Source organism: Oryza brachyantha, chromosome 2, assembly GCF_000231095.2.
Source record: "Oryza brachyantha chromosome 2, ObraRS2, whole genome shotgun sequence".
NCBI lineage: Eukaryota > Viridiplantae > Streptophyta > Magnoliopsida > Poales > Poaceae > Oryza > Oryza brachyantha.
Genome location: NC_023164.2, coordinates 20,525,944 through 20,591,874, shown reverse-complemented (window position 1 = coordinate 20,591,874; position 65,931 = coordinate 20,525,944). Strand labels below are relative to the sequence as shown.

The following is a 65,931-nucleotide window of genomic DNA, read 5'->3' as shown; positions in this document are numbered from 1 at the left end:
AGGGCTGGTTTAGTTCATGGTCTAAACTAGACTTAACCATTTTTGGTAACATAAATAACAGAAGGTAACTTTTGGTTTGAATCCAAACTTTGGCTGGCATATGGAAACAGTGAGAGCCAAATACGGAGTAGTTGAGAAGACCAATTTTAGCATCTAATCAAACACAATTTAATCGTACCAAATACTGGCTAGCCAAAATATGTCTATGACCAAAAATTAGCAAGACATGTCTAGGCTTCAAACCAACCTAACTCAGTCCTAAAGTTTATAATTCAGAGATATTAGAGTATTCGATGCGACTAGGCCTGCTATTGGGTTGGATAGAAAATGGATTAAATGAGTTGGATTTTAATTTGGATTGTTTTTGGTTAGGTGCAAATGGATTATTACTTTAAATGGATTGGATTGGGTTGGGTTATAAAGATAGATGGATTGATATGGACTGGGTTTGGTTAGATGATTTTAGGTTTTAAATGGATTTAACCCGTGGAGTACAAATGGATCCTTTAATTGGGTAGCTAATGGATAAGAGAATAGTCATATGTGGGACCCACATGTAGAAATTAATCAAAATTTGTACAAAGTTGTTCTTACACATAATAAATCATCCCACCAAATTTCAGTCAAATTTGATAGATTTTTATAGTGTGAACACGAGTTTTAAAATTTTAGGTCCGAGTTTGTACATACCAAGTGGACGCATCCATTCTACTAAAGTGGGTTGGATCCATTTTTACTAAATGGTTTTGTGCGGGTTGAACTAAAATTAAAGTTGAATTGGTTTGGATTGGATGCTAATGAAAAATAATTGGGGTGGGTTGGTTTGGTAGACTAGCTAGTAAATAGATGGATGGGAGTGAATTTGGATTGGATTCAAATCCATTGGCGAGCCTAGATGCGACATCTACTTATAACATGTGTTGATTGTTTAAAATCGGTTCATCTGCGAAAATACCATCTTTTCAAAACTATCCAGTAGGTACGGAGTAGCAACATAGCCAAAGTAAATCTGAAGCTGCGTAATCGATCCAAACGACGCTTCCTTTCGGCGACCACCGGCGACCGGCGAGAGCACTTCTCCTCCGCCAGCCGCCGTGCGCCACCCACCGGAGGGGAAAGGCCAGATTCAGTCACCATCAAATCTGACGCATATAAAACCTCTAGAGAGTAGAGTCCAGTATTGTTCTTTAATTTTTGATGCGTGCTGCAGAGAAAAAGAAAAGCACACGTACGAGATATGCATTTTGGTCGTTCCGCTTCTCATGTGATAGGGGGCTTGGCCTCTCAAACGAGCCGTCCTGCTCCTCCCGACCGAGCCCTAACATGATAGCGTCTTTTGCACCACGATAAGTGCTCTCTCCTGCGCTGCCCAGCCATCCACCCAACCTGCGGTCTACTTTAACGGAGCCGTAAACAAAATTGCAGCCTTTGCAGGACGTGGAAAGGCCTCTTAATTAATCACACCATTAGGTTAGGTGATGGTCCTTTACTTTATCCTATTAACTTTTGACGGAGTGAAGAAGATATTTCTTACTCCTGTTTTATATTATAAGATTTTGTAATCACGTGAAAATTTACCAATGATCAGTATATATGTGCACATCTGTTAATACATATAAATATAGATAAGATTAGAAAATCTAGTAAAACATTGAGCGGTTAATTACATTGGCGGCGATCAAGTTGTTTTCTTGGAAGCTGTTTGTAAGCAAATATACATTTTACAAATTAATTATGAAGAAATATCAAGTCCCATTTGGCACGGTAGACTGCTACACGTTATCATCGGTACGATTCTCGAGCTTTTAAATGGTCTAAGAAACATTATCAATATCTCTTTGGAAACGTTTCTAAAATAACTTTTTAACTATTCTAATATTTTCCCCTTAAACAATTATCATTTTATAGTGCATGATCGACAATCCATCGTCAGTCCTGTGTCACTCCTGTTCCAAAGCAATTGAGAACGTCTATCTAGATGCCTCCGATGGACTTTCCAGCCTTCGAAGATTGCCACCGTCGAACAATCGCAAACTGATATCTGGTCTCCATGGTGTGCCTACATTCCCGGCCTGTTGGTCTCAGCTGGATAACAAATTAAAGCCGGAGTTGGCGACTTTGGTGACTGGTGCGGAAAATGGCAAGGCGTGCACCGATGCGCGTACGTACGAATCGATGGGAAAAATTCGGTTCCTGTCTCCGCGGCAGGTCAGCCCGGTGTTTGACACCGTAGAGGTCAATTTTTCAGGTCCAAAACTGCAATGGTGGTGTGCGAGACCAAATTTTCAGTGCCGCACTGAACATGACTGAAGGATGAACGCTGTGCTGTAGTAACACCAGGTATCTCTCCTGTCTCCACTCTGCTACCTTTTCATCTTTCTTGTAAGATCGACCAAAATTTCAGCTCAAGGGGTGTTTGGTTGGGGAAATGAAAATTTCCAGGTGTTACATTAGACATTTGATCGGATGTCGGAAAGGGGTTTTGGACACGAATAAAAAAACGAATTTCACGGCTCGTCTAGAAACCGCGAGACGAATCTTTTGAGCCTAATTAATCTGTCATTAGCATATGTGGGTTACTGTAGCACTTATGGCTAATCATAGACTAATTATTCTCTAAAGATTCGTCTCACGATTTATCACATAACTGTGCAATTAGTTTTTCATTTTATCTATGTTTAATGCTCTATTTAGGTATCTAAAGATTCGATACGATGTTTTGGGGAGGGAATTTTTGTGAACTAAACATTGCCTTAGCTGTGGTTTCAGTGTCTCACAGTGATGATAGTACGTACCGAGCCTTCCATTTTGAAAAATTCGCGTGGTACTGTGGTATATATGTACGTAACAGTACAAGCAAGCGAGAAAACTGGGGACACAACATTTACTCATTTCGCTTGCTGCGACTCTCTTCAAAGGGTGTTCACAGAACCTAGCAGGGTTAAGTACTCCGACAGGCTTCTTTTATAAGAGACTTTCTTCTGAATTCAAAGATGGCAGGCTTGCTACCAGCTCCTCTTGTGCCTTGACTATATATTCCTGTCCTTCTAGCACAAGCAATGCCTCATTGTTTCTTAGTTTCGTGTGTTTCGGCTGTGGTTAATTGGCAGGCACCCTGGATTCTATCATGGCTAACTGACAAATCGTGATGGCATCATCCTCCGTATTTCGTCGTCCTGTTTGCATGTTTCACCCGACGACGATGTACATAAACATAATACGTTGCATCCATCAGTTTCTGTTCCCGATCTAATCTTGTTTGGTTGTACTACATGTAGACAAAATTTGCTTCTCCTGGACTATAATAATATTCTAGAGAAACATCAGCAGGACACTAGCTGAGGCATCATGATAAATTAACATCAGCCCGCAGAGAGTGCGGAATCCTGGGGTGCACTCTGCGGCAACAATTTGCAATCCTCCTTTGCCGCTTTCTACTAAGGCCTTATCTAGTTCCTAAATTTTTTTTCGAAATATCACATTAAATTTTTAGACACCTAAATAAAGTATTAAATATAGATAAACAAAAAAACTAATTGCACAGTTATGAAAGAAATCTTGAGACGAATCTTTTGAACCTAATTAGTTCATGATTAGCCATAAGTGCTACAATAACCACCATATGCTAATGACGGATTAATTAGGCTCAAAAGATTCGTCTCGCGGTTTCTTGGCTAGCCGTGAAATTCATTTTTTCATTCGTGTCCAAAAATCTCTTCTGACATCCAGTTAAACATTTGACGTGACATTTCTCCCAAAAATTTTTTCAATCTAAACACCACCTAAAGATAAGGCCCTATCTAGTTCTCAAATTTTTTTTTCCAAAAACATCACATCGAATCTTTAAACATCTAAATAGGGCATTAAATATACATGAATATTAAAACTAATTACACAGTTATGGAGAAAATCGTGAGACGAATCTTTTGAGCCTAATTAGGACGTGATTAGCTATAAGTGCTATAGTAACTAATATGTGCTAATGATAGATTAATTAGACTCAAAAGATTTGTCTCGCGGTCTTCAGGCGGAATCTGAAATTTATTTTGTAATTAGACCACGTTTAATACTTCAAAATGTATGTCCAAAAATTTAATGTGATATTTTTGCAAAATATTTTTACAATCTAAATAAGACCTAAGTCATCTCTTTCCCACATCCATCCAAACCTCAGCCCGTTGCTAGTGGTTTCAAGTACAACAGGGTACATTTCCTCTGCTTTTCCGAGCCGGGAAGATTATACTCCATTCCAGCCATTAATTATGCGTTGCTGCTGCGATCACTTTTACTTTAACTAATTTAACCTAAACCATGATTAGACCAAGGATTACAACATGGGGATCGCAAATTAAAAGAAAGCTCGACCTGACTACCAGTGAGTGGGATTCCCTTTTCTCCAGCACGATAGCGACCCTCGTTTTGTGTCCATTTTAACCCCTTGTGCGCTTACCGGATTATGTTTTGATCTACATAATCCGAGGGGACAGATGCCCTCCGACGAGAGATCGGAGGAGGATAATTAGCAACTCCTTTTGCTTAGTGGGCAACGCGCTCACAGGTCTATTAATTCCAGCTCATTTCTGCCCTGCTCGGAGCTAAGCCAGCCATCGATGTGGCCAGCGCCGACGTGTCAAGTCGTCGGCGCTTCCAAGCCTCCACGCAGGATGCTTTAGCGTGACGTGGCGTGCGCCAGGTCAGGTTCTTCGTGCCAGCGTTACCGATAAAGTCTCGTCGTTGCGATTTTGTTGATTATTACTCCCTCCATTTTACAGTTTTACGTTACAAAACATTCTAGCATTGTCTAAATTTATATGAATGTTAATAAATCTAGACATATATATAAATTATATATATTTATCAATTAATGAATTTAAACATGACTAGAAAGTCTTACAATATGAAACGGGGTAGTTTAAATTTAATTTTAGAGTCTCTTATTGTAATTTATTTTCAGTTTTTGCTTTTACATATATCTATATAAAAGTGATTAGTTTTACATTTAGCAAGCGATAAAGAAGCAGACCTAATGTGATCAGTAGAGCACGTACATACCATCAGGGCCCCCCGTCAATGGTGGTGCGTCCGCCGAACCCATCGTTTTTACGACGCAGACATGTGGGGATGCAGCGTGCGTGCGTGCGTGCGTGCATCTGTGTGTCGTGTAAATCTCCATATGTGGTTCGAGCTCACGTTTCTTTCAAGTCCCAAGCTAGCAACGCTTTAACTTGGTCGACTGCTATGCGGTTCGCTTTCAGTTTCAGGTACGCATAACGTACGTACGTACGTGATTGGACAGACAGTGCTACAGTGGCGACGGACTGAAGCCACCGGGTTGAAAATTTGTGTGCTGAAAACCTATGTGCCTTGGGCCTTGATTAGTTCCTAAAATTTTTTTTCAAAAACATCACATTAAATTTTTGGACAACTAAATAAAACATTAAATATAGATGAACTAAAAAAACTAATTGTATAGTTATGGAAGAAATCTTGAGACGAATCTTTTAAGTCTAATTAGCCCATGATTAGTCATAAGTGCTACAGTAATCAACATGTGCTAATGACGGATTAATTAGGCTCAAAAGATTCGTCTCGCGGTTTCTAGGCTAGCCGTGAAATTCGTTTTTTCATTCGTGTCCGAAAACCCCTTCCGGTATTCGGTCAAACATTTGATGTGACACTTCTCCCAAAAATTTTCTCCATCTAAACACCACCTTATTTGTCTTACTTCCATAAACTATTGTGTTTTAGTCACTGTCAGAGGTTCAAACACATTTTTAGTCCCCGAGCCCCTGATAAACAGGCAGTGATTGTCACGCCCAGAAATTTACATCAAATTTCTGAACAATAGCATGTATTAAATCTCGGTCCAGGAATCAGCCCGAGTACACACTATGATAAATTAATACACAGTTCCACGACTTAAAAACAAATAAAAACATTTATCTATCGAAATGCAGCGGAAAACGAAACAAACTAAACCATCTAATCTTCAGCTTTAGCTGGCGATGACGACTCCACACCACAGGCATTCTCGACGGCGGACTGAACCTCACTTCAACCTTATAGACGACCTTCTGACTGAAACTCTGTCACTTGCTCTGGTGAGGAAAAAATTAAGCAAGGCTGAGTACAAACCACCGTACTCAACAAGTAACACCTAAGAGAGAATAATGAATGCAATAGGGTATTAAAGATAGGCTAAGGTTAACTTGCACAAAAGCTACAGTAATTTAGCAAAATAGTAGATAAAATAGAATGAAATAAAAGTAAAGTAAACATTTAAAATAATCATCCACTGTCCAACGTTATACCACGTTGCAATAGGCCCAGACCGCTGTCGAACGTTACACCACGTAGCGACAGGGTCAACCCTCTGTCCAACGTTAAACCACGTTGCGATAGACCCAAACCACTGCTAACGTTACACCACGTTGCAACAGGTCAAACCAGTTCCAAAATTGATAAGGTTATTAATGGTTCAACTAATCCCAGTGAATCTGTTAGTTCACCCAATAACCGCGGGTACGGCTATTCGAATAGTTTTACTCTGCAGAGGTGTACAACTTTACCCACAAGACATGGCTCCTAAGCATGTTACCATGCCCCAACGTATCACCACGATACCTCAGTACAGAAACCATGATAAGACCTTTCACCTAACCCTCCCTAGACAATCGCACCACACTTCAGGTTTCACCTCCTCCTTTACACCAAGTCGGGCAGTCCCCTCTTGTGCCTTGGTGAATCCGGAAGCAGCAGAGGCTTTCGTTACACTACGATTACCCGTCCATACTCCATCACGCTCACCCTTGCCTTGGTACATCGAATAGGGTCAAGCTAGATTACGAGTCTCACCGTTACCCATTCTGGCTCGTGGTTAGTACGTGTAAGACTTTCAGGATTTCCTGAGAACCGGTCCTTAATTGCCATGGGCACGACTCTCAAAACCATGCACGCACAGCCCACCACAAGCAATATTTTAGTTGTCATTAATCCACGTCGAAAAATTAATCATGATCACAGCCATTAAAGGTCTATCAAAGTGTAATCAATAATTAAATAACAATTGGTGAGCTAGTTGAACTAAGCATGGCTAAGCATTGCCTAACTCTAAGTCTAGTCAAATTAACCCTGGGATGACAATAATAAATAGGAATCAACGGATATAAAGGTAAATGCCCAATAGATAAATAAAATAAATAGATTTGCATAAACCAATATACGTTTGAATGTAAAGCGGGGAATTTTATAATCATCGGTTTAATATAATCAAAGAAGGGTGCCACTTGCCTTGCTTAGACCCACGAGGAACTTCGGTGACGACTTCGAGAACGAACGGCGCTGCGATGGGGTCAAAACCTACGACAAACAAAGCAAAAGAAGCAAAAACAGATTATAAAACTACTGAAACAGAGAAAGAAACTATTTTTAATGGATTCTTGGTATTTTTCTAGATTTAATGAAACTTGAATGGACCTAAACGGAGACTAGATGAATTAGCTATGAATTTTAGAAGTTTTCTGGGTTTTTTAACTAAACAGAAAAGTCCTAAATCAATTATTGCGCAATTAAATGGGGCGCTGACGTCAGCGGAGGGGAGGTGGCGCGCCGACAGGTGGGGTCCACCTGTCGGTGAGAGAGAGGGGTGGCGGGTGGATGACAGGTGGGTCCCGAGGAGGAGAGAGAGGCAGGGGGCGACCGGCGGTTGACGGGTGGGACCCGTCGGTCGGGAGAGAGGGAGGGAAGAAGAGGTGTGGCCGACGGGTGGGACCCGTCGGTCAGAGAGAGAGAGAGCTGGGGAGCGGGGAGGGAAGATGCTCGGCCGGCGGCGGCGACGGCGCACGGCGAGGCGGCGGGGGTTACGTGGATGGATGGCGACGAGCGGCGTCCGACAGCGAGATCGGATGCGGCGGTGAAGGGATCGGACGGGGCGAAGGGAGCGGAGGGGCGGCGAAGGGCGCTGAGGTGCCCACCAGCGGCGGTGAAGGCTGGCAGAGGGTCGGCGAGTTCGAGGTGGAGGCGGTGACGCGGACGGGCGGCGACTTGCGGCGTTCGACGGCGGGTTCGGTCGACGGCGGCGAAGGAGTGGCAGCGCACGAGCGAGGGGAAAAACGGCGACGACGCTTGGGCGAGGAGGATTTATAGTGGGGGTGGCGCGGCTAGGGCAGGGACGGCCGTTGAGGGTGTTCGGTTCGGGCGAAGGACGCGGCGGCGGTTGCGGCGGCCGGCGGACTCAGCGGCGGCGCGGACTTCGCGCGGTGCGGGCGCGCTGGGCCGGCCGACTGGGCCGAGCGGCTGGCGGCCTAGGCGGAGGAGGAAGGGGAGGCGCGCGCGGACGAGAAGGCCGGCTCGGCTGGGCCGGCCCGGGAAGGGAGAGGGGAAAAGAGAAAGGAAAAAGAAAAAAGAGAGAGAGGAGGAAAATTAGACTTTGGCCCAATTTGAGAACGAAGGGAAAAAGAAAGAAAAAGGAGGGGAAAAAAAGGAAAGCCCCACTTTTACCGAATTTTAAATTAATTTGTTTGGCCAAATTTTATACTTCTACAAATTGAGTTTAAATCCAGTTAATCGATTTGCGAACCTCGACTTAATTAAATTAATCTCTTTAGAGAAATTTTTTCTGAGTTAATTAAACTAATTATTATTTACGAATTATTTTTACAAATTAAGGTTTACCATAAAGTCAGGGCGGGGCAGTGATAGTCCCGTCCGTACCTTTGCTCAAATTTATAGGGAGATCACTGTTTGTTTACAGTGTTAGACTGTCAGTAACAGTGTCTTGTCGCACCCATGGCAGCTGAATTGGTCCAGAAAACCAGGTCGGAGCGTCAATTCTCTGTATCTGTAGGAAGTTGGGTCGGAGCTTTTTCCAAGTGCACTTATAATGCTTTAGCATGTACACCTAGAAAACTTTTATAGTACAATATAACATTAGTATAAATAAGGGCACATGAAATTTACCATGACATCAAAAGGTATAGTTTAGTAATATGGTGATGTAACTTGAAACCAATCACACAATTGATTCATAATAGTGACATAAACGACGCATGTGGCAGCGCAGCGATTCACATATATGTTGTGTCGATTAATGATCCGTATGCGAGTGATGGTGGTGGTGAGGCGGATTCAACACAACCGTTAGATTGTGGAGTTAATATGTACATAATGATTTATTATATAAAACACTAGTCTCTCTACACCACAACGGTTAGATTGTAGAGTTGAGTGCAAATACCACACTGGTGCTATAAAAAGTATTCTCAAACTTAATCTAAAGTCAATACATACCACAGTGTACTATATATTTTTAGGAATTACACCTATTCGTTGTAGACTATTTTTTGTTTCTTTAGAGGTCCAGATGGTGGGGACCTGTGATAATGAACTCAACATTGTTACCTATAAAATTTAATGTCTCGCTGGATCTTTAAAAAAGATTACTTAAAACTTTATACATTTTTAACTAAAAATATATAAGGGTTAAAATGTGTTATAAAATAATCCATAAGTCTTGGCCCGTTATGCCATAGCCACCTCGAGGGGAGCTTCATCTGACCAAATGGTGAAGTTCAAGAATCATGTCTAAAAGATACATATTATACACCCTATAGCTGTAAGATTATTAACGTTTTAAACACAATCTCAAATAGCAAGGAGTGACTTATTAATACCAATTCTCTATGTTATATATATTAAATAAGGTCTTTTACTAATTCCAATCAAGATCATCTTGTGGCCCAAAGGTTTGGAAGCTTTTTTCCATCCTTGAGGAGGTAGTAAGAGGTACCACTGTTTTCTATGTAAAATTTGGTATCATACCAAATTTTACATAGAAAACAGTGGTACCTCTTAGCATCTCCTCAAGGATGGTAAAATTGCTCAAGGTTTGGACCAATCTAACTAGACACAAGACAATTAAGCATTTCATTTTGCACGCATGACATATTAATCCATAGGTTCCCGGACGTATACTGAGCTCGAGATGTCCATAAGATCAGTGTTAGTGGAGAGTTTATTAGGGTTTTAATTTTATTAAATGACATGTCATGTAGACAAAAGTAATATGTGGCAGAGGAATTGAATTTTATGAAGAATAAACTTGGTGTACGCAATTACATAAATCATAAAACTGGATTGAAATCCTCACTAAGAGTAATTTGTTTCATCCTCACATGTTTAATCAAATCCTATTAGTCACTCGGATGCAACAATGAAGTGATAGGTTAGCCTATAAAATCGTGATGTGAAATTTTATATTGAGATCACATGTTTTATTCATCCATTCAAATATGTTCTGATAATATAACATTATTGAAAACCGTATGGTGAAATCTTGCATCAAGAATGATCTAATTAACATCCACGGTTCCAAAGCCTAAACCCAAGATAAGTTTATGTTTCTAATGATAAATCTTGCATCTTAGTGTTTTTTAAGAATGATAAAAAAACTCTTATTTTTAGTCTTGGCTTTAGATCGTAAAAAAACGTGTATAATTTTTTTTTCATAATTTTTTTATTTATAAATATATCATTTAACTGTTTCCTAAAACAACCAAGCAATCACCCTAAACATTCTTCAGGGCTGTACTACGCTATGTACGTTCTAGTAGCTAGACTCCTAGTGTCAGTCATGTGTCATGTGTGTGCCTCATATTTTTCAGATCAATTCTTGAATGCCATAGTATATTTTCAAAAGCACGCTCGCTACATTATTAGAGCCATATGGCCCTCTTATCTGAACTAGAAAGGGATGAGGCGAACATTGTTCGGTTGCTGCGCTTTGTCAAATCGCACAAGCAGTTCAGTTGCTCCGTTCCGGTGGCGCTAGGGCACAATTAATTGAACAATCATAGAGAGATCAAGAGCAGATTACACCGGGCGTGCCTCTGGCACCCACCGATGAATCGAGGCAGAAAAACGCGTGCCCGACGCGGTAGCCCGTAGCACCGTAGAACCAAATGGCGAACAGCAGTACTGATTGTGCTGAATACGGAAGGTGCCAAGTGCCTCGAATAATCTGTTTGTGATGCCTGGAAAGTTCGATGTATGTATGATCCATCCATCATTCCGGCCGGCCAACTCGTATATGTAGTTATGTACTCGTTTTTTTCTTCTTCTTCTCTTCGATGGTAGAACTCAAACAAACCTCTGCATCAAGATGCAGGTATTCGGTCACCACTTCTAACAATCGTGCAACATAAAGTTGTTTAATGTAACAGAAAAAAAGAACTAAATGACACCGCAGTAGAACACAAGTTGTACATGTACAGTTGCATGTACTAGTGTGGAGTGAGTCAAGTGGTGGGCTCGAAAATGTGCGTGACAGTGCTTCACGTACTGTGGACTGTGCCGCTGTGAGCTAACAGTGGGCACTGGCCACTGGGAACAGCTAGCGGCGTTATCCATTCCGTTCCAAAAATCGAACGATTTTAGAAACCGATGGGCGTGCCGTTTGTACATGTATCGCTTTAATACGTACGATATGGTACACAAAGGGTAACAGAATCTCTAAGAAGACCATATCCTCCTCAATAAAGCTGCATTTCCTGCATCTAGCTAGCTTGATCGTTGCTCTCACGGTATACGTATTGATATTGCCGATTCATCTGGATTCTACTAGAACGCGCAGCCGAGACAGTGCCATAGCTATTCGATCAGCTGAGCTAAAGAAAGCGACTGTTCAGTTGAGCACGCAACAACCACCTGTGCAGGTAATAGTTGCGGCCACCGGATCGGCTCTTGAGCTCCCGGATGTCTCATTCCGAAGGGAAAAGAAATCGAATGCAACAGCAAAGGAGGCATTGAGATTTTACCGCTGCTGTATAGGCAAAGGAACGTCCTCGTGAATCAGTAGTGCGCAGCAACAGCAAAGCAGAGATTCTGTCCGAATTAGTGCAGATGGATGAGGATTTTCTGCAACCGCGGATGACGCGGCGTCCTTATCGGCGACGGCCGGTGATGGACGCGCGCTCCGCTACTACACCCCCCCCCCCCCCCCAAAAAAAAAAAAAACACCCCAAAGTGTGCTCGCCACTGAGCCGTCGGTCGTGATCGACTCCACCACCAGCAGCAGTGAGCTTCCACCGGAGGGGTGTGCGAGGCAATCATGGGCCGGCGTCGCCGTACGCGCAAGTGCGGGAGGAGTACGTAGTACGGAGAGGCGCGGCGCGATGGTGGTGGTGACAAGCAAGGACGATGGAGAATGGAGATGAGGGGCCAACGCGCGTCGACGAAGCCGCGCTATATCTAGCTAGCTATTGCAACCCGGGGGGGTGCGGTGCGAGCGGCAAGTTGGCGCTCGCGCCGCGCGCGGATATTTCGGCCGCGCTAGCGAAGCGAGCTGAGATCTGTTGCATGTTGGTTACAGCTGCTGCCACTAGGCGGCAGGCCTCGTACGCACGCAGCACGCTAGATGAGTGGGGTGGAGCTCTCCGGGTTCTTGCTTTTTTGGGGGTTCATGGCCAATCCCGTTGGGGCAGGATAAGCATGCACGCTCTCCGATCGATCCGGTTAATCTGCTATAGGACCATAGCCTTCTACAGTTTTACCGGTTCTTTTAGAGGAAGTTCAATAGAAAAAGCATCCCCAACAACTCATCTAAATTTAGTCATCTATATGTTCATTTGAATAATCATTTAAACTAGTTTCATCCTTCATATCTTTATACACTCCACTAGATCATCCATATATGATATCCTTTATATCTCTCTGTAGGATGAAGAGAGATCATCCAAATATGAAGGTTCTCTCTTCTAATATAGATGACATCTTAAAAATAGGATAGTCGTTCTGTTGGAGCTCAATTTGTAGTTTTCATCCTCTATTTATATGATAGAGGATGGAACAGATGAGCTGCTGGGATGCTCTAACATCTCTAAAATTTTTCTATATCGTTAAGATTAAGACCAATACCATCTGACTCAGCTAATAGTTAGTATATCGTTCAGTATGAGCTTATCAAGTAATTTTATGTAATTATAACATTGATCGTCTGTCTCCTCACTTGCATGTGTAATGCTTGCCAAACCGGTATAACCACTAATCACAATTTTATAAGATCGGATCAAACCTAGTCAGTTCAAGATTGGAATTAGTGAGAATAGACTCGAGCTAAAATTAAACATTTTTAGCCTTTAACCGATGATCTAGGGTGACCTATTGGCCAAAATTCCTAAACTAGACAAGTCTTTTAGGAAACCTTAGTTTTACTTAAGGCAACTCTGGTAGATCGGACAAAATCGAGAAAATATAGGATTCGAACCGACGAGATAAGTATAAATCAAAGATTTACGAGTTTAGACATCCAGTCAATAGGCCACTAGATAAATTGTTGGCTAAAATTCCATAAAATAGTTCGTATCTATGCAAGACTTGATCTAATCTAACAATAAAAAATAAGCATAATTTATCGTACCAAACCGAGACAAAATTACACACGATGTAACTATTAGTTAGAATCAAGCCGGTAGTACATGCAATTTGTGATTAGTGAATTGCAACTGTTCTAAACATACATAGAAAATCTAGATAATCACAAAATATCAGATAAACCATTGAATAGATTATATAAGATATCGAACTTAATCGAGAAAGTCATATCAAATCTACTCAATGGGAGTGACGAGATCTAACTTACTTAGTAAGAGTTGAATTTGATCAACACAACCTTAAGTGGTGGTGATGCGCTGAACTTTGTTGTATTGATCTGAATTTGATTTATATGGATCGAGGTGTACATATTTATACCCCTGATATTTAACTATCCTTATTAGACGTGTATTGAGATTCTATCCTAAATTATCCTTACATAGTTACATGCTTGGAGTCAACCTTTCTAATACATATTTGGATCCATTTATCCTATTTTACAATGTTCGTTCCAACAAATTAATTCTTTGCAGTCAATTCTGTCTTGACCCTATCTTTAGCACCGCTTCCAACTCTTACTTCCTGTCTAATTTGGACTCTATTAGTTGATTCCTTTTTCGCCTTATCCTATTGCTTTACCAATCAGCTTCGCCTTAACATAGTTTTCGTCTGATTCAGCCTTAACCTTCCAATGACCGTCAATATCAAATTACGCCGTTAACTCACATAAAACAAGATGATTCATTAGCTTGTGGTTTAAAAGTAACTTTTATATATATATATATATATATATATATATATATATATATATATATATATATATATATATATATATATATTAAAAAAACATAATCAATTAAGCGCTAATGGCTTAACTCATTTTCAGTAAGTAAATTAGTTTAACCCGTTTATGGCATAAAGAACTCATCCTTAAAGTATTTCTCTTAATTTAGTTTTTTCTCTTAGAGTTTTTTTATCATCCTTAAAAAATATCTCGAGGTATAAAAATAAACTATAATAAAAAAACTCTAAAATCTCCTCCAAAACGAAAAGACGGGGCTTTCTGTGTTTCACGGCTGCTTTTTAGTCAACTTGCAAAACGGTTTCGAGCCCCAGCCTGACCTGCATGTACGCTAACCACTTTCACCAGGCATGATATCATTCTGGCAAATCATTGACCTTAGAGAGTTCGGTTAGGAAAATTTCAGAGTCGCGCTCGAAATATATATAAACGAGCAATTTTATCATCTTGAGGATGTACCAAGAGATACCACTGTTTTCTATGTAAAATTTGATTATCAGGATATACTAAATTTTACATTAGAAAAATAATACCTCATAATACTTTCTTAAGGATGAAAAAAAAAGCTCTATATAAGCGAGAGAGTGAGTAAGTCAGATCACGGGCTAGCACAGCAGCAGTACACCGTGCACGGACGTGGCAAGCAAAAACAAAGGTAAAAAAAAAAAAAAAGAAATCGCAATCGCACCATCGTCGTCGTCGTCGTCGTCACCCGCACCTCGCCGTCCCTATTGGCGATCCCACCCCACTTCCCGGCCATGTTTCTAGCTAGCGGCAGATTAAAATCTCCTTTCCGAAATGCAATGCATGGCTGTTGCAGGTAAGTCGTCCATCGTGCTGCCCCCCTTGTCAAAGTCCAATACGACGGAGTCCTCGGCTTCTCGTTGCAGCCTATATATACAGCCATATCCTGGCTTCTTACATCATTCAGACATAGGCAGTTAGTAGTTCATTTGGCCAGAAGCCTGCCTTTGTCACGTTGCTCTCTTCGGAAACTATATAGCTTTGGTTCTTTGGTTCATTCTCTTCTTCCTAGGATATATATCTATATGCCCAGAAAATAATTGCCACAGAAGCGAAGCAACGAGCACAGGTCAACTTAGTACAGGCGAGGCAGATTTGGACAGAGAGTAGCTTACAATAGGGACCCATCTAGTGTTGGCAGAAACGCTCGTGCACCGGCCAGCATGGACGCCGCCGCGAGGGAACAGCAGGGCGGTGTGGAATGGCGGGTGACGGTGCCGGAGGGCGCGTCGGTGGCGGTGGAGCACGAGGCCGGCGCCGCTGGGAGGGCGTGGGCGTGGGTGGTGGCCTGCGCGGTCGCGCTCAGGGCGGCGGTGGCCGGGTTCGCCGGGAAGGTGTGGAAGATCGGCGCCGACGATCCCCGGAGGGCGGTGCACGGGCTCAAGGTCGGCCTAGCGCTCACCCTCGTCTCCGTCGTCTACTACGCCAGGCCCGTGTACGACGGCGTCGGCGGCAATGCCATGTGGGCCGTCATGACGGTCGTCGTGGTCTTCGAGTACACCGTCGGTGAGTGAGTCGGTCGATCGTGCGAAGGAATTGTTCTGCGGCGTGCGTTTTGGTTTGGTCGTTTTTTCGCGTGTTTGCTCACCGAATTTTCGCGCGCGTAGGTGGATGCATGTACAAGGGATTCAACAGAGCGGTGGCGACGGCGAGCGCCGGCCTGCTCGCGCTCGGCGTGAACTGGGTGGCGGACAAATCCGGCGACAAGCTCGAGCCGTTCATCCTGAGCGGCTCCCTGTTTCTGCTGGGTACGTATCTGAAAAGACTACCTCCACCACCGTTCGTGCTAGGGCCACTGCTTTTTGTTAGGTTCGTTTCGTAGGCCGTGAGACCGACCTGCACAGTCGCATACTACGTGCAACGATGACACGCAAGTAAAAGAATAAATAAATAAATAAATGTGCGTTGCGTGATGAAACAGCTGCGGCGGCCACCTTCTCGCGGTTCATACCGACGGTGAAGGCGCGGTTCGACTACGGCGTGACTATCTTCATCCTGACGTTCAGCCTCGTCGCCGTGTCGGGGTACCGCGTCGACCAGCTGCTGGACCTGGCGCAGCAGAGGATGTCCACCATCGGCATCGGCATCGTCATCTGCCTCGCCATCTGCGTGGTCATCTGGCCGGTGTGGGCCGGCCAGGAGCTGCACCTCCTCACGGTGCGCAACATGGAGAAGCTCGCCGGCGCCGTGGAGGGCTGCGTGGAGGACTACTTCGCGGCGGCGAAGCCCTCGTCGCAGGCCGCGGGGGGCAGGTCGGAGGGGTACAAGTGCGTGCTCAACTCCAAGGCGTCGGAGGACTCGCAGGCCAACCTCGCGCGGTGGGAGCCCCCGCACGGGCGGTTCGGCTTCCGCCACCCCTACGCCCAGTACGCCAAGGTGGGCGCCGCCATGCGCCACTGCGCCTACTGCGTCGAGGCGCTCAGCAGCTGCGCCCGCGCCGAGGTCCAGGCGCCCGAGCACGCCAAGCGGATGCTCGGCGACGTGTGCACGCGGCTGGCGGCGCAGTGCGCGCGGGTGCTCAGGGAGGCCTCCAGCTCCGTCGCCGCGATGACCGACCCCAAGACGCTGGACTTCGCCGTGGCGGACATGAACACGGCCGTGCACGAGCTGCAGGTCGACCTGCGCGCCCTCCCGCCCGTCCTGGCCCTGGGGCCGGCCGAGATGTCGCTGATGGACGCGATGCCGCTTTTCACCGTGGCGTCCCTGCTGATAGAGATATCCGCGAGGGTCGAGGGCGTCGTCGACGCCGTCGAGACGCTGGCCACCCTCGCCAACTTCAGGCAGGTGGAGGATGATGACGACAAGAAGGGACAGACCGAGATGAAGGTGCACCCATTGAACGTGCCGGATGACGACGCATCGACGAAAGAAAGCCAAACAACGAAGCACCCTGAACAGGTTTAAAACGTTAAACATCAATCAACAAAACCGCTCATAATTTAACCAGTGGGGATGAGTCAGATCACCGGAAGAACACACGAAGAAGAAAGACGTCATGATCGAATCTAAACTGGTGGAACCACTGGGTCATAATCAGCTATATTCTCGTAATTAACAGTACGATAGCTATGACCTCGATGATTAATTAGTTATCGATTTTCCTTGGAGAGAAGCTTCACAGCTTCGTACCCACGGCTTACAGAACGAATAAAACCGGCTTACCGTATACCGTCACAAAAATCCAGCATGTATCGTCGCATTCGTGATGCACCTTTGTACATATATTAACAGAACATTATTTGATATTTTTACAGGAACATTGCAAAGCAAAGCAAATCGACTCTGAATCTCTGATGCCACCGCTCCTTAAATGTCATTGACACTCAGTCTACTTAAAAAATAGATTTGTTCTGCTCTAACAAAAACTATCTCGAGATAACAAATTGTTTTCTGCTATTGAATCTAACTAAATAGTATGTGTACTGTTAGATTCAACGATCAGAAATGATTTGGCTCCGCGAGTTACCGGTGCTACGAGGTATTTTTTTGTTGGACCAAAATAAATCTCCTCAAAAAAAGCAAATATTCTTTGCTGATCTTAAAAAATGGATTACTTTGTTCCTGAAATATTTTTTTTGCAAACTGTCGGTATTAGCAGTACGTACCAGCAGCAGGTACCACTTGTACTCGACCAGAAAGGAGCCCAACATTCAGCACAAAGCCGATCGATAAGGTCGCTTTAACTTTTTCCAGGGCAAGGCCACGAATAAACATTTCCGGACCACACTTTCGCCCGCGTTGCTGCCGCCATTTGCATTTTCTCTTTCTCTAACCCGTTTGGCTCTGTTGCAGTACAGCGGCGCCACGCACTAGAGCAACCGATTTCGTGCGCATTGCCTCAAGTTTTTGATCGTATCGCTGCGGATATTGATCTCGTCTTTTGTATTCGGGGGCAATGGACAAGCCAGCGACCCGTATGGAGCGGCGAAAAGTTGCCCATTTCCTGCCTCTGCATGATCAATGGCGGCGTGCTAGCTGCAGACCCACACAAGGCACTAGCAGGAAACCTGATCAACCGACGAGATTCAGAGAAACCGGGATAGAGCTGGCCTGGCCTGGCTCTTGCTAGCTAGGAAGCTAGTGGAGTACAAAACTTGTGCACTGAGGTGGGGTTTAGATTGAAAATTTTTTGGGAGAAGTGTCACGTCAAATATTTGATCGGATGTCGGAAAGGGTTTTCGAACACAGATGAAAAAACAAATTTCACGGCTAGGCTAGAAACCGCGAGACGAATCTTTTGAGCCTAATTAATCCGTCATTAGCACATGTTGGTTACTGTAGCACTTATGACTAATTATGGACTAATTAGGCTTAAAAGATTCGTCTCAAGATTTCTTCCATAACTGTGCAATTAGTTTTTTGGTTTATTTATATTTAATGTTTTATTTAGATATCTAAAAATTCAATGTGATATTTTTGGACAAAAAATTTAGTAGCTAAACAAGGCCTGAGTTTTGGATGGGAGAAATAGGTATAGATGATAATTCGCATATATACAACGCGCGCACACTGACACACACACACAGATGTGAAGTTGACGGAGCACTAGCTGGATCGATGGATCATTCATCGGTTCTTGATGATCTCTGTCCCGACTGACGAGTGGTGACAACGGGATAATGATGTTCCGCGGCATATCCGATGGGTAATGCACAGGCATTAACCAAAGTGGCTTCCGTGTTTATAAAGTACATGGAGATATCATGCGTTCACGCGGGACCTTAAACTTTCGTCTGTCCTCCTCATCGATCATTTTTTATGATCAACTTGACAGTCTTTTTTTAAGGATTTTGTCTGCACTTGTCATACTATGAAATATCACCGTACTAATCGTCTGCGAGAGGTTTCCAGGTCTTATTCGTACGGAGACAATGGCCCCTTCGCCGTCGTACTGTCGTAGTGATGTATTCACCCCTTTTAAAATTGTAGTATTTTTTATTTGAATCTTGTATCAAAATATAAGTATTTGTAGTACTATCGTAGTATTATCCCCTGATCACTGCTTATTCAAAATTCTCCGTATTTTATCCCTACCCACCCTCTTACCTCTATTTATTCTTCATTTATTAAGGGGTAACATATTTTTTAAAAAACCTTAATGTTTACTAAAGAATCTATAAATGCATATATTTTATAACATAGGTAGTATCTCTTTTTTTTTTAAGCTTCCCATAGATTTAGCTTAGTATCCTTGAATTGATTGCAATCGGCCAACAGTTCAGTCCCCACAGGTAAAACCAGAAATGAACCTGTAAATTCGATCAAGCTTTTCGGTGCTTAGGGACTAGCCTATAAAAAATGAGATTTGCTTTGGTCTAACAAAAAGTAACTCGAGATACTGATACCTCGAGTTACCAAATCATTTCTTACCATTGGATTTAACTGAGTAGGATATGCACTGTTAGATCCAACGATCAGAAACGATTTGGTATCTCGAGTTACTTTTTGTTACTTTTTGTTGTACTGAAACAAATCTTATAAAAAATAGTAATTTTGGTATGTTTGCATTCAAAAAGATCTGGCGTACTGTTGATAAAGCCAATGTCCAAAGCAACAAAGCCATCTTGATCTAGTTATCCTGAATGACAAAATCTTACTGGAGATTGAAACAATAGTTGGCGATACATCAACAAGATTAGAGAGAGATTTGTCTTAAAAAATGAAGAGAGTAAACTCAAATAAGATGCAGGAGAGGCGAGAAACACCAATGGTATAGTGGTACAGTAATATATGTATGATTTTACCATAGTTTAAATCTTAGTATTAATCAAATATGGTTATTATTATAAAACTAGTATTGAAAACACCATTGGTAGCCAAATGTGGAAAGGTATAATATGTAGCAGATACGATATTTCTTTAATAAATCCGAGACACAAATTTTATTAACGGAATTCAATCATAGTGTACATCTTCGTGGCACCGATTACTGACGCTTCTACTTAATCTAGAATAAGTATACTATATCTGGGTATCAAGAACCTAAACTGACTAGATCAAACGGCCGTACTGGCACCTCCGCTAAACCGTCACATGATTAGCGCAGTTGCGTATCTCTATTTAAAAGATGAGATTTGTTTCAGTCCAATAAAAAGTATTTTGAGGTACCTAATAGTAAGAAACGATTTAGTACCTCGGGGTACTGATACTCGAAGTACTTTTTATTAGACCAGAGTGTACAAGACGAGAGCATATGACAGAGTTCGATTGTAACTCTACTCTATCACTTATTACAACTCCAAATCTTAATTTATAACCGATTTACATGCACACATTCGAGGACAAACTCTGATAGTTATATTCGTCCTAGTTGAAGCATAGGATGAAAGCTTCCATCATCTTCAGAAGATACTGACAAAGGCTGAAAGGCAAGACAGTCCAAAACTGAAATAGTTGTTGAGACTTGAGAGTAGACAAACGGCCGGGCGGACAGAAAGGCTGGTTCCCTTTAGGCTGAAACAAGGGCCAAGCTTGTCCAGTTGCCCATAAGAAGCCCTCAAAATTATTAGGCCTCATATTTCTGTCGAAGGCCAGGTTTATCTTGGGCCATACGTTGAATTCGCACAAAAGTTTAGTCGGCCTAAAGCCCTTGCCAAAATCCAGCCCAGAAACTAACGTGCATCGCAGTAGAAGTAATGTTATCAAATGTAGCCAAGTTTTAACGCTATCAACATTTTGTCGGAGGTGGATATTCACCAATATCCACACGTTTTTCCATGTCAACTAAATAATTTAAAAAATTAAGAAATTGATAAGATGAATTAATATAAGATATATCACTCCACAAACATATAAATTCAAATTTTACGTCTACAAGTTATAAAAAAACTAGATTGAAACTAATGCATGCCAATGAGCTTTAACGTAGCTTAACTTTCACACTATCAATATTTTGTCATTGAGCTTTTATTTTTCAAGATATCATATTTTACCCGTAGAAACTTGGTACCTCTGCTCAAGGTACAATACAACGAGCTTTGACAATATATATATGTATTGTAAGCATATTTTGATAACAAACCAAACATCAACAAAGTACCGGGCATATTTGTAACTGAAAAGTAATTTGTGAATAAAACTTTTATATATACATTCTTAGAAATGTAAAAGCTTATGCTAAAAAATAAACGCGGTGAAAACCCATAAAATCAGCTCTAAATTTAAGCTTAAAATTTTAATTTTTGGTTTATAGAATCGGAGATGAAAGTCCTTGCAAAGGGCTCATTTTGGCTACTATGCTCTAACTAGCACTAGGAGTAGTCAATTACTACCTTCGTCTCTAAATGTTTAACGTCGTTGACTTTTTTATATGCGTTTGACTATTCGTCTTATTCAAAAAATTTTGTCAAATATGTAAATATATATATATATATATATATATATTTAATAATAAATAATATAAAAATAATTAATAATTATGTAACATTTTTAAATAAGATGAGTAGTCAAACGTATATAAAAAAATCAATAACGTTAAACATTCCAGGAGGAGGGAGGGAGTACATGTCCCATAATACAGACGTGTGCAGCAATGTAGCTTAGTTTGGAAACTGGGATCCTGCAACTTTTTTCTGCTTTGACACCTTGTAGCTTACGCCATTTTTTTCCGTGACCGCAGGATTCCGATCTCTGTCTATAGTCTGTTGATTCTGTCAAGGCGCGCGTCCGCACCGTCCAAACGTTCCATCTCTGCTTCTAGCTTATCGGCGCCGTCCACGTCGTCGGCTGGCTTGAACCTCGCGAGAGTCGCCAGCGTGCCGACGGCGTGGACGACAGGCTCGATCCTCGCGGCGATCTCAATGAGCAGCAGGGCCACGGTGAAGAGCTGCATGTCCTCTGCCAGCGACGTCTCGGCGGTTTCCTCGGCCGGGCTGGACGGGAGAGCCCGCAGGTCGCTCTGCAGCTCTTGCACGGCGGTGTTCAAGCTCGCCACGGCGAAGGCGAGGCGACGGGACGTCGTCATCGTGGCGACGCAGGTGGACGCCTCCTTGAGCACCCGCGCGCACCGCGCCCCGACCTTCGCGCACGCGTCGGCGATGAGAACCGGGGCCCGCTCGCGCCGCGACGACGCGCCGGCGCAGCCGCTGAGCGCCTCGACGCAGTACGCGCACTGGCGCATGGCGGCGCCGACCTCGGTGTACTGGTGGTACGGGTGGCGGAAGCCGAACCGGCCGTGAGGGGGCTCCCAGCGCGCTAGATTGGCCTGCGAGTCCTCGGACGCCTTGGCGCCGAGCACGCTCTTGTACCCCTCCGACTTGGCGGCCGCCGCCGCCTCCGCGCGCTTCGCCGCGGGATCCGCGAAGCAGTCCTCGACGCAGGCCTCCACGGAGGACGCGAGCTTCTCCATGTTGCGCGCGGTGAGGAGGTGCAGCTCCTGGCCGGCCCACACCGGGCAGATGAGCCCGCAGACGGCGAGGCATATGATGATGCCGATGGCGATGGTGACTATCCGGTCCAGCACCAGCGCCGCCAGGTCGCCGACGCGGTACCCCGACACGGCGACGAAGCTGTACGTCATGACGAAGACGGTCACGCCGTAGTCGAACCGCGCCTTCACCGTCGGTATGAACCGCGAGAAGGTGGCCGCAGCAGCTGCAACGTAACACACGTATACCAGCATGAACATTAGCCGATTAGCGTACGTAATGCGTTCTTAGTATGAGACGAAAATTTTCTGATTTTTTTTCATTTAGCAATGGATAGAATTAACTACTATAAATTTAAAAGTCTAAATTAGAAATATAAAAATTTGCTATTTTTATGAACAGCTAAACAATGTGTTTTAACACTATATATATATACATATGTATGTTCTCAAAAGGTGCATGCATAAGAGTGAAATATACGAGAGACATACGATACATCTGGTGCGGTGCTATGCTCTAAGCACATGTTGTTTATTTGGATAAGTGGTGCCTACACTAAAAAACATTTTAGCTAAAATATTTAATGTTGCAGGATGGAAAAAAATTGCAAAAGATGGATCTTTTTGTCCAAGTGAGACCTATCTTAATCTAAGCTATATAAGATGAAACATTGGATCACATTTGACTAGCGTCCTATGATATGTCTAGTTTTTCATCACATTTGGCATGCAAGTTTAAATATGACATCTACAAATTATTAAAAAAATATGACTGTAAAATTGTAAAAGTCATATTTGAACTTACATATTTACGAGGTGTCATCTATCATATTAATCTATTTTCAAAACATTTTAAGAAAATATAACTATTTAGATAATATATAATAAATGAAGGGATGCCATCTTGAAAGTTTAGAATCCATTATTGTTTCTCTCTGCTTACTTCAAATGGGGAGATAGACTATTTCTTTAAGTACTCCATCCATTTCATAACGTGAGATGTTTGACTTTTCTACTTGTAATGTTTGACCATTTGTTTTATTTAAAAAATTATGAAAATATAATTTATTTTGCTTGTGGCTTACTTTATTATCAAAAGAACTTTAAGCATGACTTGTTATTTTTATATTTATACTAATTTTTTGAATAAAATGAATGATCAAACATTACCACCAAAAAATCAAACATCTTACATTATGAAATGGAGATGGAGGTAACGGAGCTAGTAGTATTTTTAGAAATTTGGTGGTTGATATATGTTAATAAAATATAGTTGAGTATAATATGGATGATGTGTTGGAGTATAAATAGCAACTAAGAAGTAATCTGTTTGAGATAGTCATTTAAATAAATATATAAAGAACTAATTTTAGATGATATGTTAGACATTCTCTAAATACGACTGTATTTGGATACATACCCAGCATGATAACCGATCCACCGGTGACGAACGGCTCCAACCTTTCGCCGGATTTGCTCGCTATCCAGTGCGTTCCCAGAGCGAGCACAGCCCCGCTGGTCGTCCCCGCAAGTCTATTGAGCACCTTGTACATGACACCGCCTACACGCGTGCAAACCATGTTACTCAATCTCAACAAGACATTAAAGAAATATGTTAATAAGATAGGGGTAGTAATTAAGTAGGTGATGGAATTGCACTGTTGTGACTGTGTGCACGCATTCTTTTTTTTGTTCTCTTTACCAACGGTGTACTCGAAGACTAGCACGACTGTCATGATGGCCCACACGGCGGTGCCGCCGACGCCGTCGTAGAGCGGCCTGACGTAGTAGAGGAGGGAGACCAGGGTGAGCGCGGTGGCCACTTTGACGCCGTACGCCGGCTTCCGGGGATCGTCCGCCCCAATCTTCCAGACCTGCTTGGCGAAGCCGGACACCTTGGCTTCGAGCGCGGTCGAGCGGGAGACCAACCGTGCCCACGCGCGCTCTGCCGACGACGACGACGGCGCGTCTTCCGCCGGCGGCATCGTCGCCTGCCACGCCGGAGCATCCCGCGCCGCCGTCTTGGTGCCGAGCGCGGTGGCCACTTCGACGCCGTGCGCCGGCTTCCGGCGATCGTCCGCGCCGATCCTCCAGACGACCTTCTTGGCGAAGCCGGACACCTTGGCTTCGAGCGCGGTCGAGCGGGAGACCAACCGTGCCCACGCGCGCTCTGCCGACGACGACGACGGCGCGTCTTCCGCCGGCGGCATCGTCGCCTGCCACGCCGGAGCATCCCGCGCCGCCGTCTTGGTGCCGAGCGCGGTGGCCACTTCGACGCCGTGCGCCGGCTTCCGGCGATCGTCCGCGCCGATCCTCCAGACGACCTTCTTGGCGAAGCCGGACACCTTGGCTTCGAGCGCGGTCGAGCGGGAGACCAACCGTGCCCACGCGCGCTCTGCCGACGACGACGACGGCGCGTCTTCCGCCGGCGGCATCGTCGCCTGCCACGCCGGAGCATCCCGCGCCGCCGTCTTGGTGCCGAGCGCGGTGGCCACTTCGACGCCGTGCGCCGGCTTCCGGCGATCGTCCGCGCCGATCCTCCAGACGACCTTCTTGGCGAAGCCGGACACCTTGGCTTCGAGCGCGGTCGCGCAGGAGACCATCCGTGCCCACACACGCTCTGGCCCCGGACCTGACGACGACGCGTCTTGCGTCGGCGGCATCCTCACCTGCCACTCCGGAGCATCCCGCGCCGCCGTCTTGGTGCCGTCCATGTGGCAATCGCCGGTGCTGGGCAGTGCGTGCGTACGTAGCGCCGATGAAAAGACCGGTCACAATGGGGACTCTACTGGAAGCGTCTGAGCAAAACGTGACGGGGAACGGGAGATCGAAGTGGTGTTCTTATTGTGCTTGGTGATCGATGTTGTTGCGGTCTTCTCGGCATCTGGGAGACGCGCGGTGTACGACGGAGAGAAGAATAAAATGGTCGCGTCGCTCACCGGAGTTGGCACGCTCACGACAGCAAATCAGGAGATCGGCGTGGGACGGGCGCGCGCTCGGCGTCGGCCTGCGTCGCGCGCACGGTCAACAAAGGCCGCGAAGGATAGGACGCGCCGTCAGCCACACGCGTTCCGCTCCGCAGGCTGGTAGCATGTGATTGGGCCAGGCCTTTTCCGGGTTGAGGGGCTCTCGTCCTTCCGAAGCGAAGACGATGGGCCTGGGTCAGCCTGACTTAAGTGACAAGGCCGTCAATGTGAGGGGAAAGTCCGAACTACCCTGAAGGCCTGAACTACATAATCCTTCCTCCGTACCACATGTATTTTTGCATATTTGACCTTTTATCGTCTATTTTATTTAAAAAGTTATATAATTACTGTTTTTTTATTATTAAATAATAAAATATAAATAGTACTTTATGTGTGAATATGTTTTAATTTTTTTCATAAAATTTTCAAATAAAACGAACCGTCAAACATTGGACAAGAAAATTCATGAATGCAGTTACATTGAAAAGGACGTAGTATCAGATATTTATCTCTTCTCGACTTCTTAAACCAGGCGAATAACCTCCTGTTGAACCTCAACTTGATGGATAGCTGCCGAATTACCACAGGCACGCTGGCGGACGATGGTAGGGTATGATCACCACTACAGGGCTCAAGGAAGCCTGGTGAAATTTTTGCATGAGGCAACGATGGTGATGGGTGGCATGCCACGGTGGTGTTGGGCAGAGCAGTGGCAGTGACAATGATAGCCGTGCGCGTGGGTGCCCTATCCATGCTAGGAAAGGGTGGCGGTGGCGCTACGAGAGAGGGAGGAGGAGGGCGAGCTACTGGAGGGGAGAGACTGCCCAATGGGCTAGCCCTATCGGTGGCGAGAGGCGGTCTTGACATGTGGGACTCCCGTGTCATCGACTGCTAGAGCGAGCGTGACTCGCGGACCGCAACAGGCTGAGACGTGAGGTGGGTCGGGGTCATGGGCTACGATTGAGGAGGCGAGTGGATAGAGAGATTGTGCGTCGTGGTGGTTGGGCTGTTAGGACGAGGAGTGAATTCGGCCCAAGCGACACAAAAAGAAAATTTTGGTTTGGTGTTGATTTGGGAGAAGTTTGGAATGGAAATTCGAATTTGAAATTTAAATTTGGAGTCGGAGATTGTGATCAAGAGACTTTTGGGGATTTTACTAAAGCCATAATTTAGAAGGAACTTTGAGATCCACGCTTCTACCACATAATTCAAAAGAGCCAAAATTTGCAGATGATTTTTTATTTAAATAGGTTTTTCGCTGGCGTTATGTGGGTCTTATGGTTTTTTTAATATTTGGTGCTAATTGTATTGTCACATATACCAACTCGGATCAAATCCCCCCAAAATAGTTTAGGGGGTTATTTGACCGGTTTGAGAAGTTAGGGGGGAAAATGTTTAGTATCAAAGTTTAGGATGTAATTTAGACCGTCGCAACAGTGAAGGTGGTAATTCGGACTTCTTTTCCTAAATGTGCTAAGATACGAAACAAAACAACGTATGGCGCCATGTTGTGTGCGCAAATTGTATACCCCGAGTCCTACGGATCATCTGTCCCTATCGTTCTTTAGTCTTTGCTCTCTTTAGTTCGAGTTTGTGTCGCTGTCATTTCGATCGCCGATTTGTTTGGACAACGGTAGTTTACAGAACTGCTAGAAACACATGGTTTGCCAAAATCGTAGTAGTATTTCTATATATGTAATGTTAATGTACCTTATGTGTAATGTTTCGGTGTTTTTGAGTGTTTCACTTGTTTAAAGTATGAATGTGGAACCTTTAATGAAAAAACAACCTCACCATATACATGTTAGCTTATCAAAGTTTAAATTTGAAATTCAATTTTAGAGTTGATATTAGAGTTTTTTTTTCCATTGTACTTTATTTTTTAGAATTTCCTTTTAAGCCACAAACAATACATATGCACCTCAGTCTTTTCGTTTCTGTTTATACATATAAGTCAAAATTTAAAGTTTTAATTTGGAGTTGATTTTAGGTTTTTTAAATCGTAGTTTAATTTTTAACCTTTGCTTTTATATAGTTAAGAACACATATATAAAATTTTTATTTAGTTTTATTTATAAATTATTTTTTATTTATGAATACGTTGTTTGATCTTTTTAGGCAAAAAAACCAAAAGATGAGAACCATTATGAGAAGTTTTAACTTAAATTACTCAACTCGTGCTAAAATATAGAAATCAATAGGACAAATCTGAAATTCACATTACTAGAATATATATCATGGCATATCATGGACGGTCCTGGGCTGTGAGTACTTTTGTTTGCTTAGTATACTTTTCATGATTTATCTGTCACTGTTTTGGATTTTTATGTTTCTACGGCGCCAATAAACAAGTCGCACGCGGGAATAATGTGCTGTGGAAAGAGAATGTGTAGAATTTCTCTATCTCCGAATCTCTTTAGAAAAAACTGACCAAAAGCTAATAGATGAACAAGTGCGCAACAATATGTAAGTCTTCACTTTGTATTTAGTATCTTTTTAATTTCCGCATGAATTTAGAAAGTTTCATCCAATTCTCAACGAGAAAAAAAACAGAGCAACAAACCTGATAAAAAAATATACTCCTACCGATAAAGTTGACCTTATCCACACATGTATAGCCATTCATATTATTAAAAAAAAGCTAGCACAATTATCACTTATTTTATTATGATTAGATTCATCACTAAACATACTTTAATTATAACTTAAGTTTCATATATTTATATAATTTTTAAATAAGACAACTAGTCAAACGAGTGAAAAAAATTATCATGTATTAAAATTCGGTGGACTAGATTTTTGGGACACGCGTACAGCGTATCAAGTTTGTGTACGGTGTACGGTGTACGGTGTACCTAGTAGAACACGCGAGCATCATCAATCAATTCACAGCAGCAGATCAGCTGCTCCCTCCCGAACCGTAATAAAGGCTCCAGGCCCTTAACCAAACCGAGCAGCCATTACTATTTCTCCCCCCACCTTTTGCTCCCCACCACCACCACCAACCTCCCCCTCCTCCTCCCCTCCCCCCCCTCCCCCCTCCCCCCTCCGTACACCGGCGCGCCGCTGAATTCCTAACCCTAGCCTTGGCCCTTGCCCCTCTCGCTCTCTCTCCATGGCCGACGCCTCCGCGTCCCCGTTATTGTAGAGGTGTGGGGGGAGGCTCTGGCCCTCCATGGAATCCGCCCGCGCGGCCGCTGACCAAGGGAGGAGACCGGCCGGGGGAGAATGAGGCGCTGCCGCGTGCCGCCCGCCGACGGGTGCAGGGCCATGGGAGCTGCGGGAGGGGTGAAGGCGACGTCGCTCGGCAGCCGCAGCCGCAGCCGCGCGCTGCCACCGCCCGCCCCGTTCTCCGAGCCCTTCACCGAACGCCCGATGACGACACCCGCGGCCGCGCCGTCCCCCGCTGCATCGCCGGCCGCTCGCGACCGTGCGTAGCGGGCGCCGCTCCGCGCGCCTGTCCGGCGATTCCCTCTGGCTCACCTTGTGCTCTGCTTCCTGTCTTCCGGTCTGTGATTCTAGATTCGTTTGTTCGCGTCGGTGATCTGAAATGGAGGTTTTCGGCGATCGGGGTAAGGTGGTCGATGCTGAGTGCGTTGAGGTGGATCCAACCAGGCGGTACATACGCGTAAGTCTATTTTGATGTACCTATTCCATTTTTGTTAATCTGATGTGAACTTGATTTGACATGTCCATGCTAGTCTATTAAGTTTACGAAGAACGGATACCTGCATTTTTTTTCAGGTCTACAATTTACTGGTAAAATCAATTTATGGCTAATCTAAAATTTGCCTACTCATAGAAGTTATGTTTGAAATGCACCAACTAAATGCTGGAAATTTGCTCAACGATTACAAAAAAAAGTTGATATTCATTTTAATTTTTTCCCTGGTGCAGTACAATGAGGTGCTAGGGAGAGGAGCTATGAAGACTGCGTATGTCCTTGGCATCCTCTTCTGATTTATGCTTCTTTGTCAAAGAGATATATTTCTATTGCGAATAATCACATTTTCAAAACTAAGAAAAAAGGCTGGCATGAACCATATTTGCAACTATGTTTCGGTTAACACAAGCAGGGTAATAAACAGCGTTCAAACTAGAGAATTTCAGGTTCCAAACTTCCAACTTAAGGACTACTAGCATCTAGCATTTGTCTCATCTCATGTCATGGCATCCTTTCGGTGCCTGTCTATGCCAAATGTCTTCTTAGGAGGTATTTCTTCCGTTTTTTTATTTAACGTCGTTGACTTTTGAATCTAACTTTGATCATTCATCTTATTCAATTTTTTTTGCAATCATACTTAAAGTGTCTTTAGTCGTGAGTCATATCACAATCAAATAATTAATAATTATGTAAAAAAATTAATAAGACAAATGGTCAAACGTAGACTTAAAAAGTCAACGGCGTTAAATAAAAGAAGGCGGAGGGAGTAAGAAATACTAAGCAACAAACAATAGACCACCTAAGGATTTTCATTTGTTTCAACTATTAATCCTACTAATTGGTGAGGGATTAAGTTTTCAATGGTTTACGTTGAGGTTAATCTCTTTAATTCATTTGCTGTATGACAGTGTCTAGTGATACCAACAATTATACATAATATATAGAATGTCTTCCTAATAGCAATAGCTATAAGTATCTTAATGCCACGTTGCTCATTTTCTGTATGTTCTCTTGTTTACATTGGGCTGTTTGTAACTCTTTGTATCCATGCTTAATTCGGATTTAGTTACAAGGCATTTGATGAGGTTGAAGGTATTGAGGTTGCGTGGAGTCAAGTGGAGATAAATGAGGTTATGCAATGTCCAGATAATCTTGAACGACTGTACTCTGAAGTTCATCTACTAAAGTCTCTCAAGCATGAAAATGTAATGAAGTTCTATAATTACTGGTTTGATGATCAAAAGAAGACGGTTAATGTTATTACAGAACTTTTCACGTCTGGAAGTCTCAGGCAGTAAGTAGCAAGTTATAATCATGCCTTCTTGCTACTACCGTGCTTATTGCAGAATGACACCATTATAATCTTTTTCTTATAGGTACCGTCAGAAACATCCACGTGTTGACTTGAAGGCAATAAAGAATTGGGCTAGACAGATACTTCACGGATTGGATTACCTGCACACTCAACAACCTCCAATTATCCACAGAGACCTTAAGTGTTACAACATTTTTGTTAATGGGAATCATGGAGAAGTTAAGATTGGAGATCTTGGGTTAGCCACGGTGATGCTAGCACCTAAGGCAAAGAGTGTTATTGGTAATAACCTTTTGCTACTCTGTGTTTTCAATGTTATTTCTGAACAAGTATGTTATTGTCTGCTGATTTGGGGAGACAGACTAAATGCCGATTTTTAATGTGCTATTAAATGACATGATCCAGGGTCAATGTTAACCAATTCTATAGTTAATTAGCCAGTAGCTATCTGATTTGTTAACATTTATACCTGATGTATTACACCAACAAGTATTGTGGCTGATACACTTGGGGATTCAATCTTCCATTAACTCAAATGGCTCTTCAATAGTCAACTTGCTTATAGTTATACCACATTTTTTACACCCGTGAACAATATTCTTATTACATATTGATCCTATGCTTCTCGTTTCATATATACACATTCTATTTATAATATTCAGCTATGTCTGCATTGAGTTCTATGCACCGACTATGTAACACAAAAACAACTAATGTCAGTAGGTACACAATACATTAATGTGAGAGCATTATATCACCTGTTTTCCTCATTTAAACATGTTATGAGGTGCCTAACTAATCCACAGGAAAAAAAAAAGAGTCAGCACTCTCCTGATACATCCCTGTGTTAATGGTGCCTCTTTCTCCAGGTACTCCTGAATTCATGGCGCCTGAGCTATATGATGAGAATTATGATGAACTTGTTGATATATACTCATTTGGAATGTGTATGTTGGAGATGTTCACTCTTGAGTATCCCTACAGTGAATGTACAAATGCAGCTCAGATTTTTAAGAAAGTATCTAAAGTAAGTTTCTCTATCTATCTTTGTATAATTTTGCCGCAACACACTAATTCAACTAAATATCGCATTTCTAGGGTGTCAAACCGGCTTCTCTGGCTAAGATTACAAATATTCAGGCAAAGCAGTTTGTCGAGAAATGTTTAGCTCCTGCTTCTGAAAGGCTGTCCGCCAAAGAACTATTGCAAGACCCCTTTCTTTGCTCTGATAATTCACGTGGTCTTGTTGGCACTAAGTTTCCATCATCGTTACCCAAAGCAGTAGAAGTCTCTCTGGAATCTTTGCACATGGATGTTGACACCCACGAATCAATGTGTACTAGCACAGGCAAGAGAAATGATTTTGGTGGTCCACAAAGATCTGTGTTGGAGTTCACGCGAACTAACAAAAACACAGAGCTAAAGCTAACAGGCGAGAAACTTGATGACAATTCAGTATCACTGGTTTTGCGAATTGCCGACTTGTGCGGTATGACTTTTTATTGCTAAAGTTTCATTTCTTATTTGTGTTCCTGTGATACCATATCATTTTTATTTTTGCAGGACATGCAAGGAATATACATTTTCTCTTCTACTTGGATTCTGATACAGCTATGTCTGTTGCTGCTGAAATGGTCGAGCAGTTGGAGCTATCAGACTGTGATGTTACTTTCATTGCTGATTTTATCGATCTTTTGATAGTGAATCTTGTCCCTGGTCAGCAGCTGATGAATGATGCATCAATGAGTACTTCCAGCGAATCTAAAATGGGTGAAAGTGAGCACGTCATTACTTCCCAGCAGCATCTGTCAGAGTTGACACATGATTATGTGCTACTTGAAGGTGTGATGCACTCCACAGAAGCCAATGCATCACCAAGTGCTTATACTGATTCTCTCTTGAGTGAAGCCAACAGAGGACCAAATAGCTCTGAAGGGTCAGACATTTCTCTTCAGCTTGATGGGAGTTCCAAAATTTCTACTGATTGTGGTGTCGACGAATATGAGAGACAGCAGTGTGGTACGTACAAAGGAGCCGAAAAACTGGGTTGCAGCCATCCGTTAGATAATGGGTCGAGTAATTTTGCAGTATTCCAGACGTCACATCACACGGAGTTGGTGATCGGTTCATCGGTTTCAGTTACTGAAAATCAAGATGTGCTAAATGGAGAACTTGGTCTGATTGAAGCTCAGTATGACCGATGGTTTCATGAATTAACAAGGATGCGTCAAGAAGCTTTGGAAGGAGCTCGAAAGAAGTGGTTACCAGATGAATGATGTTTGAACTCAAGCTTCGTCTTTCATACTTTCATCTGAACATCATAAGAAAGAATGCTCAGATGTTCCAGCTTCCTTGTTCTACATTTCTTTTCTTTTCTGTTGCATACATAGTTGAGCGACGTTAATAAATTTTAGTTTAAACGTTGCTGTAATATGCTATGCTGCAAAGCTAGCTTGTTGGTAATTATTAAGCTGCCTGGCTAGAGTTTATAGCATGACATTTTGACGACTTCAATGAATTGTTGATGCCGTTTATTGCGAAATGCCATTATTGATGAAAACAAATAATGAAAACTTAGGTAGAACATTCAGCAGAGCGAGGCCTTGTGGCCGAAATATTCTCTTTAATTCATGTTCTCGTTTTCCAAGTCACGGTACTCAAGACATACATTTCCAAGGCCTCGTGTGAGGCACAACTTATCAACAGATGAACCGGGCTTCAGTTCAGATCCTCAGCCAAAACACAATAGCTCACATTGTTTCGCTTTTTGGAGGAATAAGCGAAAACACGTTTTTGCAAACGAAAAATAATTTACAGATAAAACTTTTATATACGTGTCTATAGCGACTCAAAAGCGAAATGTGTAAAAGAAATCATGATGAAAAAACCATAAAATCAAGTTCAAAATTAAGTTATAAAATTTAAATTTTGGTTTATAAGCAGTTGCAACTACGAAAAGATGGAGCCCAATGATCGGTAGGGATTTTAGGCACCCCTTCAACAAAATATTACAATTTTGTGGTACATTGGTTTCCTTTTGTGAAGTTATTTGCTGCAGCACAAGTTGATTACGAAAGCTTCATATGATTGCATAATTTTAGCAGGATAATTATCCGCTAACACAAGATCAAAGAAATATACTCTAAGTAAGATCAGTCATCCCTCCATTGAAATTGGCAGTTTCCGTTGCAACACTTGTAAAATGTAGTCATTGGCTCATCAGCTGATCGAATCTGCATCTGCTTGAAGTATGCTTCTCCATTGTAGCACCTTGGGCATGAAGCTGAAAACCAAAATCATTGGATGTACTTAGGACAATAGTATGGCAGAATATGTCACCTCCAGGAGTCCAGGGTCACTTATTCAGACAATCGCTAGGACTCCATTAAAATGTTTAACCATATGATAGGCCAGGGTTCTTTATGTGGAAATTAATAGTGAACCTATCTGTGTTAGTCTGAGACATGCTATTACAATCAGAACAACTAAATAAAATTTCAGGTACACTGATGACAAGTCTACTTTTATCTCATGGAACTAAACGTGCACTTGCGTGATAGTCTACCACAACCCTGGTAATAAGGTAGAAACTAGAAACAACCATAATTAGTAGCAAAGGTCAACAATCTGGTTTCCCCAATAAATATGTAATAGGAGTCCCCCTAATGAACATTGCAAGTTTCTTGAAGGTACTTGGGTCTTGGCCTGATACGCGTTTATCATAGATTAAGGACTATATTAGCCTATAATGTTTCAAACAAACACTGCTTGACTGTGAGATAAGTTTACTCCTTTTATTTAATATTTTTTTCATCTGAATTTGATGAACAGGCGACCATGTATGCCTTAACAACCTAAGCTAAACAAACTTGGAAGAGACTTTCAATTAGGCTGGATTCTGGCTAGATTATCCAGTCATGCATTCCAATGGATAGCAAGGAACGAAAAAAAAAGATTTCTCAATGATCAGATGGAAATAACAATGTTTTTTCACCTAAATTAATACTGTATGAAAAAAAAAACAATTTATATCGCGGACGGTAGAATGGGGAACTAAGACAACGATTAATCCTCTCAAGGAAAAGTTGAGGTGGGAGGGCTCACTGGCGGTCTTAGGGGCGAGCTTCATGGCGTCGTCGCCGCTGAAGATGGGTTCTACCTCCTTCTTCACCAACCTCGCCTTCTTCACGATCTGCGAGGGCCCCAAACACGCGGGGGGTCACAACAGCACATCGAGTAAGCTCCACCGGCGGCGAGGCACCGAGGCAGGAAGAGGGGCAACAACACGCAAACGAAAGAGGAGGTGTGGGGGGAGGGTAGGGAAGAGAGGCGAGCTAAGGCGTGCCTTGTTTCTGACGGGGCAGACGTAGGGGCAGGTGGGACAGAAGAAGCGCATGCGGTTCCCGCCGGTGGCCGGCTGGATCTGCAGCAGCATCCCGCACGCCGGGCAGAAGTCCATCGCCGCCTCGGCCTTCCGCCGCCGCCGCCGCACCACTCCGGTGGAGACAGAGGAAGCTAACGACGGCTAAACCTCTCCCTCCAGTTTGAGCCCATTGGGTGGAACTCTCTGGGCTTTGGGCCTAATTCACTACTCCCCAAGGTGTTTGGGCCTCACGAGATTCAACTTCTGGTTGCTGTAAGCGTGACGATGCACTTTTAAATCCGACATAGTTATGTTCGTCCCGTGTAACGAAACTATATTTAACAAGAAAATAGTTAGCTTAAAATATAAATTTATTTTCAACGTACCATAATAAATAAGCTTATAAAAAATAAGTAACACATATAATAAAGAATAGTATATAAAATGACCTGCATAGCTAAAGACATTGGTATACTCATGTATTTTAGTGAACCTGATTACCTCATCTTGCCTAGGTAAGGTTGCCCAGACACCAGCACTACATGCCCAACAAACAACATTCAACACTTCGAACAAAAGTAGCCCGTATGCTTGAACCAAAATGCAACATCAGACAGATCAGATAAGACAATTAGCAACCTAGGGACCAAATCGGTCTGCTCTGTTTCTTGAGATCAATTCGGATTTCCCTCAGCAACCGTAACAGGCTCAGTGGCTTCTTCACTGGAACACCTTGTGGAGAGCCATAGAACACAACTGAGGGCATCTGCTTGCGACCAGTAAATCAGGGACGAGATGCGACGAGGGGGAGGCAACCGGGGGCGAGGGGGTGGAGGCAAGGGGGACGGCAGCGGCGAGAAGCTTCGTGATGCAGCTATGTGCCTACGTGAGAGAGGGAGAGGAGGGGGAGAGGGCGCAACGGCAGCGACTGGTGGGCTGCAGCGGCGACGGCGGCACGATGTCCGACGGGAAGCAAGGACGACGCTGCCGACCGGCAACAGCGGGGAGGAGCGGCGACGACAAAGTCCGAGGAGGCGAGGACCCGCGTGAGAGAGGCGGAGAGAATAACGTCACTTTTTTTTTCCATGAGGGCGGTTTTTTAATAGACGTAGGATTTTTTTCTGTTTTCTCATGTGCGACATACGAGGGGAGGGGTGATGTGCGACGTGAGAACGGAAATAAATAAAATATTTTCGTTCATACACTGTTTATATAAATATACATAAACTTTATACATAAATAAATTGTAGTCGCAAAATTTCAAAACAAATAAAATATTTCCGTCCATAAACTGTATACAATATTTATAAGTAGAAAATTTGTTGTAAAATAATCTACCCTAAAATTAAAATAATTCACAGCTAAAATTTTAATTTTTTTTTTTAAAACTTGCTTCATGGGAGAACCGAACCCATGACCTTCCTTTAGAGAAAAGACAAGCTTACCACTGAGCTATTGAAACTAATTGGTTGTATAGTTGAAAGTTAATTTAATTATCACTTGATCCAGGCGCCCGGCCAGATCGGTGCAACGTGTGTAGGAGGAGAAGGGAGGGGAGGATGTGCGACGTGGGGAGAGGACGAAACTTCTCTTTTTAAAGTAGTAAAGATACATTGCTTGAAAACTAATATCGTTAGGTGTTCTAAATTAGTACTTCTAGATGGCCATGCCGAACAATTTTGTATCGAAAATAGTAGCATCGTTTCCCTTGCATTAAATTTAGGCCTTGTTTAGTTTACAAATTTTTTTTCCAAAAACATCACATCAAATTTTTGGACATTTAAATGGAGCATTAAGCATAGATGGAACGAAAAACTAATTGCACAGTTATGGGAGAAATCTTGAGACGAATCTTTTGAGTCTAATTAGTCCACGATTAGCTATAAGTGCTACGGTAACCAACCTGTGCTAATGGCGGCTTAATTACGCTCAAAAAATTCGTCTCGCGGTTTCCATCAGAGTTATGAAATTCGTTTTTTTCATTCGTGTCCAAAAATTTTCTGACATCCGATTAAATGTTCGATGTGATCTCTTCTCCAAAAAAAAATTTACAATCTAAACGTGGCCTTACCATAGCCCACATGTACCATGTACTAGAAAATAGTAACAACAATCAAGTCCGCTGGAAATATTATGGGGTTATAATTTATTAGAAATAAACAGTGTTACAGTTGGAAGTATAGTCACACGGTCTCGTTCTTTTCAGTACCCACTCCATCGACAGTTAAACCGCTAAATAGTACGGAAATTTTCGATATATATGTTTTTTTTAAAAAATAAATAATCTATTTAATACTTATTTCTCAATTAATTATATACTAATTATATTTCTCATTTCAGGCTAATGGGCTAATTAAGAAAGCCGAAAATAACGGGGCCGTGAGGCCATCGAGCTGCTGGCCGGCGACTAGTCGACTACAGCCATCCACATGGTTTTGAGCATTCGTGACATGAATGCTAAGCAATATGGTTCAAGCAATTACAGGCAAATGATTTTGTTGGTTCCATTTTGCACCTACCCTTCTGGAATCACCACCAATTACATGCTTATGAGTTATGACACGCCACCAAAAAAAGAAGCAAAAAGCATACAACACAGGTGATGCAAAGTTAGCTCGACCTTACAAATGCTGCATACTGTGATTTGTTCATGCAAATGAAATGCGGGTAATCTGGCATCGATGGTGACAAATTAGCAAGATCAGTAGAGGCTTCTATTAGATGGATGTCTGCCAACATTACAAAACCCAGCACCTCTTCACTCTTACATTTCTCGAGCGACCAAAAACAACAATTTTACAACTGGAGTTACTTCTAAGAAAACCAACCTGATTAATTTTACAACCGGTGTAACTTCTCAGTGAAAAACCAACGAGTGATAAATACTGTCGTACAAGGTGTGTGCATCCTTGCACGATGATTCCTGAGTGTAAGGTGCCGACTGCTAACGTCACTACATCAGGCAGGCCTCTCGCCGTCTGATACAGTAGGTTTCTGTGACGTGCTTGGATCACCATCCATAGGGGCGGTTGCCCTGGGAGGTGATGGCGGCTGAACCTCTGAATCAGGATAAGCAGCTTTGTACCGTGCTCTCAATCCTTCATCAACAAGCCTTACTCCATTTAACTGGTTACCCAGGGAAAGCCATCTGAGCAAATAAAGAAAAGAATAAATGGTACATACATGGTTAGACCATCTGGTTCGGATACAAAAGAAATCTAAGGGGGAGAAATACGAGGGCATACCCAGCATGTGCATTATGCATTCTTGCAAAAAGTTCCAGCTTCCTTGTCCTTGGGCTTATTCTTTCTAGCATGGGGTACATCTGCACAGAAAAATAGATTTTATGTATGTAGCCTATCTTGAACGAGATAGTTTCAAAGAATTATAAAAGCTTTCAGATAGTCGTGGCTAGATGAATGCTTACAATAGGGACGAAAAATCATTATAAACCCTAGGTAGAAACAAAGTTTACATAATACTTTTGGAGGTCACATTTAACTACACAAAAACAGACACTACTTGTTCTGAACTATCAGTATAGAAATAGAACCAAAGAAGTGGGTACAGTACCTCATCGGGTTTTCTGCTTGTTTCACGGACTTCAGCAACAATAACATCAGTGTCAATGTTTCTGTTCACTAAAGGGTTTCCTTTTATTCCAACAAGGCAATGTTCTTTACTATGATTCAACCAGTGACCAGTGCGGCCAGTTCGAATAATACGTTGAAGTTGATTGGTCTTCACCCAAATAATTTCCTCAACACGCTTGTAACCCCAAAGCTCCAAACTGAAGAATGGCAAAAACAAGCAGCATAGTTGTCAGATAAGAAAATTGTTCAGGCGTCCAGTATTCTGGGAAAATTTGTACGTGGCAGTGGACACTAAGTAAATACAGAATCATTAAGGAAATGAATATTGCAGCACTTGTTATTATAGCATCTATCATCTATCAAGTTGTTTGGGTATAAAGTGTGGCCATATCTGCTCAATGGTCCGCACTCAGTAGATAAAATTGAAGAACAATGCTATCAATTATTAATTAGCCTGTTGGCACTGCTGAAGAGTGTAGACAACTAAGAAAATATGATTCTGGAAACTTACCACTCCCGACCAAGTTCCATTGCACGACCAGTGACCCATAAGAAAATCAAACCATCAGTTTGTAAAGCAGGAACATTAAGAGTCCTCATTTCATCATCAGCCATTGTGCCATATGGCAATTCCATATGAATATCCCAAGGGGGATCAGCCATAATTACTCCAAACTGCCCTAAGATGTCCATCCTGAAGTTTCGGATGTCACAATTTATCCATTGAGCTTCTCCAAGCTCTATTTCTGAACAATATTCAGCTCTCTGGGGTCTAATTTGCCTTGGGGGTGCAAGGCCACCAGCCATCATTGGAGGTATATCTGGTGTTTGGTCAAGCTCGTAGTGGACATACTTGCAAGTCTACAAATTTTATGATAGTGTAAGATACAAATATACATGTGATGATAGAGGAAACAATGAGTGTGTATGCCAAAAGTGGTCAACCTTTGTGTGGCGGCAAGTGTCCAGAAACGAGCAATCTCCTAGGTTTGTATCAGTATGAGGAGCAATAATACGGCGGAAGTGGACCTGCTCAGATTGAAACAGAAGCAGTTACCTACTGATCAGCTATCACTAACAGCTAAACAACCAGATAGCAGAAGTCATTCAAGTATTCAAAATCATCTGATGAATCTGAATGGACAAATTAAAATAACCAAAAGTAGAACCTTATATGTTAAAAAGATAATTTCATCTTCAAAGAGACCATGATTGTGGATAAGCACACTGTAACAGCAGGTTTTGTTCTACTGCTGTTAAAAAAAAGGAGCCAATGTAACATGAGGAGGTACATATTGAAAGTGCAGGATAGTATCACCGCACTAACCTTGTCACAGGCAACAAAAGATCCACTCTGGCGTCGGCAATCTTCTTTAGTTAAGTTGGTACAATATTCCTTCAGTTGGGAGCCACCTTTTGTTTTAAACTACATGAACAAAACCACAGTATTAGAAAAAAGATATGAACCTTGTCAGCTATAGCATAAATAAATGTGCATGAACTAGAAGAGTAGAAGCTACAATTGTCGAAAAGTCAACAATATACAGACGCTTCAAAGTTCAAACAACACAAAGTGATAAAAAACAATGTTACTTTGTCGTTCACACTAATCAAGCGCAGAATCTAAGCAATTTATGATATACCAATATACCATCCAGTATAGCAGTATGCCTCTAGCTGTTATGCATCCTATGATAGTTTCAACACTAGTAATGCATAAGCAGACCAACTCATTTACTACTATAAGACTAACAGTGTGGGGCTACATCAATAACAAGTTAAGTCCTAAGCATCTCCAGTTACACGGTACCAACAACAAAAACACTGCCAGAGGCGACGGGAAAACAAACCTTTGCTGCCACAGCCGTCTCCTTCGCTGTGGGCCGGTGAATGAGATCCAAAAGTTCCTCCCCTGTCTTGGTGTTCTGCTTCTCTCTATATGTCTTCTTGTTCAGCAGCAGCTCCAGATCCTTAAGTTCGTCCTCCTCGGTCTTCTGCTTCTGCTGGGTTGGGTTAGGCCCCATACCCCCACCCATTGCGATAACTCCAGCTGGCCCCATGAATGGCCGCTGCAGCGGCATCATACCTGGCGGCACGCCAGGCACCCTCTGCATCCCCTGCATAGCCATGCCCCTCGGCCGTGGGAATATTGGCGGCATCGCATGCGGCCACATATCCGGCTGCTGTTGCGGTGTCCTTGGTATCATCGCGCTGCTAGCATCGGTCTCAGAGGGGGCTGCCTGAAGAGCTGGCGGAGGTTGGAGTTGGGGCAAAGTAGCAGATTCTGGCAGTTCCTTGAGGAGCTTGCTCCGGTCGATGGCCCAGACCATCGTCATCGACTTGCCCCCAATCATGGCCTCCTCGATCTGCACACCGCCGTTGTCCTCGGCTATGCGTCGGAGAGCGAGGACTACAGCGGAGGCCGCGGAGCCACCGAGTTCGGCCGCTAGGTCAGCGAGAGCAGTCCGCTCGGCCTCGCTGGCAGAAGAGTTTTCCGCCTGCAGGCGGCGGGCGAGCGCGGCGGCGTCGATCTCGGCGAAGGGGACGAGCTCCAGAAGGCACACGGCGACCATGGTGCGCACGGCGTCGAGGCCGCCGGGTGCGGCGGCGACGGAGGCAGGGGAGGATCCGGGCGAGGTCTTGCGGCGGGTGGAGCGAGCCGGGTCGGGGAGGGCGCGGCGCTGGTGGGGCTTGAGGGCGGCGGGGCCCTTACCGTGGGCGGCGTCGGGGTTCGGGGTGGGGACGAAGGGGCGGCCGTTGAAGGCGGCGATGATGCGGAGCGAGCAGTCGAGGGAGGGGACGAGGTCGGGGACGAGGCGCTGGAGGGAAGCGACGAGGCCCAGCTGCGTCTCCCGGCGGAAGCCTATGGCCTCCTCCAGGCTCCGGCACTGCTCGCGCAAGGCGGCGATGTCGTCGTCCGCCTGCGCCTCCATTGCTGCAGCGCGGCGGAGAGGTCACACTGGGGTTTGGGGCCTTTGGGGGGGGGGGGGGGGGGGGGGGGGGGGACACGACCTTGTTTGGTGCGGTTTACGTGGGCTTGCACGACCAGTACTGTTCCAAAGTTGGGCCCGTTTCGTCGAGTGCCCGGCCCAACCCAATTTTCCGTGGCATGATGCGCACGTTGGATTCGGCCTGGCCCAAATTCCCGCGCGCGCATCGCCGCCTCGTCCCGAGAATCCTGAACAACCCTTGTGTCTGTGCACTGTGTGCGCCGGTGACCCCGGCGGTGGTGAATCTACATGCGCCGGCGCCAGCGCGATGGTGACACCTCACTCGTAGGTCATTTAGGACATTCATAGTGTTCTTGCGTGACGAGTAGTTTCAACTCACCACATAGGAGTCATTCTGACGTGGAGAAGAGAAGATATAGTGCTAGGTGGTTCGAAAAAGGATGCTTGTGTCCTCTGCAAGCTCTCATTTCCTCATCAAGAATTGGCAGAGGCACCCATGGAGATACGCAGTGGAGCAGTGGAAGGAGGTGTGTCTTGCTAAGCGTGGGTTAGGATGGAGGGAAATATCAAAATGCTCCACCTCGTCGTGGAGAGACACCGCCGGCAGCCGGTGACACCCTTCCCGCCCCCTCCTGGATCTGGAGGAGCAGCATTGACCCCAAGCTCGTGGCGGCGGCTCCTGCGCTAGTATTGACGTCATCGGAACACCTGCCCATGTAGATCTGCGCCTCTGCCGACGGCCACTCGACCCCACTCTATTGTCGCCTGCTCAAGCGGCCTCCCCCTCGATCCGTCGCCGGCTGCTCGACCCGTCGCCGCCGCCTGGCCTCGTTTGCCACTGCTCAACCTTGACGGAAAGGAGGAAAAGAATGATGCTGGAGAGATGAAAAGAAGTAAACGACAGACTAACATTTGATGTGGGGCCTATTTTAAGTCACTTGCATCCCAAACCACTTGCACCGTGATAAAAAGAGTCTTCATTATCTTTTTCTTAGTTGGCATGATGAAGCTCCTCCTGTAGATAGCATGCACAGTGAATGGCCTTACGCGTGGTCTTGGAGTTCTGATCAGATCAAGGCTGGGGGTAGTGGGACTCTATGTGAATCGCTGCCATGTTGATTTATTCTCACTCTCACTTCTTCCTCCTACCCGACATCAGATGCCTACTTCTATTGTATACTAATGCTCCTCCTACTATATGGTTATGTGTGAGTATGACTGTCATTAGTCCACATTATACATAGATATCTCTCCCAACTTTATATCGCAGATGAGCAATTAACAACCAAATATGACCATTTTGACGTAGTATAGTCACAACAAAGGTACCCATAACGAAGACATCCTAGATGTGCTAAAAATGGTGGTAAACAACGTTGGTTGGATATCATCGTGTATTTCTTTTCTTAGACTATAACATAGGAGTAGGGAAGCGCTGAAGCGCATGAGTTTAAAAGGAATAATTTTAATATAAATGTAAGGGCAAATATATCGGATTGCAAAACATATAAATAATCATTTGAATAGACCACATGAAATACACTAGAATCTGGTCAGACTCAAAGGGAACTTTTGTCTAAAATCCATATGCATTGAGTCCTTCCTTATAAATTTCATTGGATTTAATGTGGACACCGTAAAAATCTTATGTTTCAAACTTAAAAGGAGGCCTTAATGTTGGCACAACAATGCCGCTGGGTTCTACCATTGTAGGGTGTATTTGCATGTAAAGAAAGGTTATGCACATCCAAATGATGAAATGATAAATAACTTAATTAATAACCTGTACTCCGTAGGCCGTAGTAGTTTGATGAAATGATATATGAAGTGGTTTAAAATAGCACTATGTATTTGTTAGATGTGGCACTCAAAATACTATTCACTATCTTATCTCGATAAACATGGATATAGTGATTTATACTTCATCCGTTTCATATTATAAAATCATTGTTTAGATTTATCACTATATCAATATATATATATATACTGTATATATATATTTAGATTTACCAGCGCATACGGAACGGAGGGAAGACTCCGTACGAGTGAAATGTCAGATACGCTTTGTGGGTCATTATTACGACTTATTAGCGCCCCACTAATCCAGCACCGTATGGAAAGCCTACTAGCCCATTGGGCCGAATCGGACGCGCGCCCCTTTTAGTGGGCTTCCCCTTCCGAGTCCGCACCTCGCACGGTTCCGCCCCCCATCCTTTTTCTTCGGCGACACGGCGAGCGGAAGGCGCAGATCGGACTGCTCCCTCTCTAAAACCCGCGGCGCCGCAGCGGCAGCAACCGAACCGATCGGCCAGGAACGTCCGCAGCACACGCCGTCGTTCTCGGATTCGCGCGCCACCAAGATCCGGCCAGCCATGTCCCGTGCCGTCGACGCCCAGGAGCCCGGCGAGGGGCTCCGCCGCCTCTACGCGCCGGAGCGGCCGCAGGGCCTCGGCGTCCCCACCTCGTACCAGGCGCTCTACGACCTGCCCACCTCGCCCGAGTGCCTCTTTCAGGAGGAGGCGCGCAGGAAGACCCGCACCTGGGGCGAGAACCTCACGTTCTACACCGGCGTCGGCTTCCTCAGCGGCGCCACGGCCGGCGCGCTCGTGGGCGTCCGCCGCGCCGCCGCCGAGGCCGAGCGCGGCGAGTCCGCCAAGCTGCGCCTCCACCGCGTCCTCAACCACAGCGGCACCCTCGGCCGCAGCTACGGGAACCGGCTCGGCGTGATGGCGATGGTCTTCGCCGGGACCGAGAGCTTCGTCCGGTACCAGCGCGACGGCGCCAACGACTGGGTCAACACCGTCGCCGCCGGGACCGGAGCCGGGGCAATCTACCACACTGCGTCCGGGCCGCGGGCGATGATCGCCGCTGCCGTCCTCGGTGGAGTCTTGTCCGGCGCTGCCGTCGCGGCGAGGCCGGTGCTCCAAAGATTTGCGCCGGAAATCGTCGCCAGATGGGATAATCTATAGTGAGAAAAAAGATGTCACGCTGGATTACCGTGGTGCCTTGAGAAGTTCTATTCGTATCTAGTAATTCTGATCCTAATATTACGATCTTAACTGGCTGGATTGATAGTTCGTAACTGTTCGTAGCTGTATCCTCCAATTAATGGACAAAAAAAATGCTTATTTCTTTATCGGGAATCCAGTCTTGTTTGTTACTATATGATAAAAAAAAAACTACAAATGTTGCCGCGATATGCTTTTCGAAATTGTTCTTCCTGATATGACGTGGGCACGACGGATCATATATTTTTGTCGTTTTTTTGGAAGATTTAGTTCTTACCCAATATTGTTCGAGTTGGTGATCTTGATCCTAATTAATCTTTTCGGTATGTAATAGAAACACATACAGTCCCATCTTAATTTTTCGGTGTGTAATTGAAACACATGCAGGATTGTAGGCTCATCTTTTTCTTACACTTATACTTATAAACCAGAGTTTAAATTTTTAATTTTAAATCTATCTTAATTTATTTTCTAGTCTAGGCTTTTAGATCAATAAAAACTAAGATATATCCACAAAATATATTTTATTTTAAAAATATGACGTTTGGTTTTTTCTTAAATACGCCAAACAATCATCTCCTATAGGAGAGTTTATACTCTAAGAGAGTTCACTGCTAGGACAAAGGATGTATTTTGTGAGATGATAGATATTTTATGGTATACAAACGATGAAAATAACTACTATCGACAAAGTTAAAAAATCTACTTGTCAGGACACCTTCAATGCTAAATTCTTAGATAGGTGCTTAAATAGTTGATCAGGGTAAGTACTACAGTTAAGAGTCTAGTGGTCCAATACAAACAAGTGAAAGTGAAGCAAATGCTTATAAAATACTTGTAGCACCTCTACGAGCGCTACTATAGTCCAAGTCCAAGTGTCCAACGCAAGAGCCTGGTCCTTTGACCTTTCTAGCCAGTGTCCACCATAAATCAAGTGACCAAGTAGACGAGAAAAGTTTTAACTGACATGCAACGTTGGTTTAGACACTTGTATATACACAATAACAATTACTACCTTCGTTTTATATTATAAGTTTTTCTGGCTTTGCTTCGATGAACGTATATACTTTATATATGTGTCTAAATTCATTAACATCTAATCTAGATAATATCAGAAAGACTTATATTACGAAACAGAGGGAATATATTTGTTATTTTTTACTACAACTAATATAAGTTGAATTTAAACATACACTTTTCCTAAGAATAATCCTGAAACTAATCATGTTTTTTTATATTATCTATGTCACAAATAAACTAATACTAGACGCCACTTTTACAATGTAAACGCTACTAATTCAAATATAAATTTAATATTACTCATCCCTCATCTTGGGTGTTGTATGAAAAGCATTTCTCATGTAAGACATGTTTTACTTTTTTTATTTAATTCTATAGACATCATGCTAATCCTGGCACCCCATGAGTATCCGGAAGCATATGGTCTTTCGTATCTTCACAAGAAAAAAAAAGCATACTAAGAGCCTCCCTAACAATACATACATCTCATCCTTCGACCTAGAAATAGAGGATGAAGAGTATAAATTGAGCTCTAGCAGAATATCTATCCTATCATCTATTTTTGGATGTCATCCATATTAAGAGAAAAACTACATGTTCTCTCTATTCTCTAAAGAGATATGGAGGATGTCATATATAGATGATCCACTCGAGTACAAAAGATATGAAAGATAAAACTATTTTAAATGATCTTCCGAATGAAAATATAAATAACCAAATTTGGACGATATGCTTTGACGCTGTAACCTGAAGCGAGCAAAAGCCTATCTATACGAGTTTACGGGAAAAGCATGATACGCTTTCGCACCGAGTTAACACGCTCCATGGAATACGCCTGCAAACCCCAAACCCTCCGCTGCTCCGCGCAGGATCAGGATCAGCTGAAGTTGCAGCTTTGACTGCAACTTTAGCAGTTGGGATCAATCCACCGTTCAGCTGAATACCAACGGCTAGATCTAAGACACTGTCTCTTCTTTGCTTTACTTGTTATTTTGCAGATCATGAATCGAAAAAAATCACTTAGATGAAATTAGAAATATAATGGTTAAATTACTTATACTCAATCATTCTTATCTTTTTTTCTTCTGATTATGCAAGTCAAAATTTAAATTTTTAACCTTAATTTTAAAGTTGATTTTATTTCTTTCACTGAAGTTTATTTTCCAATCTTGATTTTTAGATTGCTAAGAATCCGTATATAAAATTTTTATTTACAAATTATTTTTTATTTTTAAATATGCATTTTGGAACAACCACCCCCAGTGTGTTCAATAAAACTTTTTTGTTTAAGCAAAGTAATAAATTAATTTAGGCTTGCTAAGTGGAGTAGCTATAGGGAAAACACAGGGAAATGGGCAGCTCTACAATCGGCCATTGGTTACTCATTTAACGGTTGGATGGATGGGGTCTGGATCACGTGAAGTTGTAACTAGGACTGCAACTTTTACAGTCGTTCCATCCATCCATGGAATAATGAATCAACGGCTAGATGAGAGCTATTCTCTTCCTTTTTTTTTCTATCTGTTCTGAAATTATCTAGTAGTAAACCTAAATTATTTCATTACTGAAAAATAAAATATAATAAAAAAACATCAAAATCTACTCCAAGTTTAGGATTGAATTTATTTTGGCTTATAAATATAAGTAGAAGCAAAAAATATGAGGTCATTATATTTTGAAAGGTTCTAATAATTTTATTGGGATGAGCGTGGAAGAACCTTTCAAAATTTACTCCCTAATTATTTATTCCATGCTCATCCTAATAAAATTCTTGTAACCTTTTAAAATATAACGACCTCACATTTTTTGCTTCTACTTATATTTATAAGCCAAAATTTATTCAATCTTAAATTTAGAGTAGATTTTAATGTTTTTCATTGTATTTTATTTTTTAGTTTTAGTTTTTAGATCATTCGGAAAATCTACATAAACAAACTTATTCATAAATTATTTTTTATTTATAAAAACACCGTTTGACTTTTTGAAAAAGCCAAACGATCAACCCCTAAGTATTTTTGTGTGTTTCTCAAAATATATATGGATGTCCCTATCTCTGGATATATTTTGAGAAACACACATAAATAATTATATTTTATGACGGATGTATGATAATATGAGTTTTTAAAATTTTCTATAAATATGAAATTTACAATCACTGAATTATTAAATTATGAAGTTTGGAATAAAATAATTTCGATTTACTACTATATAATTTCAGGACAGACAGAAAAAAGACAGAAAAAGAATAGCTCTTCATGTAACCGTTGATTCATTATTCAATGGATGGATGGACGGAACGACTGCAAAAGTTGTTACATCTTCACCTGATCCTTACGCGGATGGATGTTCTGCTAAAGTTGCAGTCAAAGCTGCGATCTTGATCCCACCGCGCAAGGGCCAAACCGGAGTGAGACCGAGGAGAGAGAAACCCCTCGGCGCCTCGCCATGGCGGCGCCGGAAGCGAGCCCCGAAGCCGTAACCACACCGCCGTCTCGCGAGCCACCTACTGAGCCGGAGGCCCCCGTCGCCGCCGCCGACGCCGCCAGCGACCGACAGCTGCAGCCATGGGAGCAGCACGCGGCGGTGATCAACCTCCCGCGCTACGACTACCGCGCGTCGGGCTCCCTCCTCCTCCGCCCCCACTCCGGTTTCCTCATCACCTGTCCCATCAGTACGTGCCCCTCGTCCATGTTAGGCTTACCTGTGCTATTTTAGCAAGCTTATTCGTTGGATGGATGGCGTTTAGATGTGGAATACTTCCGGTGGTGGATTTGTTCGTGGTCCTCGTGGATTCATTCGAGTTCATCTCTTTTGACAATAGGAAGTACTGGCGTTTAGATGTGGATATTGGAAGCGCAAAACTATCTACCGTGCCCTATTTTTTTTACCCTTCGACTTTCGTGTATAATGTAATTCGTATGGAAATCGGTTAGCTTACCCCGACTGTCAAGATTGCACGAACTCAGACTGCAAAGGGTAGGAATAGTACATTGGTGAGCATGTCGACTAGTTAAGTTCCTGTTTGAGAGAGTTTCTAGCGGCCGTAGCTTTTCCTAGAATCTTCAGCTTCCCCAAGCAGTCCAGATTCTCACTTAGATTGTGATACTCTGCAGTTGTAGAATCTATAAAATGAACTAGAAGGCAGAAGTTAGGCCTCAGAATCTTAGCCCCTCATAACAGGCCTAAGTATTCTCATGGTTTTTGATACTCTTAGGCCCCTTTGAATCATAGGAATGGAAAAACGGAGGAATAGGAAAAACATAGGATTTTGACATGAATGTAAGTGTAAAACAGAGGATTGCAAAACACAAGAAAAACATAGGAATGACCGTTTGATTGGACTATAGGAAAAACACAGGAATTTAAGGAGAGATAAAGACTCATAGGATTATTTTCATGAGGTTCCACCTCTTGTTATATTTTCTCCAAAACTTGCATAGGAAGAGGTAATCCATAGGAATTTCATAGGATTCCATAGGGTTCATTCCTTTGATTCAAATAGACTTGTAGGAAAAATTCCTATAGGAATAAAATCCTCTAAAATTCTTATAAATTTCCTTTGAATCAAAGGGGGCCTTATATGGTTGCTTCATTGCACTATGTGATTAATAGCTCGAAAACTCCCTGTAGTTGTATGTGCCAAAAAGTAAATCAAATTTACAGCTGTTTGCTGTTGGTATAGTTTTTCTTTTCGTAGTGGATCACCTGCAGCTATTATACTTTTTATTTGTCATAATGCAGTATAGGAGAAAAGTAACAATATAGGTGAGAAGAAAAGGCCTTTCCTAGTTTCCTATACTTGATAGTATCGTCAGTCCTCACTATCTAGAAGATGAAGAGATGAGGCTGAAAAGTAGGCCAAATTCATGTTGACAACATAGGAAAAGACTATTTTTGGGGGAAGGGTACGTTTTCCAAATGGTATTGGAGCTGGAGGTGAAAACTTAGATCATGGCAAGAGTTGAGAGACCAAAGGTGTAGTCTCCTCAAAAATAAAAAAATGATGGTGTTTGATCCACTGTATGTGCATCAGTACCATTCCGGAAATTATAACATTTTCACTGAGTCAAGCTTGTGACTTCATGTATTAGGTTTGTAACAGCTTGTGTAACCGGGAGTTGGTTTTAGGTAAGTCTATTTCACGAAAACATCAACATCAATCAAACCTCCTAGGTTGTGTCCCCCCCCCCCCCCCCCCCCCCCCCCCCCGTGGAAAGTTCCACTAGTCTTGAGAGATGTGGTTTATCCTACACATTTTATCCCTGTTTTGATCTATTTCTACTATCGGGTTATTCTAGAATCCAGTAGCAACCCTGTGCAGATCTTTCAAAATTCTTGATAAAGATAAATCTTAAATATAGATATTGCTAGTAAATGCTGCAAAAATTGATGTGATGTTATCTTCTTACAGAACGTGAGAAAAGTGCAACAAAGGAAGCCATTTCCATTCTCGAAGATGTAGGTCTTGCTCCTTATTCTTTGGTTATTCCTCTGTTTTGAATGGTTCTAGCACACAAAGATTAATGTTACAGCACATTGCTACCATCTGAATGTCTTGCAAGTAGAGTGCAACTTTAAGTTGTATTTACTTTTGATTGTGGCAGTTTGTTCATACTTGGGGCAACTTTTCCCACTTCAGCTTCCTTATGCTTTGCTCTCAAATACTAAGTTTGCTATTGTTTTCTGCCAGTCCATTGGTCATGCAAGCAGCTATAGTACTAAAAATTCAGAACCATGTGATATGCAAGTTGCAGCAAAGAAAAGGAAAATATGTTCCGAGACACCAGATATTGAAAATTCAGAAGACACGGTAAAAAATGAGAAGTGTGATGCTTCAGAAACTACTGGTTAGCATCAATTGTATTTCATAACTTAGCAAAATTAAATCTAAAGGGTGTAATTTTGGGTGGTTCAATTACCTGTCCTTTTCTAATCTTGTGCTTTCTCTGGTTCTGTAACAGGCAGCACAGAAAAGGAATTGGCTTCACCTCACTCCAAGACAAGTGAAAATGTTGACCAGACTTCAAATCTCTCACTCGTTAAGCTGTCAAGAAGTGGCTTGCTTTTCTTTTCATTCCCTACTGGAGGTCTTCATGTTGTTCAAATGCTTACCCAAATGTTTCATTCACTGCAATCTGGCAAGCTTAAATCTCCACAGTAAGCTCTTAAGTTCATTAGACAAACTCATTTCTTAAAATGCTGGTACAGGAAGTTGATTTATTAGTTCCAGGCTTCAGCTGTCATATAGAAGTGTCAACAATGAATAAGCGTCCATATATTACAAAAATTTTCTAGAACACGCTTCATCTAACATAGAGGCTCATCTTTTGGCTTTTCCGTGAAAAAGCCAAACGACATATTTGAAAACGAAAAATAATTTATGGATACAACTTTTATATATGTGTTCTTAGCGATCTAAAAGTAAAGGCTGAAAAATATAGATGAAAAAAACTCTAAAATCAACTCCAAATTTAAAGTTGAAAATTCATTTTTTGGCTTATAAGCATAAGCAAAAGTGAAAAGATGTGGGTGTTAGTTTCTTTTATAAGATTGTCAACCTTGATTCAGTTTTTGACTTCAAAACTTGTTAATTTGGGTACTGTTTGGTGACTGTACTATGTTTCGCTCGCTCAGTTCTTTCTGCTAAGATGCTGAATGTTGTGTAGTGTAAATCAGAGCACTAGATGAAGATATATTACCATCATTTTACCTTTTTTATTTCTAGATTTGCATCATAGCAATTTGATTTATGCACTTGTTACCACTAATTTATTCAAGAAATAGGGCGGCAGTGCATCTTTATTTCTTCCAACCAATCACGTATGTAATGGTTGCATGGTTAGGCACTTAGGCTTAGACACTTTGTGGCACTTGAAAAATTCATTGCTATTTCTGGAATTAAGATAATGTCCCCCCTTTGTCCTGAAGATGTATGCTTACATATTTTGAAATTATTAAACTTTAATGGACAGATGGTGTCACCGCATATTTCCTATTCAGGAAACATGTGTTCTGTCAGAAGCAGAACTACATGTTACTGTGTCAAAGTTATTTCTTGACTTTGTGAAGAGTAAGGAAGATCAAGACGAGCCTATCAAGGTACACAGGATCCCACAACTTACATTAACTGTTTGATTTAGACTGCCAATGGAGTTAAATTGATCCAGCTCTGGAGTTCTCTTATCCTGTTCTTTTGTGATATATATTTTCCATTGCAGATCTCTCATATACTGATTGCATATGTGCTGAGTTAAAAATATTTCTTGTATTTGGTTTAGTTTACTAAAATGGTACTGTAATATCATGCAAAAGTAACAAAGTTATGCATTTCCATTATCCTTAATCATTACCCATAGAAAGAGCTGTGCTTTGAATAGACTATAATTATATTTAGTGTACTCTTGTATTTATCCTGAAGAATAGAATGAGCTTTAGCAGCAATATCTCATGGAAATATATCAACTGCAATATAGTGCTCACATTTCATATTGAATTGAGTATAAATGTTAACCTATGGTAAAGTTTGCAGTTGGGTATAATAGAAGAGGCATTGATGAAACAGAGATGAAAGGGCAGAAGAATGACAATGAAGGTTCAAAACAACAAATTTTGATGGACAGGGATCAATGCTTCAAGGTCGTTGCTGCTGCCGTCAAATCAGTTACTGAGAACTCAATCGTGGATCTCAGATCTCCCGAGGTAAGATTGGTTCTTTGAACGAACCTCTCAAGTCTCAATACTTTGGCATAGTTGCTTGTCGGCTAAAATGGAGGATTCAAAGAACCATATTCTAAAGACACCAAATTGGCAAACGACAAAGTTTTCAATGCTGACTAGTGGAGTTAACGTCTTATTTTCCACTCAACCATGATGACAACTGAGATAAGTCAGAATGTCAGATATTGATATCTGACATCCTGCAATCTCAGCACCTTTTGGTTTTGGATGCAGCGTATGTCAGTAAGTCAATTGTGTTCATCAAAGTTGTCTGTTTTTTTTTACTTGGACGCCCAATGGACAATTAGCATTTTTTATTCTCCACGGCTTTCCCTTGAGCTACCCCCTTCGCTTTCAACTAGTAGTGAACTACTGGTTTGTGTGTGTTTTGGCTTCTGCTATGTGTTACAAACGTTATAATTCACTGTTTTGTTCAATTATATAAATGAGGAGTGGTGGAAGTAAAATCAAACAAACATTGCCTAGTGAGAACAAAGTTGAAGCCATTTATCCAGGTATTAAGTCATGGACTGTAAAGTTGAATTCTATTTATGGTCAATCTGCTCTTTTGCATTGAAATGTAGAGGACAACTTACACTTTCAGTAATTTCTGCACTATCATGTTTCACACGATTATATTCTCTATTCTTTTACCTTAAAAGTTTAAATATAGTGAAAAGCTGAAGTTTTAGAACGTTGCATTACTATTCCCCGTTGAAAATTATTTTGCACTGTTGTGCATTAATCTTACATACTGTTTTGTACAATAAATGATATATTCTAGTATCCAGGTGGCAGTACTAGTGGAGATGCTCCCTATTTCCGGGGTACCTTTGGGATCTTCGGTTGCTGGGGTGTCCGTTCTCCCATCTGAGCTCATCTCGACTAAGCCTCGTCTCTGTGTCAAGGCTTTGGTGCCTGATAAAAAAGCGGCAAAGAAGAAGTGATGCCTCCATGGTTGATATCAATCAGATTGCCTGTAAGGCTGTGATGGGCACAATGCAGATGATGCAATTTGATCATTCTTCTCATTTCCAGTTTACAACTGTGCTGCAGCTTGAAGTCCTCTATGGTCGAGACGGTTTGAACAAATAATTCCTTGCATAGTTGCATGCTGTTCTACGCATCATATAATCTGTAGTCCCCACCAACAGCTGTTTGGCTGGTTTTGGGTAGGTCAGTTTATAAGTTGCAGCCCTGCAGAGTTCGTTCATGCAGCTCTTGGAGGGTAGCTTCTTGTCGTTATTTATTCGTGCTGCGATGTCAAAACCATGAGGTCGCTGGCTATTATGGTGTTCTACTGTTTTCTGAACTTTATCTATCATGGCCAATTCAGACAAAAGCATGCATGTTGCTGAAGAAGCAGCTACTGAGATGGCTTTTGTTTCGTCCACCGTACTTCTCCCTGCAATCTACTGTGGTGCTCATCATGGTAATAATGTGTACTTGAGACGAGATGCTGTCAGTCTGATACTTTTGGGGAAGTGGTAAATGGTTTGATTTTGACAAAAGATGATGCCATTCGCAGCATCAAAGGTAAGCACAGAAACTGACGAGTATATATTCCTAACCACCTTTTTAGATGTTTTCTTTTACTTTTGGCGACCAGAGTAGTGTTGTATTTGTCAATCTTTTAACCAGCAAATCAGCGGTCTATGTGACATGTTTGCCTCTCCTAGGCTTTTGAGAAACAACTCGAAACAGACAACACACGCACGCACATGAGCTGACTATGTTTTAATCATTTTGTTTGTGTTCCTTCCAGCAGAGCAAGCGAGAAGAAAGAAAAGCACATGGTAGCTCTACTACAGTATACTCATGAGTACATTGCTTATAAATACAGGCCTGAATTTAAGCTATTACTGTTTGATCTCCTGACACATAATATACTGTGCAACATGTGAGCTGTCACTATGATGCTAGTATGCTACTCTCTGAAATTCCATTTTTATATATTTACGAACCTCAAAATTTTATCATCTGATTCTTTTAAGTGTGTTGAATGCCTTTAGGAAAGGAATAACAATTTCAGGGCAGGAGGAATCTTCTTTGTTCAGCACATTCCTGCAGGTGCAGGAGCTGTCAAAGTCAGTGACAAACTGGTAATGAGTGATTGTCTTATAGGCCGCCCTCATTTCATTTTGACTCACAAATGAACTCTAGTTTTAAAAAAAAGTGGAGACGTTTCTTAATTCATGTAGAAATTAACTATTTCTTGTGAAATTGTTGCAAAGATCTTGTGAAATTTTTGGGTTCATGAGGGTCCAAAGTTTGCATTCCTGATGTGTCTAAGGTAGAAGTGAATGATTTCTTTTTAAGAAAATGTATAAACCAGCTTATGTGTCCAAGCCAATCTCAAATGGAAAAGAAGGGGAGATATAGGTCTGAAATGCTACTGTTTTGCGTTTGAAATTCGAATTTGGCCACTTCTCTTAGACAGTTGCCTTGCCACAGACAAACAATAGATTAACGAGACAATCTTTGAAATAAATAGTAGTAGGCAATATGCATCTCGCTTTTCCCTTTCTATTTGGTGCTGCAAGGAGCAGTCAAATATGTATTCTGTGTTCTGTAATACCGGTAACTTGTGATGACGATATAATTGGTCATACATAATAGTTTATTTGCAGCAGCTTCGAGGGTGTTCCACAGGCAAAGAGATCAGCAGAATCAAAAAATAGTAACAGCATCACAGAGAGAGATCGATCAACTAGAATCACCACAAATAATCTGAATTATGATCCACATATTGACAGTGAAAGTTCCAGGTTAACTCTCTGGCCAACAAAGCTGCACCCTGGTGGCCCAGAGCAGTCACTGAAGCTCCTCGGTGATGGCGAGATAACGCAGCTGCCCTCACTGGGCCAGGAGGAGATAGCATTTGCAGCTTTCTGGCCGATGGCTAGCGACAGCGGCGATGCGCATTTCTTGGTTGGTTCATCTCTAGCCGCACTGCTCACCGTGAATAACCTATCCTCGTGGTTCTCCTTGCAAGATAGCTTCCTGACCATATGGTTCAGTTGATGTGCTTTGGGTTTACTAATCTGCAAAATTCCAACGCAGGAAAGCTCAGAAGGATATATATCAAAGTATCATGCAATACAGAGTCTATCCAGTATCCTGCAGCAACCGTCAAATTTATGTCTCGAAAATGCAGGTAAGCTCATATGAGATGAGATAAATTCATCCTACTTCAGATGACCTTACAGTGGAACCCTGACAAAGCTACAGAACCTAATGTGCTTCCAAAGCAAAAGATTTGACACTAGTCAACTTTTGTTAGTAATTTGCAGAGAGCTTTCATGATCTTGTTCTTTCCATCCGCACCGCGCCATCATCGTCCATCATGAAACTGCTGCGTGCAACTGCAAGGATAGCAACCGAGTTCTGCAAAAAGCCACTTCTTTTGGCTTATCATTGTCGATGAGCTGAAGGGAATGCCTGAGGCAAAGCTACACCGTCGTGTTCCTATCAGAAAACAGGGCTCTCAAGAGCCATTTGTGGCAGTGTCCTATATATACTGGTGCTAGTACAATTGTGCCAGTATTTGTACCACACTGTGCCCTCCTGGCTCCTGGCATGTCTATACTACGTATATTCATCCTACTAATCCTTTTTTATTTTCTCGCACTTTTGAAGGTCACATGTGGATCAGAGTATATTGACCCTATCTGTGACTGTGAGCCTGTGACAATACCCATGTCTATTTGTCAGTCAGAGATATGACTCCTAATTCCTAATAGGTCAAGAGTGGACACTCTAGCTCAGTTCCAAGTGAATATTGTATATGCATGGTGCGGGGCAGGAAGTTGGTATCAGCAAATCTAGCTAGTATCTACACGAGAATTCTACAGAAAAATGTTATGCCAACCATGTAGTGATATGGATAAAGATATGAAGAAAAGACTGGAGATAGTGATAGACATGTGAAGAGAAAGATCAGTGGCGGCAAAGCAGTTAAGACAAGAGGGATGTATCTTCTTTTGATAAGCCTTTTTTCCCATTGCCCTAACGTTTCTTTTTAGCTTTTCTTTTTACCTGGTGTACCATAAAGGGCTCCTCGCTTGCTCCCTGCACCCAAAATCCCAGTGCCTGAAGGTTTGAAGCAGCAGCAGGAGCACGAACGGCAGCTGCAGCATCGTGTGCTGATCTCCTATCCATGGACACTTCTCGCAGCTGCATACAATCATCGATGAAGTGCCGGGTGCCTGCAGGAGGAGCACTCCTCGTGTCACTGCTCCCTTGCATGCATCTGTGTTTGCCTGAACCTTCTGTCCCTACCTTTGCCCTGTTCATCCAAAGGAGAGCGAGAGAATGAGCATGGAAAAAGTGTTTGTGCCTTAAAGAGATTAGGCCACTAAAGATGGTCTTTTAACCTAGCACTATTGGGAGCTAGCTACAAAAGCTAGAGGCAGCAAAACCTTTTTATGGGTGGGCACAACATGAATTCCTTGGGGCTTTGCTCATCACTGCAGAATGAGTGCTTCTTCAGATGAGGCTGTGGCTGCATATCTGATGGTAACATGAGAAAAGAATAAAAATAAAGTTGGTTTAGCTTTCCATTAGCAATTTTTCACATGTGCTCTGCAGAATTACCGCCCCCACAACTGCAAGGTGAGCCCCTAGTTTACACCAACCAGAACTGGTCATTAGTAAGAACTAGGGAGTTTCAGGAAGTTCAGAGATCTTGCTTCGGATAGAGCAATGTAGTAAACAATAATTAGCCACGGACATAATATTGTTGAATTATTACACTATGAGCCAGTGTAAAGCATAATCTAACCCCAATTCCCAAGAAAAGGAAACTTAAGGTAATAAAGCCTCACCTTTTTGTCCAATGCCATGCCGTGTGCCTCTGTACATCTGTCCAAATTAAACAAACAGCAAATTACTCGATTGGCATGTTCTTGTACGTTCTTAATTTCAACACAATATGGTAGGATTAACGCCAGCAGACTGATGGTCGATGACTGATATAGCAAATGAAAGCCTGAAGGTCGATCGGAATAAGCTGACCTGTAGGTGGCTTTTGACATGAGATATGGTAAGCCCTCTGACATCCATGAGCTGAAGAATGAACTTAGGAGTTGCTTCTGCGCAATTAACACCACCATCGATAGCATATATGAGGAAGACAAAAATGAAAACGATCACAAGAATGTAGGTAGGTAACTGACGATATGAACAGATTATGAACAAACAAATCAAGGACAAACAAAACCATTTCGGACTTCAGAGAGATAGAGAGAGATGAGAGCAGGGGGTGGTTAGGAGAAGAAAATGATCGAAGCGGCTAGCTAGCGGAGTTGATGATCAACAAACATACTGTGCTGGCCGCCGAGGCAGTCGATGGCTCGGACGAAGCTGCGGTGGAGCTCGGCGGTCCATCTCAACCGCGGCTCCTTGGACCTGTTGTACTGCCTCGCCGCCCCCTTCCTCCCGCCGCCGCTTCCCATCGATCACCACTCCCTCGCTCTCGCTCCCGCGCTTGCTAGCTCTCGCTCGCCACCACGCCGCGCGCCGGCCGTCTCAGCTCTCTTCTTCCTCCGCGCAGACAGACAGAGCTAGCTCTAGCTCTCGCCACTGGCTAGCCGCGCGCTGCCCCGTGTGTGTCGCGTACGTACGTGTGTCGCCCTTGCCTAGCTTGGCCATGGCTAGGCAACTGCTGCGTACGTGCTCTCTATATATTGTGCGCTCAGTGTCTAGGGTTAGAGAGCGCGCGGATCGATCGGCTATAGCGAGTTGAGCGATCTGACGGATCCGCACGCCCCCGCGCCGCGCATCACGAGGCGCGAGAATGCATGGCGCGGGCCATCATTAGCGGAATTCAATGGTCTCTACAGCCATAGCTCTACTGCGCGCAGCCGAGAGGAGAGAGATCGGCGAGAGATGGAGAGAGACGCGTACGCCCGCCGCGGGAAAGGACGACAGGAAACGCGCTGCACGTTTTGTCGACCGATCGATGGATGGGTTACACAGTTGTATAATTGCCGCTGTACATGCGGCAGCTAGCTACGGAGCTACAACGTGCCTAGCTTATATACTATATATCTTGCGTAACTATACGTACGTACGTATACTGGTACTCGTATGAGTATATGGTGTTTGTGCATATACCTGCATGAGCACATGTTATCCTACGCAGCAAGCTAGCCAGCAGTTACGGCTCAGGTGGAAAAATATCATAACCGGGACCCTCTCCCGTTGCAAGCTCTGTTCCAAAATATAATCGGGTATAAGTTGTTTATCATAAACTAAGATGATATCAAAATATTTCATTCTAATCATCTCGGTAGTTAATTTTTTAGTTTTGAGTTGATTAGATTTCATTCCTAATCATATGATTAGCTCAATAATAATTAGAATGATCGAAAACATGGGAATGATATGGTTATACTATGATATAAAATATGAAGAATGTAGGTAGTAATATGTACATACTAGTATTGTATCCATGGTAACGCTATGACTCAATTTAATAACATAAATAAGATATTGTGTATTATTTTTAATATAATCATATATAAACCAAACATCGAATTTGTTTGTCTATCCAACATTTATTAATGATTGTTAAAATAAACTTTGACAAAATAGTAGAAAACCATCAATTAATAGTGAATATTGTAACTCTGTATATTAATTATAGGTTGGACCATATTGTAATAAATTATAAGTTTTTAAGTTTGGACGGTAACTGCAAGAATTAGCAAAACCAAATTTATATGCTAATTTCAGAAACATTGCAACAACAAATTGATACACTAATTTCATAATCACTACAGTATTAAATTCACACATTGTAAGGATAATTTTAATTAAATAACCTATTCGTATTTATCTAATATTAACATAAAATTAAACTCTATAAAGCTAAATTTAATGAAAACTATTTTATACAAAAATCACTTGCATCACATGCAATTTTTCGTCTTCTCATAATAAATAAAATTTTGTTGACATTAGTATATATCAAAGAAAGAAAACAACTGTGCAACTCTTAAATAACACATAATTCAAAGTCTAAATTTATTATGAATTTAAAAACAAAATTTATCATGTCCTTTACATTTCATACAAGATATTTAAATCAAATATTGAGTAATCATATAATACCTAACAAATATTTATGCACAAGTTCTTTGTAGTTTTTATCAATGAAATCAATAATGATATTTTTTATTAGTTATGTCTCTAGTTCGTTATTATCAGGAGGTGCACATATCTTTCAATGATTTAAAAAATATTCTATGGTGATGCATCGTTTAATAGATTAATAAATTTATTTATTTCGCATAAAAACATGGTGTTAACAAAAATTTTCTACAACACCAGATATTCATTCCTATTTGCCAAATATTTATCTCTGATACTATTGTTGGTGATTTGACTATTTGAACATCCAACAATAGTGTTCTAGAGCCTTGATCGATCTTATGTTTAGCACAATTGTGGCATGACGTTGAATATTAAAACTTATTGGTACCATTGTCGGTGTGATTAAAATTTGTGATTGAACTTTAATTCCAAAGATATACTTTACATATTTGTAGGTAATTTATGTTTAGAAAATTTATTTCAACAACGAAAACCATAATAAAGAGTCATATATTTATTTTGAAATACAAGGATATGAAAGTGAACAATATCAAAAGATAAGTCTTTAGAAAACTATCTTTATAGTAATTCAGGTTACGAATGGATTGTTCTTCTAGTTTACTATTGATTTTGCTGACTAACAACCTCGCGCTCGCGACGTGCAAATTCAATCAGAGGCGGGGTCCGCGTACATGCAGCCAAAACTTTTAACTCTAGTTCAAAACTTTCAAATTCAAATTGGAACTTTTTATTTAAAGTTATTTCAAGAAAAGGTAAATACCCCCTCACACCTTTTTTATTTGACGTTGTCGAACCTTTGCACGCGGAGGAAGGTCGCGTTCGACGGTAAGACTATTCACCTAGATTTTTTTTTGCGCATACTCCTAGATTGCTAAATGGTTTGTTTTTTTGCATTTTCAATAAGAAAGTTGCTTTAAAATACCATAATAATCTATCTTTTAGTTTTTTATAATTAATAATTAATTAACCGTATACTAATATGATTTTTTTTTTCACCGGATAACTTACCTCAAAAAATAAGAAAAACCGTGAGAAATTTAAGGTGATATAAACAAGAAGGATAAAAAGGTCTCCACTGCGCATCCCACGAGAGAGAAAATTGTATATCTACTATTTCAAAATAGGAGATTCGCTTGAATATCATTAATAAAATGGGCTTAACTTGAATATCATCCAAACGGTTATACGATTTGCTAGTTTGCCATTTTTCTTGTTTAAGGGGGCTAAAAAATTACTTTTCCTTTTATACAATTTTTTGTTCCAAATCTGCCCCTAGCCATTCTCTTTCCATCGTTCTCTTCCAAATCATGCTGCTGCTGCAGAGAGGAGAGGAGAGCCCAGCGTGCATGGCGGAGACGGCGATCACGGCAGTGCTGGCCAAGGTGGGCGACGACGTCCGACTCCTCCGCGACAGGCTCGAGTGGCTCCACACCTTTCATCCGCGATGCCGACCGAAGGCGCCGCCGCTGCGACCACGAGTTAGTCGCCGTCTGGGTCCGCCAGACCCGGGACGTCGCCTTCGAGGCCGAGGACGCACTCGACGACTTCCTCCACCACGCCGCGCGGAGGAGGGCCCCCGCCGCTCCCGTCCTGCGTCGCCTGGCCCGCCCATGACGAACATGCCGCCGGCCCACTCTGGCTCGACCGCCCGCGTACACGACGGCGACGACCGACACGACGACGCCGAGCGCGGGCCAGAGCGATCCTTGCAGTAGGCGGTGCGGAGCTCGGCGGCGTCGGCAGGGCGCCAACGGGGTGGGGTGCTCCGGCGAGCGCGGCGCCACGCCAAGATGCCGACGGCCCCCTCCCGCTCCACCTCCGCGTACACGATGGCGACGACCGGCGCGACGACGCCGAGTGCGGGCCGACGCGGAGCTCGGCGGCGTCGGCAGGGCGCCAGCGGCGGTGGGGTGCTCCGGCGAGCGCGGTGCCACGCCGAGATGCCGACGGCCTCCTGCGGCTCCACCTCCGCGTACACGATGGCGACGACCGGCGCGACGACGCCGAGTGCGGGGTGGAGCGTGGTGTCAGCTGGGCGCCAGCGGCAGCGCGGAGCTCGACGACGTCGGCGGGGCGACTGCGGCGGTGGGGTGCTCCGGCGAGCGCAGCGCCACAGCGAGGTAGATGCCGACGGCCCACTCCGGCTCCGACGACCGGCGCTGGAAGAGACGAGGAATGGCTACAGACTTGGAAAGTTAGAAGAAGGCCAGGGCCACTGTCGGAAGAAAAAAATGGTAAATTAGATAAAAAGAATTTTGGGATCCTAAATCGAGGAAAATTGCAAAGGATGTGAATGACATTGGGCCCATTTATATGATGGTCATTTCCTTTTCCATGGTTTTTTTTTCAATGGTAGATATGTAATTTTCTCCTCACGAGGCCCCCGAAACCAACTTCGTCATCAGTCACTCGGTTCGCTCTCCCATCGCCCCCCCCCCTTCCCCGTAGCCCCCCTCCTTCGCCGCGCACGCGCACGCGCTCTCGCCCCCCTCCCCCCCCCCCGTCCGGCCGCCGCCTCCTCCTCCGTCCGCTCCGCGACGTGTTAGCCCTCCTCGCCGCCGCCGCCCAAACTTCCCCCAATCCGCCCCGCGCCGCGTGGCTGCGCGCGGGCGCGGTCGGGGTCTGCCTAGGGCAGTAGGGCGTCCGCGCCGCCTGGCGGCTGCGGCTCCCCTGCTTTGCTCCGGGGGCGGAGTTCCTCGGTCCGGTTCCCCCAATCGTTCCTAACTGGGTGATCCCTCTCCAGCCATCCGTCTCGATTTGTAAGGTAGGTAACCCACGTGGAACTTAGAGAATGGTGTTTGGGTTGATCTATGTCCTCTAATTATTTGTTAGATTTCAAAAAAAAATTATTTGTTAGATGATGCGATATTGTTCTGACTTGAGTTATGTGTCTTCGGATGAAATGCAGATAGTTACACAAGATCTAGTATTATTTATTTGAGAAAAATCTAACAAATGCCATTGACAAATACTTAATTCTAAAAAATGCCATCGACGAGTGTGAGTTCTAAGAAATACCATCGTACAAACGAATTTATCTAAGAAATGCCATTGCCGTTAGGATTCCGTTAACTTTTTTTATGCTATAGTATGAACAGTGTTTTTAACGGCGGAAATGAACGGAACCATAACGGCGATGACATTTCTTAGACAAATTCGTTTGTACAATGACATTTCTTAGAACTCGCGTTCGTCAATGTCATTTATTAGACTTGGACGTTTGTCAATGGCATTTTTTAGATTTTCTCTATTTATTTCGATAGAAATGATTTATTTAAATACAAATGACCCTATCACATATGCCATCCTTTTATGATAGACATAGTACTTACCTGCATCATTCTTGCATTTCACTTTTAAATTCCCATGGCACCTATTATGCACAAATCTTGTTCAATACGTTGGCAAAGATTGTAATTGGGTCATACAATATGGCAGCTGTAGCATCTTTGATTGTATGGCACTGGTGGATTTCCACTTTCTATTTTTTTTTTCAGTATTTGCTATTGTGTATCCCTTGGAACTCTATTGTGCTTTAGTTTTGCATTAGCTTATAATAGTAGTACTAAAGTTATAAATGCACCTTGCCTTGCAGCTTTACCTATAATGAGAAAAAGAAGAACTGATCCCCGTGATGCTGGGGAAAGTTCCGGAACTCAGCAAACCACTGGAGGCCCTGGACGGGGTGCAACACAACGACCAGAGAGAGCTCAACAGCATGGAGGTGGTGGTTGGCAAGCTGCGAATCCTCAATATTCTCAACATGCTGGTCGTGGTGGTGGACAACACCAGGGACGTGGTGGACGTTACCAGGGTCGTGGAGGGCCAACACCACAACAACCGGGTGGTAATCCAGTTGAATATCAAGCACATGACTACTATGGCCGTGGTGGCCAACGGCATGGAGGAATGCCACAGCACAGGAGTGGCAGTGGTGGACGTGGAGTTCCTGCCAGTCCATCAAGAACAGTTCCCGAGCTGCACCAAGCCTCACAAGTCCAGTTCCAAGCTGCGGTGGTTACACCGTCACCAGCAAGAACTGGCCCATCTTCCCTGCCTGATGAGGTCAGCACCGAAGATGTCCAACTACAGTTTCAAGAACTTGCTATCCAGGGTCAAAGCTCCACTAGCCAAGCCATTCAACCAGCACCACCATCGAGCAAATCCGTTAGATTCCCTTTGCGCCCTGGCAAAGGTACATTTGGTGATAGGTGCATCGTTAAAGCAAACCATTTCTTTGCTGAACTTCCTGACAAAGACCTTCACCAGTATGATGTAAGATCTTATTTACTGTGTGGCTTTGGTATACATTTGAATCTTGATAACTTCTGTTGTTTTCATGAGCTTTCATTTAACATGCTATCAGGTGTCTATAACTCCCGAGGTTCCTTCACGTGGTGTCAATCGTGCTGTCATTGGAGAAATTGTAACACAGTATAGGCAGTCTCACTTGGGTGGGCGTCTTCCAGTTTATGATGGAAGGAAGAGCTTATACACAGCTGGTCCATTACCATTTACTTCTAGGACCTTTGACGTTATTCTGCAGGATGAGGAAGAGAGCCCTGGTGTTGGGCAAGGCACACAGAGGTACCCTTTTGACATATCAACAACTTGATAAATTCATGTTCTAATGATTCATCTGCTTGCCGTCAGGCGTGAGAGACAATTTAGGGTCGTGATCAAATTTGCTGCACGCGCTGATCTCCACCACTTAGCCATGTTTTTATCTGGGAGGCAAGCGGATGCTCCTCAAGAAGCTCTTCAAGTTCTTGACATTGTTCTACGTGAATTGCCCACTGCAAGGTAAATTTTCCATGCCATTTGCTGCTATGTAATTACCATTTTTAGCATGGTTTTGAGTATTTTTATATGTTCTGTACGTAGGTATTCCCCAGTTGCAAGGTCATTCTATTCGCCTAACTTAGGGAGGCGCCAACAGCTCGGTGAGGGCTTGGAAAGTTGGCGTGGTTTTTACCAAAGTGTACGACCCACACAGATGGGACTTTCACTGAATATTGGTGAGATCCCAATTCCTTGGCTTCATGTTTCATATTACTACTCGAAGAACAATATTCCTTATAATTTAGAATGGTTACTATTTTGCTTTTTTTTTTTGTTACATGGAACTTTTAATTATAATTTTCTCTAATATTTCCCTTCCCTAGTACCACCTTCAGTTGTAGGTTGATTAGTTGATCTAATGAAAAGTTTTTCTAATCTGCATAAATTTAATAACACATCTTTCTAAGTTATCTACATAAATTTCAGGAACAGATGGCATCATTACCATTTTTGTATCGAAGCCTACAAATTTAAATATCATAGTCCAATATTATGGTACAACAGCAGCCAATATTAGGAGTCACATGTATTTGGAAAGCTTAAATCTAAGATGCCATATTCAAATATTGTATATTCTATTTCTAATATATGGATCATATACTGGTAAATATCATCAAACCGTGTCTCTTCTATTGCATATGGTGGTAACCTGATATTTTTCCTGCAGATATGTCATCCACAGCATTCATCGAGCCTCTACCTGTGATTGATTTTGTTGCACAGCTTTTGAACAGAGACATCTCAGCTAGACCTATATCCGATGCTGATCGTGTTAAGGTTAGGTTATCCTATTGACTCTTTCATGGTCATCATTGTTTATAATATTCCCACGTGCTCTTTTAGCACACAACACTTTATTTGTATATTTGGGCTCACTGTATTCACTTCACAAGCTTCCTTACTTTTCCCATTGGTCAGATCAAGAAGGCCTTACGAGGTGTAAAGGTTGAGGTGACACATAGAGGCAATATGCGCAGGAAGTATCGCATTTCTGGCCTTACCTCGCAAGCAACGCGAGAGTTGTCGTACGTAGTCTGCCTTCTCATATCTCTATTATTTGGTTGCAAATGTTTGTCTCATTGCATAATACAATGATTTCACTTGCTTTGTTTGTGCTGTATAGCTTCCCCATCGATACTCATGGTACTGTGAAGACGGTGGTGCAATACTTCCAGGAGACATATGGCTTCAACATTAAGCACACCACTTTACCTTGCTTGCAAGTGGGCAATCAGCAAAGGCCAAATTATCTACCAATGGAGGTTAGTGAAATGACATCAGTATGAAGCTTCTTTTTTCTAACGTGTTCAACACTCAAGCAAGATCAGAAATGCTATAGGCACCTTTTGATATCAGAAATTGTTTCATACCACCCTTAAATTCCAGGTCTGTAAGATAGTTGAGGGACAGCGTTACTCAAAAAGACTAAATGAGAAGCAGATAACTGCTCTACTTAAAGTGACCTGCCAGCGCCCTCAAGAGCGTGAGCTGGACATTTTGCAGGTAATTATGGCTGCATTTAGTGGGCAGATTATATCCAACTGCTCTATATAATTGCTGCACTATAAAATTATGTGTATATCATTGTTTCATTCCTTGATGCTTTATTTTTCTCATGAAGTCACATTTTAGGACTTAAGCCGTGCATGCAAAGTCTTTCCAATAGCATGAAAATTATTTATCTACTCCCTTTGGAGTTTGGAGTGAGTATTTGAGTACAGATAAACACTTGTTATTGTATCTAGAGTTTGTCTTGCCTTATGTATTGCCAACCCTTTTGTTGTAAAGGTTTGTGGTTTTCATTAAGTTGTTTC

At 42.8% G+C, this 65,931-nt stretch overlaps 9 protein-coding genes across 10 annotated transcripts in view; 5 read left to right on the top strand and 4 right to left on the bottom strand.

The window, feature by feature from the left end:
* The first annotated feature begins 15,112 nt into the window (after window positions 1-15,112).
* LOC102709246 (aluminum-activated malate transporter 10) lies at window positions 15,113-17,517 on the top strand. Its single transcript, XM_040520937.1, has 3 exons — window positions 15,113-15,700; window positions 15,802-15,942; window positions 16,116-17,517. The coding sequence occupies exons 1-3, from the start codon at window positions 15,358-15,360 to the stop codon at window positions 17,096-17,098; spliced, it is 1,467 nt and encodes a 488-aa protein (XP_040376871.1). The 5' UTR covers window positions 15,113-15,357; the 3' UTR covers window positions 17,099-17,517.
* Window positions 17,518-21,827: 4,310 nt separating this feature from the next.
* On the bottom strand, window positions 21,828-25,273 carry LOC102715921 (aluminum-activated malate transporter 10-like). The gene is made up of 3 exons (XM_040520637.1): window positions 24,262-25,273; window positions 23,980-24,120; window positions 21,828-22,786 (listed from the first exon to the last, which is right to left on the bottom strand). The coding sequence occupies exons 1-3, from the start codon at window positions 25,271-25,273 to the stop codon at window positions 21,828-21,830; spliced, it is 2,112 nt and encodes a 703-aa protein (XP_040376571.1).
* A 3,318-nt stretch (window positions 25,274-28,591) lies between these two features.
* LOC102708963 (probable serine/threonine-protein kinase WNK4) lies at window positions 28,592-33,115 on the top strand. Of its 2 annotated transcripts, XM_006647610.3 has the most exons (7): window positions 28,592-29,153; window positions 29,423-29,460; window positions 30,256-30,483; window positions 30,566-30,786; window positions 31,374-31,531; window positions 31,603-31,993; window positions 32,068-33,115. In XM_006647610.3, exons 1-7 carry the CDS (start codon window positions 29,076-29,078, stop codon window positions 32,778-32,780), a joined length of 1,827 nt encoding a protein of 608 aa, XP_006647673.1. In that variant the 5' UTR covers window positions 28,592-29,075; the 3' UTR covers window positions 32,781-33,115. The 2 variants fall into 2 exon arrangements, with proteins under 2 accessions (XP_006647673.1, XP_015689518.1); XM_015834032.2 differs by lacking the exon at window positions 29,423-29,460 and having other exon boundaries at window positions 28,593-29,153.
* A 359-nt stretch (window positions 33,116-33,474) lies between these two features.
* Window positions 33,475-35,045, bottom strand: LOC102708687 (DNA-directed RNA polymerase III subunit RPC10-like). The gene is made up of 3 exons (XM_006647609.3): window positions 34,850-35,045; window positions 34,609-34,696; window positions 33,475-33,787 (listed from the first exon to the last, which is right to left on the bottom strand). Exons 1-3 carry the CDS (start codon window positions 34,961-34,963, stop codon window positions 33,657-33,659), a joined length of 333 nt encoding a protein of 110 aa, XP_006647672.1. The 5' UTR covers window positions 34,964-35,045; the 3' UTR covers window positions 33,475-33,656.
* A 2,507-nt stretch (window positions 35,046-37,552) lies between these two features.
* On the bottom strand, window positions 37,553-41,432 carry LOC102715647 (probable N6-adenosine-methyltransferase MT-A70-like). Its single transcript, XM_040521219.1, has 7 exons — window positions 40,311-41,432; window positions 39,788-39,886; window positions 39,406-39,489; window positions 38,972-39,321; window positions 38,441-38,657; window positions 38,113-38,192; window positions 37,553-38,015 (listed from the first exon to the last, which is right to left on the bottom strand). The coding sequence occupies exons 1-7, from the start codon at window positions 41,391-41,393 to the stop codon at window positions 37,826-37,828; spliced, it is 2,103 nt and encodes a 700-aa protein (XP_040377153.1). The 5' UTR covers window positions 41,394-41,432; the 3' UTR covers window positions 37,553-37,825.
* A 2,239-nt stretch (window positions 41,433-43,671) lies between these two features.
* On the top strand, window positions 43,672-44,640 carry LOC121053648 (mitochondrial import inner membrane translocase subunit TIM23-3-like). Its single transcript, XM_040521394.1, has one exon. It carries the CDS (start codon window positions 43,784-43,786, stop codon window positions 44,378-44,380), a length of 597 nt encoding a protein of 198 aa, XP_040377328.1. The 5' UTR covers window positions 43,672-43,783; the 3' UTR covers window positions 44,381-44,640.
* Window positions 44,641-47,770: 3,130 nt separating this feature from the next.
* Window positions 47,771-53,595, top strand: LOC102708409. Its single transcript, XM_006647608.3, has 7 exons — window positions 47,771-48,110; window positions 49,851-49,897; window positions 50,130-50,286; window positions 50,401-50,596; window positions 51,412-51,538; window positions 51,962-52,138; window positions 52,948-53,595. The coding sequence occupies exons 1-7, from the start codon at window positions 47,885-47,887 to the stop codon at window positions 53,101-53,103; spliced, it is 1,086 nt and encodes a 361-aa protein (XP_006647671.1). The 5' UTR covers window positions 47,771-47,884; the 3' UTR covers window positions 53,104-53,595.
* A 1,136-nt stretch (window positions 53,596-54,731) lies between these two features.
* On the bottom strand, window positions 54,732-57,612 carry LOC102715373 (myb family transcription factor MOF1-like). The gene is made up of 6 exons (XM_040520690.1): window positions 57,483-57,612; window positions 57,173-57,249; window positions 56,983-57,019; window positions 56,578-56,668; window positions 56,195-56,444; window positions 54,732-55,200 (listed from the first exon to the last, which is right to left on the bottom strand). Exons 1-6 carry the CDS (start codon window positions 57,610-57,612, stop codon window positions 54,892-54,894), a joined length of 894 nt encoding a protein of 297 aa, XP_040376624.1. The 3' UTR covers window positions 54,732-54,891.
* Window positions 57,613-61,866: 4,254 nt separating this feature from the next.
* LOC102715094 (protein argonaute 1A-like) overlaps window positions 61,867-65,931 on the top strand; it is a 7,338-nt gene continuing 3,273 nt past the window's right edge. The window contains exons 1-9 of the mRNA XM_015833932.2: window positions 61,867-62,039; window positions 62,871-63,550; window positions 63,642-63,862; window positions 63,929-64,078; window positions 64,160-64,293; window positions 64,785-64,894; window positions 65,036-65,142; window positions 65,241-65,379; window positions 65,504-65,620. Of these exons, the coding sequence (XP_015689418.2) occupies window positions 62,882-63,550; window positions 63,642-63,862; window positions 63,929-64,078; window positions 64,160-64,293; window positions 64,785-64,894; window positions 65,036-65,142; window positions 65,241-65,379; window positions 65,504-65,620 (1,647 nt within the window). The 5' untranslated portion in view covers window positions 61,867-62,039; window positions 62,871-62,881. The remainder of the gene's footprint in view (window positions 62,040-62,870; window positions 63,551-63,641; window positions 63,863-63,928; window positions 64,079-64,159; window positions 64,294-64,784; window positions 64,895-65,035; window positions 65,143-65,240; window positions 65,380-65,503; window positions 65,621-65,931) is intronic.

What these genes read in the sequence shown, in the direction of transcription:
- LOC102709246 (XM_040520937.1), top strand. Translation starts at nt 15,358, where the DNA reads ATGGACGCCGCCGCGAGGGAACAGCAGGGCGGTGTGGAATGGCGGGTG. An exon ending in GGTCTTCGAGTACACCGTCG is followed by an intron (nt 15,701 to 15,801) that starts GTGAGTGAGTCG and finishes TCGCGCGCGTAG; the next exon opens with GTGGATGCATGTACAAGGGA. An exon ending in CGGCTCCCTGTTTCTGCTGG is followed by an intron (nt 15,943 to 16,115) that starts GTACGTATCTGA and finishes GTGATGAAACAG; the next exon opens with CTGCGGCGGCCACCTTCTCG.
- LOC102715921 (XM_040520637.1), bottom strand. Translation starts at nt 25,273, where the DNA reads ATGGACGGCACCAAGACGGCGGCGCGGGATGCTCCGGAGTGGCAGGTG. An exon ending in AGTCTTCGAGTACACCGTTG is followed by an intron (nt 24,121 to 24,261) that starts GTAAAGAGAACA and finishes GCACGCGTGTAG; the next exon opens with GCGGTGTCATGTACAAGGTG. An exon ending in TGGATCGGTTATCATGCTGG is followed by an intron (nt 22,787 to 23,979) that starts GTATGTATCCAA and finishes GTTACGTTGCAG; the next exon opens with CTGCTGCGGCCACCTTCTCG.
- LOC102708963 (XM_006647610.3), top strand. Translation starts at nt 29,076, where the DNA reads ATGGAGGTTTTCGGCGATCGGGGTAAGGTGGTCGATGCTGAGTGCGTT. An exon ending in AGAGGAGCTATGAAGACTGC is followed by an intron (nt 29,461 to 30,255) that starts GTATGTCCTTGG and finishes ATTCGGATTTAG; the next exon opens with TTACAAGGCATTTGATGAGG. An exon ending in TTTTTAAGAAAGTATCTAAA is followed by an intron (nt 31,532 to 31,602) that starts GTAAGTTTCTCT and finishes TCGCATTTCTAG; the next exon opens with GGTGTCAAACCGGCTTCTCT.
- LOC102708687 (XM_006647609.3), bottom strand. Translation starts at nt 34,963, where the DNA reads ATGGACTTCTGCCCGGCGTGCGGGATGCTGCTGCAGATCCAGCCGGCC. An exon ending in TCTGCCCCGTCAGAAACAAG is followed by an intron (nt 34,697 to 34,849) that starts GCACGCCTTAGC and finishes GGGCCCTCGCAG; the next exon opens with ATCGTGAAGAAGGCGAGGTT. An exon ending in GCTCGCCCCTAAGACCGCCA is followed by an intron (nt 33,788 to 34,608) that starts GTGAGCCCTCCC and finishes TTTGGTTTTCAG; the next exon opens with CTTCATGCCCAAGGTGCTAC.
- LOC102715647 (XM_040521219.1), bottom strand. Translation starts at nt 41,393, where the DNA reads ATGGAGGCGCAGGCGGACGACGACATCGCCGCCTTGCGCGAGCAGTGC. An exon ending in CTTTTGTTGCCTGTGACAAG is followed by an intron (nt 39,490 to 39,787) that starts GTTAGTGCGGTG and finishes CAATCTGAGCAG; the next exon opens with GTCCACTTCCGCCGTATTAT. An exon ending in CAAGCAGAAAACCCGATGAG is followed by an intron (nt 38,193 to 38,440) that starts GTACTGTACCCA and finishes TTTTCTGTGCAG; the next exon opens with ATGTACCCCATGCTAGAAAG.
- LOC121053648 (XM_040521394.1), top strand. Translation starts at nt 43,784, where the DNA reads ATGTCCCGTGCCGTCGACGCCCAGGAGCCCGGCGAGGGGCTCCGCCGC.
- LOC102708409 (XM_006647608.3), top strand. Translation starts at nt 47,885, where the DNA reads ATGGCGGCGCCGGAAGCGAGCCCCGAAGCCGTAACCACACCGCCGTCT. An exon ending in CCATTTCCATTCTCGAAGAT is followed by an intron (nt 49,898 to 50,129) that starts GTAGGTCTTGCT and finishes GTTTTCTGCCAG; the next exon opens with TCCATTGGTCATGCAAGCAG. An exon ending in TGGATCTCAGATCTCCCGAG is followed by an intron (nt 52,139 to 52,947) that starts GTAAGATTGGTT and finishes TCTAGTATCCAG; the next exon opens with GTGGCAGTACTAGTGGAGAT.
- LOC102715373 (XM_040520690.1), bottom strand. Translation starts at nt 57,612, where the DNA reads ATGGGAAGCGGCGGCGGGAGGAAGGGGGCGGCGAGGCAGTACAACAGG. An exon ending in CTGCCTCGGCGGCCAGCACA is followed by an intron (nt 57,250 to 57,482) that starts GTATGTTTGTTG and finishes TTAATTGCGCAG; the next exon opens with AAGCAACTCCTAAGTTCATT. An exon ending in TTGTGCCCACCCATAAAAAG is followed by an intron (nt 56,445 to 56,577) that starts GTTTTGCTGCCT and finishes TTGGATGAACAG; the next exon opens with GGCAAAGGTAGGGACAGAAG.